Raw genomic sequence first — 70,562 nt, 5'->3', positions numbered from 1 at the left:
ATGAATTTTATGGAATTCATGGGATTTCTATTATTATGTATGAAATTTCTAGGCTTGGAATGAAGATTAAATATCATGAATTTCATCTTCCAAGTCTAGGGACGAATTGAAATTAATTAAAAAGTATAGGTGCAAAATGATAATTTTTCCTAGGATGTAAATTGAATTGAATATGAAATGTATTAAATTGATGTTAAATTTACTCATATAGATCCGGATAGACTTAGTACGGAATTCAATCAAGGAAAACAAAAAGTATCGAATAAGTAGATTTTCGTACACGAGCAAGTGTCGAGGTAAGTTTGTATAGCTAGATTTTGTATATTACATAATTGAATTAAATGTTGTATTTATGAATACTGAATTGTGAAATTGGTATGTCTATAAAATTAATCATAGAATTTGATAATGCCCTGTAAATATTAAATCTCATTTGAATACATGAAAATCGATTGGTTATAGGGCTGGGCTCCCGTATTGGTTGTGGTCTTGCATATGTTGCAGACACACCATAGCTCAAAAGAGCATCCCGTTACTAGCTCTCATGAGCTTCCTGTTAAATGGTTTTTGCGAGCTTCCTGTTGTAGCTCTTCGGAGCATCTCGATAGGTTGTGATCCTACATTGGGCACACCTTAGCTCTTTTGAGCTTCCTGATAATTGCTCTTTGTGAGCTTTCTGATTAATAGCTCTCCGAAGCTTCCCGATATGGCTCGCTTGAACTTCTCGATATATGGCTATCCGAAGCTCCCCAATTAATGGCTCTTCAAGACTACCCGTTATAGGCTCGTACGAGCTTCCCGAATACAGCTCTTATGAGCTTCCTGCTTAGCTCGGATAAGCTTCCCGTTTATGTGCTTTTATAAGCACTCCTGGATATGAGTCGACGGATTTACCATATTATATACTTCGTGTGTACTGCCCATATATCCATCGATATTTTAAAATGATTTAACAGGTAAAGTTCCAGTATGAGATGATATGAATTTAAGATGAGTGACTGTACAGCCCAATTTTCCCGAGGCCCATTATAAAAAAACCCATCTAAAACCTACCCAATAACCAACTACCCAAACCCAATAGGCCCAATCTACCTAACCCTAGCCCATTTTCAGAAAAAGAAAAAAGAAAAAATCAGCAGCCAGCTAACCCTAGGTGCGCCGCACCTAGGGTCATCCACTTGCACTGTCACCGTCGTAGCCACCAACTCCTCTGCCACTGGCCAACCACTCCCTGCAAGGAAGAACAAGCACGCAAGAGAAACATTAGAAAATAGATAAAAAGTGTTGTAAGGGGATATAAAAAGCCACAACCGATTTGTAATGGGGGTTCTCCTCCTTTTTCAGAAATTTGGAGAAATAAAAAACAAAAAAAAAAGATTCACAACATACAAGCAAAAAAAAAGAAGAAAAAAGAGAAATCAAATCGGAGGCCTAAAGGTGGCTCTATTTTATTTTTATTTTCCTTTTGCAAATTTTTTTTCTCTTTTATACGAATACATATATAATATATATAAAAAAAGAAAGGGGGCTCACCGGTTTTTCGATTGCCAAAAAAGAGAGAAATTTTCACTCATGGCCGGCGATCCGACCGGCGAACACGGTGGCCCTCGGTCGATTTGGAGAGGGAAGGAGGTTTGAGAGAAAAAGGGGAAGGGTTTTGAGTTTTTTTTTAGAAAAGTGGCAGAAATGAATTTTTTTAAAATATTTTGGGCTTAAATAGGCCCCCAAAACGAAGTCGTTTTGGGCAGACCTCTCAGGCACTAAAACGACGTCATTTTGACTTGACCCGACTCGTTCCGCCAAAGATCCGCGTGTTTTTGCGGAAGGGTCTATTTGCGCTTTCAGCCCTTCCGCTTTTTAATTATTTTGCAATTAAGTTTCTTTTAGTTTTTAATTTGGCCCTGGAATTTCTTTCATATTTCAATCTGATCCACCTTAAAGCTGTGCGTTTTGGAGGGATGGGATTATTTTCCATTTGGTCCCTCCTTGTTATTCGCGCATTCAATGGGGTCCTTCTTCTTTAATTTATTTGCAATTTATCCCCAAATTTTATTTTTTATTCAATTTAACCCTCTGTTTACATTTTGGTTATTTTATTATTAAAAGTAATAAATTATTATATCATTATTATTATTATTATTATTGCTATGTATCCATGGGCATCTTTTGATTCCAAGTTTTGTTATATATATACATTTTATAATATATATATATACGTGCATATTTTTATATGTTATAAATATATATATTTTTATGATTCATATTTTCTACATACATATATATACGTGTATATATATATCTACATATTTTAATTCATATACATATATATGTACATATACATACTTACATATATTTTTGTTTCATAATTTTAAAATATGCATACCTACATACATCCTTTATTTTTTATGTATATACACACATACATATATATCATTGTACATTTTATAATTTTATAATTTTATAATTTTATTTATTTATTTATTTATTTACATTTTCATTATTATTTTGAAAGAATGTTTTAAATTTATTTGCTTATATACTTGTTATTTTATACGATATTGATTCGTCCTTTTTATTTATTTTATTTTCGTTGTTATTGTTTGTATTTCTATTACACCATCGTATCCAATATTGTTTTGTACGCATATTAACATCGGTTTCATTTCTACCATTTCAAGTTAGATTAATTCGACGAATCATGATTTTTGAATAAGCAAAACCTCGTGTTTAGATTCGAGAAAGTCGTACCCTAACTTACTAGGTTTCAATTTTCGCAATAAATATAAATACACAAAAATTTTTTAAACTCAAAGTTTTTAAACAATCTCGGGAATTAAGAAAAGATCGTGTCCTAACTTACTGGGCATGACCCCTTTTTTTTAACCCGAGATGGCTAAATATCTTTTGAATAAGTAAATTTTCGGCATTTATTCTCGTATCGGGAATTCGATACGTTGTGTCCTAACGCATTGGATATGACACGTCATTTTCTGAGATGAGGATTTCTAAAAAATAATAAAGGCAATATTTTGCATTTGTGGATTCGAGAAAGCGTGCCTTAATGTGTTGGGTTTCGATTTTTTTTCGTTCGACAAAATAGCCAAATATCCTCTTAAAAGTTTCAAAATAAGGCAATGTTTTGCATTTGGAAATTCGAGAAAACGTGCCTTAATGTGCTGGGCTTCGATTTCTCGTTGGACCAAATAGCCAAATATCCTCTTATATCTTAATCCATGTCATTCGAGTTTTTTAAGGATCGTACTTTAAATCTCTTTAAAGCGTTCAATTTTCTACATTAAGACATTAACTAATCAACTAGGTACCAATTTTTGGGCGTTACGAGGGTGCTAATCCTTCCTCATACGTAACCGACTCCCGAACCCAATAGGCCCAATAACCAACTACCCAAACCCAATAGGCACAATCTACCTAACCCTAGCCCATTTTCAGAAAAGGAAAAAAGAAAAAATCAGCAGCCAGCTAACCCTAGGTGCGCCGCACCTAGGGTCATCCACTTGCACTGTCACCGCCATAGCCACCAACTCCTCTGCCACCGGCCAACCACTCCCTGTAAGGAAGAACAAGCACGCAAGAGAAACATTAGAAAATAGATAAAAAGTGTTGTAAGGGGATATAAAAAGCCACAACCGATTTGTAATGGGGGTTCTCCTCCGTTTTCAGAAATTTGGAGAAATAAAAAAAAAAAAAAAGATTCACAACATACAAGCAAAAAAAAAGAAGAAAAAAGAGAAATCAAATCGGAGGCCTAAAGGTGGCTCTATTTTATTTTTATTTTCCTTTTGCAAATTTTTTTTCTCTTTTATACGAATACATATATAATATATAAAAAAAAGAAAGGGGGCTCACCGGTTTTTCGATTGCCAAAAAAGAGAGAAATTTTCACTCGCCCGCCCGGCGATCCGACGGCAGGCACGGTGGCCCTCGGTCAGATTTCTGGAGAGGGGGAAGGAGGTTTGAGAGAAAAAGGGGAAGGGTTTTGAGTTTTTTTTTAGAAAAGTGGCAGAAATGAATTTTTTTTAAAAATTTTGGGCTTAAATAGGCCCCCAAAACGACTTCGTTTTGGGCAGACCTCTCAGGCACTAAAACGACGTCGTTTTGACTTGACCCGACTCGTTCCGCCAAGGATCCGCGTGTTTTTGCGGAAGGGTCTATTTGCGCTTTCAGCCCTTCCGCTTTTTAATTATTTTGCAATTAAGTTTCTTTTAGTTTTTAATTTGGCCCTAGAATTTCTTTCATATTTCAATCTGATCCACCTTAAAGCTGTGCATTTTGGAGGGATGGGATTATTTTCCATTTGGTCCCTCCTTGTTATTCGCGCATTCAATGGGGTCCTTCTTCTTTAATTTATTTGCAATTTATCCCTAAATTTTATTTTTTATTCAATTTAACCCTCTGTTTACATTTTGGTTATTTTATTATTAAAAGTAATAAATTATTATATCATTATTATTATTATTATTATTGCTATGTATCCATGGGCATCTTTTGATTCCAAGTTTTGTTATATATATACATTTTATAATATATATATATATATATATACGTGCATATTTTTATATGTTATAAATATATATATATATATATATATATATATATTATGATTCATATTTTCTACATACATATATATACGTGTATATATATATCTACATATTTTAATTCATATACATATATATGTACATATACATACTTACATATATTTTGTTTCATAATTTTAAAATATGCATACCTACATACATCCTTCATTTTTTATGTATATACACACATACATATATATCATTGTACATTTTATAATTTTATAATTTTATAATTTTATAATTTTATTTATTTATTTATTTACATTTTCATTATTATTTTGAAAGAATGTTTTAATTTTATCTGCTTATATACTTGTTATTTTGTACGATATCGATTCGTCCTTTTTATTTATTTTATTTTCGTTGTTATTGTTTGTATTTCTATTACACCATCGTATCCAATATTGTTTTGTACGCACATTAACATCGGTTTCATTTCTACCATTTCAAGTTAGATTAATTCGACGAATCATGATTTTTGAATAAGAAAAACCTCGTGTTTAGATTCGAGAAAGTCGTACCCTAACTTACTAGGTTTCAATTTTCGCAATAAATCTAAATACACAAAAAAATTTTAAACTCAAAGTTTTTAAACAATCTCGGGAATTAAGAAAAGATCGTGTCCTAACTTACTGGGCATGACCCTTTTTTTTAACCCGAGATGGCTAAATATCTTTTGAATAAGTAAATTTTCGGCATTTATTCTCGTATCGGGAATTCGATACGTTGTGTCCTAACGCATTGGATATGACACGTCGTTTTCTAGAGATGAGGATTTCTAAAAAATAATAAAGGCAATATTTTGCATTTGTGAATTCGAGAAAGCATGCCCTAATGTGTTGGGTTTCGATTTTTTTTCGTTCGACTAAATAGCCAAAATATCCTCTTAAAAGTTTCAAAATAAGGCAATGTTTTACGTTTGGAAATTCGAGAAAACGTGCCCTAATGTGCTAGGCTTCGATTTCTCGTTAGACCAAATAGCCAAATATCCTCTTATATCTTAATCATTGTCATTCGAGTTTTTTAAGGATCGTACTTTAAATCTCTTTAAAGCGTTCAATTTTCGACATTAAGACATTAACTAATCAACTAGGTACCAATTTTTGGGCGTTACGAGGGTGCTAATCCTTCCTCGTACGTAACCGACTCCCAAACCCGTCTTCCTGAATTTCGTGGACCAGAATCGTTGTTTTAATAAAATTAAATCGTTTATTAAAAACAATCGCTTTTCAAGGTGATCCGATCACACCTCATCAAAAAATATTGGCGGCAACTCCCACATTCGATTTCATTTTTCAAAACCCAAGTCGACCCCGTTTTATGAAAAAAATGGTGTCAACAGCTTGGCGACTCCACTGGGGATCAAAATAAGAGAGTCAAGCCACGTGTTGATGACTTTTTGTCTTTTTGTCTTTTTGTCGAAAATTGAATACTTGATTTAAATGTACGATCATTTCATTGTATTTCATTGGTCTTTATTACAATTTTCAGAATTGTGGTTTATAATTGCTCTGTTTGTTAAATTTTGGTATCTTTCTGCACATTGCATTGCATGACCGTTGCTCACACCCTTTTAAGTGGGAGTGAGAAGCTAGTCCTTCGTGAGGTTTTCACCTCCGTATAGGATAGTGGATCGCTTTCGGTATACATCTGTACCTATGTCTTCGTGAGATTTTCATCTCCGTGCAGCCATAGGGAAATGTATTCCCCTGAACCGAACTCGGTCCGCATGAGCCTATAATGGGTGAGGATCGAGGAATCTGCTGGTTCGGGTACATTTGCTTTAGAGACGAACCGCATGTAGTGAACCTAAGAGCCTACCCTAGGTAGAACCATTTCAAACCCCTAGTGGTCACCCGAATAGGTGTTCTAGTTATTCTTGCATGCTTTTGCTTTGTACTAACCTGTTTTCTTTTGTTTTGGTTATGATTGAATTGCATTTTCATTATAAAAAAGAGGTGTTGATTCACGTTCAGTTGCTAACTAGAAAGCTTGTCATAAGCAAATGAGTTTCTTGATAAAGTGGATGACAATACAGTTGTCTGAATATGGTCCAAGAAAACGTGATAAGAGAAGGATGATAGTTTAATGGAGGACTACACGACCATTGCTCCGTTGCCCGAGGATTCAAGATGACAAAGATTATTCGAGAGCCGCTGAACTTTCTTAAAGAGAAGCCAATGAGCGTCACGAGGATGAGTGATTAACGAGTCGCGCCCGGATCAAGCAAAAGGGAGATAGAAGAGACGTCCTTTTGAAGAGTTCGTGAGATTTATCTTAATGCGCGAATGAAGAAAAGGATCATTGTCTTGGAAGATAAGGGCAAAGCCGTATATATATATCAACTTTATGTACAAAGATTTGTTTTCTAGTAAAGTTTTTCTAATAGAATTGAACCAAAAATCAATGTCTCTTTTTTGCATTCATTTCACGCATTTGCATTACATGACATCGTATGCATTAACGACTATTAAAAGACCCTAATTGAGTATAATTATTTTAGCAAATCTGGAAAACCAACATTCTTGCGGTACCCGAACAAAAACTAAAGGAATGGACCAGAGGTTGGAGAGATTAGAGCAGATGTAAATACAGATGCTAGAGCAATTGGCCAAATTTCAACAAGATATAAAGGATCAGATGCTAGAAGTCCAAAGAAATCTGATGAGCCAGTTAACCCAATTATTGGATATGAGGTTAGAAAAAGGAAAATACCCAGTGGTCCACTTTGGGAATGATAATGAAGGCCCTGCATATCTTCTAGGCTTTACCCCAACAAACATCCAAGCACAACCAAACACATATCCACAAAGGGCAACTGTTAACATCCGACCACAATACCAGACCAATACCTCGACACCGGTAAATTTTGCGACAGGCTCAGGTTCCAATCTTAGGGGCAATCTAACTAATCCTGTTGTCCTTGATGGTTTAGCGGAAACAAAACAGGCGAGAGTAGAGTTCTCAAAACAATTTGAAGATCGTTACAAACGGAAAGGGCAATAGTGGAACTCCCAAAACAATACTTCAAAGGTCCCGATGAAAAAGAAAAATGAGGTGAATAAAGCGGGTAGGTATAACGAGGGTTATTCAAAGCTGATTACCGTAAATCAGCAAAGGACGGTTGCTACTGGCCAGCAGATACCCCCAAGACAATAATTTGGCACAAAGCAAAACATTAAGAAGTCTCAATTTGCACCAATCCAAATGTCGTACCAAGAGTTGAATCAGAGTTTATTTGACGCACATGTTGTCTCCCCTTTCTACTTGAAGCCTTTACAACCTCCGTACCCCAAATGGTACGGCACAAATGCACAATGTGACTATCATGCGGGAATTACGGGGAATTCTATAGAAAATTGCATTGCCTTTAAAAAGCTGGTCGAAAGGTTTATCAATATAGGGTATTGTCAAATTTGAAGATTCACTCAGTACAGAAAACCCGCTACTCAATCATATGGATAATGGGGGAATGCGATGAATGAAGAAATGTTGGGAAATGGTCACATCAGTGCCGTATATGAAGAAACAACTGAAGAAGAGATCTTATTAGATGTTCGCCCTTAGTGTTCTAAATAATGGGATAGTAGAAGACACCTTGTAGTATTTAGAGCCTACTTAGAGTAATATTCAGAACACACTTGTTGCTTTCAGCCTAGAGGCAATAAGAACTCTTTTGTGAAATAGGCTCATGTCTAAACGTCGTTATTTTAATAGAGTGCATCTTTGCGATCATTTTTGAGCCAATATTCTTTCATTTCTTATGAATAATTATTTTTATTCTTTTATTCTTTCTTCCAAATCATTGTTGCATTCATTCATAACCATATTGTATATAATTTCATATATTCTTTGTATATTCTTTTGTACCTACAATAGGTCCCTGAATATCAACGACATGAGTGACGCTGTTACAGACTCAGAATCTCATTTTGAGCGAGACATGTGTTTAGAGGGATCTCACGACTTTGAAGATGACATAGATTGTAGCTTATCTCCGGACTTATTGAGGATGGTAGAACAAGATGGAAAACAGATCTTACTTTACAAAGAATCAATGGAATCTGTGATTTCTCCCTGTGTGGGGCATGAGGGTTATTTGGTTGATCTCGCCAAAAGAGTCTAGCAGTCATCGATTTATCTTCGTGGGTAGAAGCCGCTTCATGTGCCAATGTCACAAAGTCGACAGTCAACAAGTTCATGAAAAATTCATACGTCAGTATAGAATGCCAAAAAGGGATCATATCTGGCAATGCACTAAATTTGAGCAATAGACAGGTTATTCGAAATTAACACTATGTCGCTCCAAAGTGAGTAGAGCATTGGAGGCAAAAAAAAACAAAACAAAAAAAACAAACCTCTGCAGGGGCAATGCCTTCTTTTTTGGGCCTATCGCGGTTTTGCCTATTAAAGATAAGATTCTTTCTCTCTGAGTTTTTGGATCCAATCCCAATCGAAGAGGAATGTTCAAAGTTATCCATCATGGTCAAATACGCTAAAAGTAAATGGTGCGAGCTCACAAAAAAAAGTTTGCCCTAGAGAATTCCATGAGAGGGACCTGGTATTGAAGAAGATCCTTCCCATACAAAAAGAACTTCATGCTAAGCTGGGAAGAACCTTATGTGAAAGGCCTTATCTGGAAAAGTGTCAATCTTGATCGGAAGGGATAACAAGGACATGTCTAATCCTATGAGTTCAGATTAAAAAAAAAAGGAGAGGCTAAGGTGAAAACCCGTAAATGGCGCCTTGAGACTAAAAGGTATTTGGGTTGAAAACCCGAAAATGGCAGCTCAAATTTTGATCAGAATGGGACATAAAGTGATCAGAGCAGCTCAAATTTTGATCAGATTGGGGTATGTGGTGATCTTGCTATACCTGAATCAATAGGAAAGGGTAGGCGACATCTTGGGGCATCGACAAAGTACTGTAGATCTCCTAAACACATGTCAAACTCAGAAAAGTCTTCAGAAAATTTGTATAGAGAAGTTCAAGCTATGATATCTGAAGCACCTAACCTTCATACTATTTATATATTGAATTTGTTGTTCTTGGAATACTTCTTTCTCTTTCAAGATATGTGTTCCAATCAATTCTTCTCATTCTTTCTATCATTGATAATTTATTTCTAGCTATGCTCCCAAATAAATTCTATTTTATCCATCGTTATGATCTTTTTCAAGCATGTTGCATTGGAATAATGATTAATAGACTAATAATACTTTCACAATGAAAGTTTTGCATATTACTCTAAAAGTTCTAAATAATATAGGAACCTGAAACAGGACTATTGTTTTGAACACACCAAGTTTAAAGGATGAAATGTCTAAGAGGGGAAAGTCTAAATTTAGACTATCCTGTCGAATTTTGTTGTCCAGACATTGATTGACCAAAATGACAAGATGACGTGTTGGTGACAAAGCTTCAGTGAACAAACAAGCGATGTTCACCAAGCAATAATAAGAGGTCTTCTGGGAGAAGAAAATTCTTCATTGATGCATAGGCATTTGGTATGACACCTTAGGAATGATGTAAGAGACTAAGGAGATTCAGATCCTGTACCCCTGAATTGCAGTGGGAAAGGATTAGGAAAGAGCCAAATTTTATATTCAATGGGAGGAAGATGGTTCGAATTTTATGTCCCAAAATTACAGTGGACTTAACCTTGAAGGTTACAGCGGATTGAACTTTGAAGATTTCAGTGGGGGCAATCCAGTTAAGTAAGAGATGAGTGTTACCAACACGTGTTGGCAATAAAGCCTTATTGAACGATAAGCAATAACAACTCGAACATCGAGGGATCATTCCTTATGACATTTCTGAATTCATTCAAATGTCATTCATATACGTCTAGGTAGGAGCATTTGATTCATTCTGATCATGCCATCCTAATCACTAGGCACAGTTAGGTTCATAAAATAGAATATACAGGTCATGTTCCCCAGAGAACAGATCAGTAAAGATAGCAGATCTTGCCTGCCTGTACTGACAGCGAAGCAGATCGAAACCACCAGTCCTATCTCCCTAAACAGTAGTGGAGTAGGTTGAAAATTACAGATTCTGTCTCCCTAAGCAGTAGTGGAGCAGATCAAAGATGGTGAATCTTATCTTCCCAAGATAGCAGAGAAGCAGATTTAAGCCATTAGTTTTATCTCCCTAAGCAGTAGTGGAGTAGGTTGAAGCTTGTAGATTCTATCACACTAAGCAGTAGTGGAACAGATCGAATATGGTGAATCTTATCTTCCCAAGATAGCGGAGAAGTAGATTTAAGCCATTAGTCCTATCTCCCTAAGCAGTAGTCGAATAGGTTGAAGATTGCAAATTCTATCACCCTAAGTAGTAGTGGAGCAGATCGAAGATGGTGAATCTTATCTTCCCAAGATAGCGGAGAAGCGAATTTAAGCCATTAGTCCTATCTCCCTAAGCAGTAGTGGAGTAGGTTGAAGATTGCAAATTCTATCACCCTAAGCAGTACTGGAGCAGATCGAAGATGGTGAATCTTATCTTCTCAAGATAGCGGAGAAGCATATTTAAGCCATTAGTCTTATCTCCCTAAGTAGTAGTGGAGTAGGTTGAAGATTGCAGATTCTGTCACCCTAAGCAGTAGTGGAGCAGATCGAAGATGGTGAATCTTATCTTCTCAAGATAGTGAAGAAGCAAATTTAAGCCATTAGTCCTATCTCCCTAAGCAGTAGTGAAGTAGGTTGAAAATTGCAGATTCTGTCACCCTAAGTAGTAGTGGAGTAGATCGAAGATGGTGAATCTTATCTTCTCAAGATAGTGGAGAAGTAGATTTAAGCCATTAGTCCTATCTCCCTAAGCAGTAGTGGAGTAGGTTGAAAATTGCAGATTCTGTCACCCTAAGCAGTAGTGGAGCAGATTGAAGATGGTGAATCTTATCTTCTCAAGATAGTGGAGAAGCAGATTTAATCCATTAGTCCTATCTCTCTAAGCAGTAGTGGAGTAGGTTGAAGATTGCAGATTCTGTCACCCTAAGCAGTAGTGGAGCAGATCGAAGATGGTGAATCTTATCTTCTCAAGATAGTGAGGAAGCAGATTTAAGCCATTAGTCCAATCTCCCCAAGCAGTAGTCGAGTAGGTTGAAGACTGCAGATTCTGTCTCCTTAAGCAGTAGTGGAGCAGATCAAAGATGGTGAATCTTATATTCCCAAGGTAATAGGGAAGTAAATTTAAACCACAAATCTCATCCCTAAAGTTGCTGCGAAGAAGATTGAAGCTACAAGTCAGATATCTTTGAAGTGCAGTGGAGTGGATCAAAGCAACAAGATATAGTGGACTGGAATAAAGCTACTTGAAAAGAGAAGCGTTAGAAGAAGTCGAGACTCAGCGAGACCGGGCAAAATTGGTCTTTCTTAGTCTTTGCTTTGTTATCATTACACGACAACGAGCAAAGAGGGGCAGCTATACAGCCCAATTTGCCCGAGGCCCATTATAAATAAAACCCATTTAAAACCTACCCAATAACCAACTACCCAAACCCAATAGGCCCAATTTACCTAACCCTAGCCATTTTCAGAAAAAGAAAAAAGAAAAAATCAGCAGCCACCTAACCCTAGGTGCGCCGCACCTAGGGTCATCCACTTGCACTGTCACCGTCGTAGCCACCAACTCCCCTGCCACCGACCAACCACTCCTTGCAAGGAAGAACAAGCATGCAAGAGAAACATTAGAAAATAGATAAAAAAGTGTTGTAAGGGGCTATAAAAAGCCACAACCGATTTGTAATGGGGGTTCTCCTCCTTTTTCAGAAATTTGGAGAAATAAAAAAAAAGATTCACAACATACAAGCAAAAAAAAGAAGAAAAAAGAGAAATCAAATCGGAGGCCTAAAGGTGGCTCTATTTTATTTTTATTTTCCTTTTGCGAATTTTTTTTCTCTTTTATACGAATACATATATAATATATAAAAAAAAGAAAGGGGGCTCACCGGTTTTTCGATCGCCAAAAAAGAGAGAAATTTTCACTCGTCGGCCCGGAGATCCGACGGAAGGCGCGGTGGCCCTCGGCCGAATTTGTGGAGAAGGGGAAGGAGGTTTGAGAGAAAAAAGGGAAGGGTTTTGAGTTTTTTTAGAAAAGTGGCAGAAATGATTTTTTTAAAAAAATTTGGGCTTAAATAGGCCCCCAAAACGACGCCGTTTTAGGCAGACCTTTCAGGCACCAAAACTATGTCGTTTTGGCTTGACCCAATTCGACTCGACCCGCTTCGCCAAGGATCCGCGTGTTTTTGCGAAAGGGTCTATTTGCGCTTTCAGCCCTTCCGCTTTTTAATTATTTTGCAATTAAGTTTCTTTTAGTTTTTAATTTGGCCCTGGAATTTCTTTCATATTTCAATCTGATCCACCTTGAAGCTATGCGTTTTTGAGGGACGAGATTATTTCCCATTTGGTCCCTCCTTGTTATTCGCGCATTCAATGGGGTCCGTCTCCTTTAATTTATTTGCGATTTATCCCCAAATTTTATTTTTTATTCAATTTAGCCCTCTGTTTACATTTTGGTTATATTATTATTAAAAGTAATAAATTATATTATTATTATTATTATTATTATTATTGCTATGTATCCATGGGCATCTTTTGATTCCAAGTTTTGTTATATATATATATATATATATATATATATATATACTTTTTATAATATATATATACGTGCATATTTTTATATGTTATAAATATATATTTTTATGATTCATATTTTCTACATACATATATATACGTATATATATATATATCTACATATTTTAATTCATATACATATATATGTACATATACATACTTACATATATTTTTGTTTCATAATTTTAAAATATGCATACCTACATACATCCTTCATATTTTATGTATATACACACATACATATATATCATTGTACATTTTATAATTTTATAATTTTATAATTTTATTTATTTTATTTATTTACATTTTCATTATTATTTTGAAAGAATGTTTTAATTTTATTTGCTTATATACTTGTTATTTTGTACGATATCGATTCGTCCTTTTTATTTATTTTATTTTCGTTGTTATTGTTTGTATTTCTATTACACCATCGTATCCAATATTGTTTTGTACGCATATTAACATCGGTTTCATTTCTACCATTTCGAGTTAGATTAATTCGACGAATCATGATTTTTGAATAAGCAAAACCTCGTGTTTAGATTCGAGAAAGTCGTACCCTAACTTACTAGGTTTCAATTTTCGCAATAAATCTAAATACACGAAATTTTTTTAAACTCAAAGTTTTTAAACAATCTCGGGAATTAAGAAAAGATCGTGTCCTAACTTACTGGGCATGACCCCTTTTTTAACCCGAGATGGCTAAATATCTTTTGAATAAGTAAATTTTCGGCATTTATTCTCGTATCGGGAATTCGATACGTTGTGTCCTAACGCATTGGATATGACACGTCGTTTTCTCGAGATGAGGATTTCTAAAAAATAATAAAGGCAATATTTTGCATTTGTGGATTCGAGAAAGCGTGCCTTAATGTGTTGGGTTTCGATTTTTTTTCGTTCGACAAAATAGCCAAATATCCTCTTAAAAGTTTCAAAATAAGGCAATGTTTTGCATTTGGAAATTCGAGAAAACGTGCCTTAATGTGCTGGGCTTCGATTTCTCGTTGGACCAAATAGCCAAATATCCTCTTATATCTTAATCCATGTCATTCGAGTTTTTTAAGGATCGTACTTTAAATCTCTTTAAAGCGTTCAATTTTCGACATTAAGACATTAACTAATCAACTAGATACCAATTTTTGGGCGTTACAAGGGTGCTAATCCTTCCTCGTACGTAACCGACTCCTGAACCCGTCTTCCTGAATTTCGTGGACCAAAATCGTTGTTTTAATAAAATTAAATCGTTTATTAAAAACAACCGCTTTTCAAGGTGATCCGATCACACCTCATCAAAAAAGATTGGTGGCGACTCCCACATTCGATTTCATTTTTCAAAACCCAAGTCGACCCCGTTTTATCAAAAAAATGGTGTCAACAGTGACTATGAGAAATACTTGATATAAAAAAATGTGATATGTACATGTTCATTGGAAACTAGAAGTTATAAATGTATCTATATGGAAATGGAATATTGATGAGCTCATCTATATTTCTTGGTATCTATATAAATTACAATACTAACATGTTTGATAAAGATGTATATGTGTGTTATGTATGCTTTTTTTTTAAATGAACATGATTGGTAAGTTAAATTCTTGTTAGACGAACTTACTAAGCATTAAATGCTTACTCAGTTTTCTTTTCTCTATTTTATAGTACTTGGAAGCTTGTAAAGGTTGGACGTTGTTAGAGCAACATCACACTATCCTTCAGCTCGTTTTGGTATAAATAGCAAACTTATTTTGGTATAATGGCATGTATAGATTAAGTTGGCCAATGATGGCATATATATATAGTTGGTTGTAACTAGCCATTGGAATGGCTAGTGATGGTATGTTTGATATAGGAGGTTATATCATGTTTAATAAATATGTGCTTGGTATGATAGATTGAATTTTGGTAAACTTATATGATTATACAAATAGGTAAGTTTGAATACTTAAAATACATGTGATGATATATCATGCATAAGAATGGTTTTTGGCTTAGTTCTAATGTCTTGAATTGGTTGGTGAAGAATGTATTCAAGTGTTGTTGTAGGTTGAAGGAAAATTTAGGTGAGAAAAGTGGCCTTGAAAATGACCTATTTTCGTCCACACGGGTAGACACACGGGCGTGTGTCTCAATCGTGTGTGACACACGGTCATGTGCACGGGCGTGTGGTTTGGCCGTGTGTCCCCATGCATCTTTGAAATTGAGAAACAGAATGCCCAGGTATTTTCACACTGGCAGAGACATGAACGTGTGCCATAACCGTATGTGACACACGGCCTAGCACACGGGCGCATGACTTGTCCGTGTGACCCCTGCACCTAATTTTCAAAAATTAAATTGTCCACACGGCCTAGCACACGATCGTGTGGATGATCGTGTGACCCAAGTTAGAGAGTTGTACGGGTATGGACACGAACTGGGACACGACCGTGTGCCTTACATCGAATGCCCACACGATTTGGGACATGGGTGTGTCACTTGGCCGTGTGAGCCACACGGCCTAGCCATACGGGCGTGTGTCCCCTGCACCTAAGAAAAATTTTGAAATTTTGCGAAATATTCTCTGAGTTTTTGGTTTAGTCCCTATTTGATCTAAATGCATATTTTGGGCCTCGAGGGCCTATTAAAGGTACAATATGAATGATTTCAGATATGAATAGTAAATGATATAAATTTTTCTGTAATTGATTTGTAAACTCCGGTAATACTCCGTGACCCTGTTCCGACGATGGATAGGGATTAGGAGTGTTATAGTAATTATACATTGGTTGAGCATTTGTAGCCAACCATTGGGTTTATACGTTATACTAGAGTTATGTTGCCTTTAGGCCTTATATTCTTAGTTTATTGGTGTGTATGGAATCCCATAGTGTTTAAGTCCTATTTTACCGAAATTACAGTGAGCATAATTTCAATACTTGTTGATAAGAAAAAAAATGAAATTTAACTAATTTGTGAATGATTTAATAGTGGCAATAATATATATCATTTGCTTCAAATTATTAGTTAATCTAATGTTACTTATCTTGTTATGTTCTATGTATGAATTAGTTATATGTTTGTTGAGCATTTAGTTGGTAAGGCCTTTGTGAGGCAAGGTAAGTAAAGTATTTTTCTTTTGAGCTTACTAAGCATATGTATATATATATGTTTATGCGTTGTTGTTTTTGCACGAAGATTGCACTTTCAGACCATTGAAGTCATCTCTCTCTTTAAGAAGCATCACACTACCGTCAAGACTACAAGAGTATGAAATTTATGTATTTATGTATTGTGGCATGTACTTAGGGCATCAATGTATATAATGCTTGTTTCATATGTCAAATAGAACTTCAAATTGGGTTATGATGTAGAGGTTGAAGGCTTTAGAAAGTAGTTAAAATTTATGAATGTGTAAAATTGTGAATAGTTATAGTATCGCCTAAGTGGCAGCTTATGCCGCCTAGGTGGATCGAAAAAACACTTTTAGTTACTATTGCCTAGGTGGTGGGTTATGCCACCTAGGCGACTCATTAGTGAAAAAACCCTATTAACTTTAGCATCACTTTGGCAAGAGCTTTGATCGCTTGAGCGATAACTTGACGATGATATTATTTAATTTCTTAAAAATCCCTTAAGGATTTGAGTAACATTTAATAAATTAAGTAATATTCTCATATTTTGCAAATTACTTAATTTTTTCCTTTCAAATGCGCTTTATAAGATTTTTGAACTTTGTTTTGAAGAGTATAGAACTAATTTTGGATATAATTTAAATATTTTCTAAAATTTTACAAAAATATTTTTAAGTTTAAAATTTCTTGAATAAATCAAAGGTATTTGCCATGTTAGCGCTCCGATAACACCTTTCATTCATACAGTATGTCGAGACACAGTGGCGGAGCCAAGGGGGGCTAGCTGGGGCCCTGGCCCCCCCTAAAATGGAAAATTTTTTATTTAGGCTCTTTATAATTTATAAAATTTTAAATTAGTAATGGTAAAATTGTACTTTGGTCCCTCCCCAAAAATAATAAAAATTTGATTTAATCCTTTAAAAATTATAAAGATATAGACTATTAAAATAGTAAAATTGTATTTTTTCTATCTTAAAAATATACAATTTAATTTCACCCCCTGCCAAAAAAATTTTCTAGCTTCGCCACTGTTAGGACAGGTAAGGGGGTGTTACAAAGAGACTCTCTAATGTTTCTCTCTATGTTGCTTACCATTCAAGCAATTGCTGTAGATTTTAGGGACATCACCATTCAATTTAGGAATACCGTTGACAGCCTCGAACTTGATCAATCTTTGAAGTCCTTTGTAATGCACATGGCCAATTTTCTCATGCCACAATTCCAACTCAAAGACACTTGCCTTATTAAATTAAAAATAAGTGAAAATAAATATAAAAGTTAAAAATGTTATAAAAATTAAAAAGTATTTAAATTTCAAATCATTGCAAAAAAAAATTTGAAATCTAAATACCTTTTAGAAATTTATAATTTTATAAAAATATTTTTAACATTTTTACATTTTATTGTAATAATATTATTAATTTCAACTAAAATCTTTTTAATTTTTAATAAAATTTTATATTATATATATTTAGATTTTATGAATATTTTGAATATTTTATATATTTATTTCCATTTTATATTTTTAATGTGTATATACATTTAATAAAGTATTTTTTTACATAAAGATACCATATGACACTTTGTGATTGGTTATAATTTTTTAAGATCTGACAAAAAATAAATTAAAAATATAACATAGGCTTATTTTAAGTACCAAATTGAAAAGTAAAAAAAAAAAAAAGTTGGAAATATTAAGTGAGAAAACAGGTATGGTGAAATCGTGAATCAAACCTTTAAAAGAAAAACTAATTATAACCCTAAACCTCCTTCAGCCACAGATGTTGAATTGGTGAGTGTAACTATATGGGTAATCAAAGATGAAGAGATTGTAAGTCGACTTTGGTGCTTGTGATTTTCAATCCCCTTTGTAAAATTGCATGATGATTGTTAATTACAACAAAATAGCTCTTTTTAATCTCTTTCGATATTGTTGTTGGTTGATCTTCGACAATTCGAAATTATAAAAAATTTTCGATAAAATTATGTTGATGTAGTTGATTTCTGCTACTTCCTTTTTTACCAAAAAAATAAATTGATTAGATCCAATTTAAATTCTCGTAATTTTATTTGATTGTGAGACTTAGAAAAATAATTAATGTAAACCCGTTGCTTATTCATCATCTTAATCCTATATTACAATAAACCATTGTTTGTTTTTTTTTTTAAAAAAAAGAGCTTCATTGAAATCAATGTTGCATGGTGGACACATACTGCCCCCATGCACCCTTGGATCACTTAAGGAAGAAATTATCCCAATTTTCACTTTGTATTCACATTTTAAAATTTAGGGTTCAAGCTTTGCTGAGATCAACATCGGTTTTGATTAGAGGTGAAAAAAATGGAGTTTTGATCCATTCGGGACTTATCAAGTTTTTGAAAAATAGGGTTTTAGGTGAGATGAGTTTTTCTTCTTCTTCTTCTTTTTTATATATTCAATCGCAAAATATTTATTAAATGCACCTATTTTAACTTTATAGTTATTTTTAGATTTTAAATTTTATAAAAAATTATAATCTAGTACTTGATTAAGAACTCCTACAAAAATTTAAAATAAAATAATTTAAGTTAATTCATTCGAGGATAAAAAAACCCAAAATATTTTTCCAATAATTTAAATGAAAAATTTTAAATATTTAAGTGATTTTGTAACTTTTTTGAAGTTAAGTTTAGACCTATTCATGGATCGGGCTACTCATCCAGGTCAAATGATTGGTTTGGGTAAACAAATTAGGATTTTGAGAAAAAAAATTAAACCCATTTAAAATATGGGTCACACTCGAGCTCGAACATTCAAGGCCCGATCTCGACCTGACCCGTCTAGTTTTTAAGTTTATGATACTTTATATTATGTTATCTTTATAAATTATGTAATTTATAACGCATTAAAAAAATAAATCTATACTAAATATATAATATTACTTTAATGTAATTGTAAACATTAAAATAATATTAAGATGACTATATAAAAATTTTAATAAAAAATAAAATTATTAAATATTAAAATAATATAATATAAATATTTTTAAAAAAATTTAAAATAATATGAGAAAAGCTAAAATGAGTTTGAGTTAGTTTTTTCAAATATGGGTTGGTTTGGACAAAATTTTAGACACATTTCATGTTAGGTCGAGCTTAGACAAACATAAAATATATAAATATTATACTTAGAACCGAAACGAAGCTAACCCAACTTGGCCCATGAGCACCTAAGTAAGCAAAGTGTAAATTTATTAATAGTTAAATGATGTAAGTGTATTTTACGCAAATTAATATAATATAATACATTGTATAAAATTTCCGGAGAAATTATATAATACATTTTTAGATTTCGCAAACAGTAGTGTGCATGGGTATAATAAAATATTAAGATTATTACTGCACATGATTCACCTCCACCAAGAATCTACCGTTAGCAGGCTTTTCTTTAACCTCGTCATCTGCGAGCTGAGGCCCCACAAAGAAGCAGTCCAAAACCTAATCCAACGGCGGAGATTTCCTCCTCCTCCTATGATCCATCTTAGGGTTTATTTTAGAGAAAAATAAAGAAAACTTCCAACTTATATTATAACCCTTTGTTTCAGTTGTGTATTGTGGTAGCTGCTACTTCTCCTTCTCCTTCAAAAATCTATCCTTTTTTATTTATCTCAGGCGCCGCCGTATTCTCTAAGCCGGCGGTAAATACCCATTTCTTCCTCCACCCTTCCCTCTCCTCCATTAAAAAAAAAAGCCAAAAAAAAAGAGAGAAATATTCACAAAAGACAAGAAAGTTTGCTACTTTAGTAAGGTTTATCGAACGCACTTGGGATTTTAGTTTGTTTCATTTATTATCTTCTCTAGGTTTTATTGATTAATAACAAGAGGAGAGGGAAGAAAAAGAAAACCCAAAAAAAAAAAACAGAGAAAAAAAAAGAAATCTGTAAAAAAAAGGTTTTTTTTTGTGGGTTTTAGCTGTTCTGTTTAGAGAGATGGCGCAGATTCAAGTCCAGGGGCAAAATGGGAGTGTTAACAATGGAGCTGGAGGAGGGAATAACCAGTTTGTACCGACGTCGCTTTATGTTGGGGATCTGGATTCAAGTGTGACGGAAGCTCAGCTTTATGATTACTTTGCCCACGTGGGTCCAGTGCTTACGGTTCGGGTTTGCAAGGACTTGTCAACCCGGAGGTCTCTTGGTTATGGTTATGTCAATTATGGAAATCCACAAGATGGTAACATTTCAGATTTCTCAGTTTTAGTTTTTTTTTTCTTTTTCTTGTTTCTGTTGCTAATGGTTTATTTGCATTTTTTAAATAATGGATTCTTGCTTTGATTAGCATTTGAATGGTGATGTAAATATAAGATTCTTCTAAAAAGATGATTACAGATTAAAGTTTTAGCCTGGCTATTTCATTTACTTAGTAACAAATGTATGATGTTGGTACAGACAGTAGAATAGTTATGGTGTTAAGGTGCCCTGCATATTAAGGATTTTGTATAGATTTTTATACTTAATTTGCCTTTTGCTGTATTATGATATCTATCTTACAGTAAACTGTTTCTAGTGCTACATCTGTATTATCAAGTTGATTTTGGCAGGAAATGAAGATGTAGGTTTTGAGTGTGTTCTCTAAAGGTTGTTCTTCACATGCATTTTGATTGATGATCTTCTTCTTAATATGATAACTCTCGATTTTGTTAAAAAGAATATAGCAAACGCATTTGGTCTGACCTTGTCTTGAATTCCCATGTATCAAGCAGCCAGGAAATTTGTGTGATGTAGCCTTGTTTTATACCAAGTGAGCCTTATTCATCAGCCATCTGAACTATAGTCCGTTGAGGGTATAATACATATTTGGGTTTTATCATTCCTGAATGCAGATTATGTGCCTGTTAATGTTAATCTTCCTTGTTAAGATATGGTGCCCTTTTGTGTTATGGAGATTACAACTTATTTGCTTGTTTATGACTTTGTTCCATGCTAGGATATGAAGCCTATTTTGAGGTTGTAATCGATAAGGAAGTATTTCTGCCTCTTTATTTATTAATATTAACTTATTTTCTAGCCAAAAAGAACCCTAACGTCATGCAGTAATACATATCAAGCCTTTTTGGGTACCCTGAAGTGGGTGGAGAGAATGATAAGAAAGTAAGAAATGTAATGTTAAAAGTATTTGTGATATTGAGAGAAAAGGAGAAAGTTTATGAAGATAAAACAGCAGAATCCAGGATACTAGCCTAATGGAAAAAGAGCAATACATAATATATCCTTGCTTAGAAATGCTTATACATTATCTTCTCAGGCTTCCGTGTAAATTGTCAATCTAGTTGGTCTCTATCAGCAAGGTAGAGACCAACTCAAGTTGCAATTTTGCATATTAATACACATTATTTGAAAAGAACATTATTAATATTTTGACTGCGTTGATCCCTAGATAGGAAAAAAATGTTTGCACTTCATTCTGAATGTCATCTTCTGCTGTTTACGCACAGCTGCAAGGGCATTGGACCTTCTGAACTTCACTCTTCTGAATGGAAAGCCTATCAGGATTATGTATTCTAATCGAGACCCTAGTCTTCGTAAAAGTGGTGCTGGGAATATTTTTATCAAGGTAATGAAAATTTGACAATCATGCGGTTATATATGCAGATTTGTTTTATAAGTCTGTGCTTCAGAAATCTTATATGGTTTATTTTATGTTTGTTTGCCATGCTTGTTGGATCTGGCAGAATTTAGACAAGGGAATTGACCACAAAGCCTTGCATGATACGTTTTCTGCATTTGGGAACATTCTCTCTTGCAAGGTAGCCACAGACTCCTCTGGCCAGTCAAAAGGTTATGGCTTTGTTCAATTTGACAATGAGGAATCTGCCCAAAAAGCGATAGAGCAGCTGAATGGCATGCTAATGAATGATAAGCAAGTCTATGTGGGCCCCTTTGTTCGCAAGCAGGAAAGAGACAGTGCTATCAGCAACGTTAAATTTAACAATGTCTATGTAAAGAATCTCTCAGAATCCACAAGTGATGACGATTTGAAAACCATTTTTGGCGAATTTGGTCTGATTACTAGTGCTGTGGTGATGAGAGAACCGGATGGGAAATCCAAGGGCTTTGGGTTTGTAAACTTTGAGAACACAGATGATGCTGCTAGGGCTGTGGAGTCTCTGAATGGAAAGAAATTTGATGATAAGGAGTGGTATGTTGGGAAAGCGCAAAAGAAATCTGAAAGGGAGCTGGATCTGAAACTTCAATTTGAGCAGTCAATGAAAGAGGCAGCAGATAAGTTTCAAGGAGCAAACTTGTATGTTAAGAATTTGGATGACAGCATAAGTGATGAAAAACTTAAAGAGCTATTCTCTCAATATGGTACCATAACGTCATACAAGGTTTGTTAGCATGTTCTATGGACTAGTAATGTTAGATAGATTCTGTTAATTAGTTGGCTGAACCCTATTATTCTAATGTAACAGGTTATGCGAGATCCAAGTGGGATAAGTAAAGGATCAGGGTTTGTTGCATTTTCAACTCCAGAAGAAGCATCAAGAGCTGTAAGTTGATAATGCTGCCCCTACTTGTGATCTTATTATCAGCTAATAAGTTTTTCTTTGTTCTTTTTGACAGCTTGCAGAGATGAATGGCAAAATGGTTGTCAGCAAACCTCTCTATGTTGCACCAGCTCAAAGGAAGGAAGATAGGAGAGCCAGGTTGCAGGTATGTGTTGATATTTGCTTTGAGCCTTGACCAAACTGTAATTGAGCAAAAGAACGGTTTTAAATTTCTTTGTCATGCTAAAACATGCGCTGCGTCTTTTACAGGCTCAATTTTCTCAAATGCGACCAGTTACAATGTCACCTTCAGTCGCTCCTCGTATGCCAATGTACCCACCTGGTGGTCCAGGTCTTGGGCAGCAAATATTTTATGGTCAAGCACCTCCGGCAATGTTTCCGCAGGTAGTTATTTGTTTTGAATTTTATTGCTTGGAGCTGTTAGTCATAGGATGTATATTTTAACCTACTGGATTAATCAATGAAATAATATTTGTAAAAATCTTCTTTAGAAATTTCTGGTTTTGTTTATGATTTTTTCTTTTGTCAGCCTGGATTTGGGTATCAACAGCAGCTCGTCCCTGGTATGAGGCCTGGTGGAGCTCCCATGCCAAATTTCTTTGTACCAATGGTTCAACAAGGCCAACAGGGTCAGCGTCCCGGTGGCAGAAGGGCTGGGGCTGGTCAGCAAAGTCAGCAACCAGTTCCATTAATGCAGCAGCAGGTTGTTTCATCAGTTCTTCCATTTTGTAGTATCTTCAATATATTTGTTCATATCTTGTAAGTTGTTCATCTGATGGTTCATTTAAATGTCAGATGCTACCGCGAGGGCGGGTCTATCGCTATCCACCAGGGCGTGGTCTACCTGATGTTTCAATGCCTAACATTGCTGGAGGCATGCTTTCTGTTCCATATGATATGGGTGGCATGCCAATGCGTGATGCGTCAATTTCTCAGCCAATTCCGATAGGAGCCTTGGCCTCAGCCCTAGCAAATGCTACACCAGATCAGCAGAGAACGGTATGCACCGCTTTGCTTTATTTATTTTGTCTACTCTTTTCTGTGCATACTTGTGCTGTCCCAATTTTAGATTATACTTGTCGCACATACAATGCCTTCTAGTCAATTTTTAGGCGTTAATTACAAAAATTTTGTTGAAGAGTATACCCTAATAAGGTACCCCATAATTAGAAAAGATAGAGTTCCGTATTGAGATGTGAACTTCTATGTAATTTCCTTCCTATATGCATTGATGATACATAAGAAAATATTGCTATGATGTCCTTGTAATGAGTCCTTTCCTAAAAAGATTCACTACAAGTTTCTGAAAATGCTTGAACTATTTTGGTTAACTGAAATTTTTGCTTTGGATGAATATGTGTAGATGCTGGGAGAGAATCTTTATCCCCTAGTTGAACAGCTGGAGCCTGATGCAGCAGCTAAAGTTACAGGGATGCTTCTGGAGATGGATCAGACCGAGGTTTTGCATTTGCTCGAGTCACCAGAAGCTCTAAAAGCGAAGGTTGCTGAAGCAATGGAGGTTCTTAGAACTGTGGCTCAGCAGCAGCAAACTGGTGGTGCTGCCGCTGATCAACTGGCTTCATTGTCATTAAGTGACAACCTTGTCTCCTGAGTTTTAACTGCCTGCTAGAGTTTTCTCCTTGAACACCATCGTAGCATGGCGTTTGTTTAGATTGAATCAGTTGCTTCGTTTGAAGCTGGTTATGACTCTATACTTCTACAGAGTGTTTTGGAACTTCAATACCGTCTGACACAAGACTTTCATGCTTTATAATTAATTGCTATGTGATTGAGTTATGCATTTCATGCATCACACGATATCTTTGGGATTGAATTGATTGTTTCTCTTTTGAGTGAATAATCTTGCAGATGCATTTAGCTTACGGAGATTTACTATGTTTTTCATTGCTTTAGGAAGCAGATTCTATCCCCTAGAGCTGTATTTTGTTTTGGTTTTTGTTTTTTTTTTAATGGAAAGGAGCTGTGATTTGAAAGGTTGTATTGCATTTTTGCTGGAGATTGCATGCATTCTCTAAACGAATGAAACCTATTGGGCATTAGAGCAGACAAAATCATGGCCATTTTATATGTAAAATAAAATAGTGATTCATTATTTATCTAACTTGCTGAAATTTTAAGACAAACCCTAATTGCAAAGTTAACGTGTATTCTGTGCACAAAAAGTAAGCGTAAGCCAAATATTGTATTGGCCAATTTCAAACACTACCTAACAAGTATACCAGCTTGTCATAAATGGAACGTAGATTCATACAAGCTTTTCGAGCATCAGCATCGTTTTTAATTAGCAGCGCGCCTTAGTCTCAGCCCCACATCAACCTCTCGGTCATGCTGGATTATTCCAGTGTCCCGCAGATCAGAAATTTGTGTTTCTGAGTAAGACCCTGCCTCATTTTGCTTCTCTTCTGAGTTTTCCCCAAAGTTATGAAGTCGACGACCTATAAGATACCGATCATCTCTTATAGAATTGTGGAGGTTGGTGAACCAGACATGGAATCTCTTTGCACAAAAGCACAAGCAGCTGAAGCAAAGGCAGCCTAGCCATGCGAAGCGGTAGACAGCCGAATTGACCACTAATGGGTAGCCAAGCACCGGAAACACCCCTCGGGCTAATACGTAAGGTACACACAGGGCTGTCAGCAGCTTCATTATGATGGGAAATACAATCTCCCGCAACACCCAAAGGCCCTGCAATCTAGAAAATCCATCTTCTCTTACCCTTTCAAATTTTACTCGCCAGCTTTCATCTACCAATGGCATCATATGATCCAGCATAACCTGTGCATATAAGAAAAACCGATTTCAGACCTTGAGAGAATAATCTAATAACTACAAAAAAATGAAGAAAATAAGAGTCTATTGCAAAAACCAAAGACAATTGCATTATAACAATTTTTCCAGCTGCACATGAAATGGTGGTCTTACCAGTCTAGTCCAGATCTTAAGGAAAATGAGACCCAATGCCCAATCCTGATAGAGTAGGAAAACTGGGCTCTCATCTACAGGCACCCGCATTGGCACAATCACCAAAAGCTCAAAAAGCAGACCAATAAGAACAGGAATGACAAAAATCTGGACATCACAGCACCAATAAAGATCTACGAGTTAGATATCTGAGCTGTGAAACAAGTAGAAAACCAGATAACACCAGATGACATACCCATATTGATAACAGCATGGAACTCTTAACAACAATGGCACTCCACTTGGAAATTTGGCCAAATAGAACTGCCGCCCTCTTTGTTTTAATGTGCTCAATGGAGTATCTAGCCCCGGCAATAGCTGTCCAAATGACATAGCTTCCAATGACGAAAGCATAGAGGTCTATGATTCAGGTGGGGGAAATAATTAGCACTGGAATAAAAAAGAGGTATATAACAAGGGGGAAAAAGTCAAACCACATTACCGTTGCACTTAATGCCATGAGTTATTGGGAGAAGAGGAATGGCATTGAAAAGAGCACGCCCAAGTGATATCGGAACTATTATTAGGGCAGAGTTAAATATAAGCAAAGTCATCCAGGCGACCACCAGCAAGAGAACAATGCGAAGAACAAAGCCGTACCTGCTAAAGCATGCATCAATATTATTAGACACTATAAAATGGAGCCAGGTACAAACAAAGCATTGACTAAATGTAGTAAAAGAAGATGAAAAAGAACAAAACAGAAATTATGTTTGAGTCTATAATAGTTAACAGACATAAATGCTAAACATCAAAATAAACGCTGTTAACCGAAAACATCAAAAACTTCTATGACAACTCTCCATTCAGTATAAGAAAACAACTGAGTTTATGGCAATGCTAATCTTTGCACATTAACAGGCACAGGACACAGTCATTATTCTGCAATTAAATAAAGCAGAATTCATTTGGATGAATCAGATATAAAGAATAATTTGAATACTCATCCCAATATATGATCAAAGTTCAGGAAATAGTGTTTGAGAAATACATATCATTCCAATGTGCCTAAACAAAATAAATAGTTAAAATCTCTTGCACCTAACCTATACAAAATCTAACATCAATAATAACTCGTAAGTGCAAATTCAATGACCAAATAATCTTCATATGTCAATTACTTGTCATGAATTTAGAACATCAAGTAAAGCTGCATGCAAAAATATCCTAAGCAAAGTTAAATTACTTCCAGACCATACTGTAAATCAGAACCATTTTGCAGACTATTCAAAAGCACCATATTACTTACTCTGAATCAGCTCGTTCATCCCCATCAAACTCCTCCAAGACATTAGAATTCCCTGATGCAAGGAGCCCTCTATTTGGATCATCATCAGCAGCAAATGCAACCATGGCCTGTTCCTGTCCACCTAGTTGCACAATTTGTGGTCTATCTAGCTGACCTGGTTCTACATTAGCATTTTCCTGGCCACCATTCTCATCAGGTCTGGGAAGTAAAAACTCTGTTAAGCCTAATGCCCAGCCAACTGCAGTAAACCAGTAGCGGAGAAGAGACTTGATTGTTGTCCGCAATTTAAAATGCTCAATGGCAAATGGAATGCATATTTGAAAGAGAAGCATGTCAGCTGGGATCTCAGTAAATGGATCAGATACCCTGCAACAAACAAATCATTTAGTCAGCTAAAAATAAGTATACAAAAGTGAATGAATTAAAAAAAGGATGTGCAGCTCTTACGATATATCAAGTGGGAAGATAGATGGTGCCATCTTCATAGCAAACTTGACTGGCAAAAATACCAGCATCACAATCAAACTTCCATAAACTGCAACTGATAACAAGACCCTCCGAGCATGCTTGTTTACAGGATCATCAATTAAATCACGGAAGGGATTGTAGTTCGGATCAGCTGGGTCTCGAAGGAAGTACAGAACACCATTGCGTAAAACCTGTTTATAACAAAAATAATATTATCAGACTCATGCTACAATATAACAGCTTATGATAATAATTGCTATTATGGGATGGAGAAGAGGATTACCCCTCGAAGAAGGCTGACAAAGATGCTTATTTGTAGCATATATACAATTCCTACAACCCAATGAATCAATGAGCTAGCTAAAGGTGAGACTGAGAAGAATTGAACTCTTTGAGACATTGATTTCCCAAACATCCTTATGGTGCATATATCTAGCCACCATCCACACATCAAAGGAAACACCCCAAGCTCAATTACAAGAAGGAAGGCAACTTTAATCATTGTCATCAAATGCCTCATTGCAGCCAAGAACTGCCTGAAGAGGGATGGAATTGTCTCGACAATCGAAGCAATTCCATAGAACCTCCCCATTGTCAAAGGCTCACCCCTAGTGTACCTAATCAAAGTGACAATGCCCAGGTAGAAGAAGACTAAAGAGAATATAAATGTATATCCAATAGCAAGAGTTGTAACATCAGACAGCCTTGATGCTCCAATAGTTGCTCCTTTCAAGAGATCTGCTGAAAATGGCGCACTTTTGTTGCTTGAAACTTCACCTACTGCACTAGAGTTCGCTTTTAAGATTTCTGCAACCTGACCAAGCATGCTATTGTCTTGGCCTTCAGATGTCAAATTCGTAACTGCAGTTAATGCATTCTTCAATGTGATATTTGCTAAGGAAAGGGTAGTGTCTGTCATTGGCATGACTGCTGACAGAACAGGACCACTTGCAGAAGAGAAAAGCCAAGATACATAATGGAGAATAATGCGGCCAAGAGAAAAGGGCACAAAAATTACAACACCAAGGAATATCATATTGCTGGCTAGAACCTGCAGGAAAATCATCAAGTGATGAAATCATGCTAATCAGAGGAAAAAGGCTAAAATATTGCAGTTGGTTTATTTTCTGAGTATCTACTTATCGCAGATAGTCACAATTTAAAGCTCTAAAACAAGTGAAGGTTTAAAGAAAAAAAATGCATTGGCATGTCTCTTACAATGGAGCTAATTCTACGCAATCGAGATCCCGAAGTAGTAACATATAAACAAAAAAATGAAGTTATAAGATTATAATTGGATCCAGAGTCATGCATAGAATGATAAAACCACACACTGCAATCTAATGTCTATATTTTGGAAGTGGAAATATTTGAAGAAGTGATAAGAAAGTCGAGAATCACACTCTGTAACAAGGAAAATGATTCATGAAGAATTTCCTCCATTAAAAGTATATCAAGTTTGTTATGCAACAAAATGCTTAACTTTGATTTTTTATTTATTTATCAGATTCCAAATTAGCATCATTAGCCTATGCCGCTAAACACACAAATGCAAGCACACAAATCACCCTTTGTTTTTGAGGCTGATATATCCGTAAGCTAGTCTCGGCACCTAAAGGTTCCCAAGAATATTCGCGACAAAAAGGCAAAGCAAGCACTTAAATAACATTAGTGAAAGAACACAGATTAGAAGCTAAGCATGGATAGTAAAATTGATACAACCAAAGAAACTTACAGTGAAAGCATTCTCAACCAAATGAAAAACAGGACCCTGCATACCAACAAGCTCATCAAAAGGTACATCCTCCGCACCGTCAGCATCATCCAGGCCATCAAACATCTGTTCCACATGAGCTTCAAGACGAGCTGCCTGCATTTCCCAACGAGCAGCTACATTTTCAGCATTCCTTCTGATCATTTGACCAGCTCCACCAACACCTTGTGCTCCACCAGCATCTTCACCATTAGCATCACCAGCAAAATTCCTATTAGCTTGTCCAGCAGGTCGCCTAGCAGCACGAGCACCATTCCTATCCGCTTCATCTTCTCTATCAGCATCTTGTCCTCCAAGCTCTCGTAAATGCCGGAAGTAATCCCTTAAAGAAGTTGCTCCAAGAAAAATAAACACAATGCTAGCAGATAGTAGGAATCCATGCAAACAATCAGTAAGAATGATTGTGGTTGAAATATGGCTTAAGAATAATCTCTGAGCTTCACCAAAACTCCTGACGAATGCCAACCGCCATATCCAAAAGGTAATGAAAGGTATAATTAGGAGCCAAACTGAAAGCACAAAACTAAGACGCAAGAAGAACTGCAGAATGTGACAAGCTTTCATCACCATCCCAACAACAAACTCCTGAAAAGGAAGCCTTGCTGGAGCATTCTCCGCATACACAGGGGAGAAAGAAAAAGCATGCTTGCATACCTGCAAGAATGTCAACTAAGTTAAAGCACTAAAATGCACAGCAAATCTACCACCCAAAGCACATATATTTAAGAAAATCAATTAACGAGAAGGGAGGGGGGGAGATGCATGGAAAATAAGATCTTTTAGCATAAGTCTATTTCAAAGAAAAAAAGAGGGAGAGGAGGCTGAAACATAAACAGAGAAAGAGGGAGAGGCAATAGAGATCTAGCTCAGACATGCCAGTTCATAAATTTGCATACTAAAATAAGAATTGAAGAGAACCATGCCCACAACATTGAAACATAAAATACTTTAGACTGCTAACTGCCCCAAAAGCTATAAACTCCATTCACATGGCTTTGCAAAATATGGTACAACATAGAAACACTTGTACCTTATGCACAACATTTTAGCATGAAGAACCTAAAGTCTAAGACTACCTCTGACAGCACTAAGTTTGCATCTTCAATCATGCATTAGCAACATTAAAAAGAAACCTGAAGCTTGATTGCTCCACAAGAATTACTATTGCCGCCTGTATTTATTCAATTATAACTTAAAGAAGTTAGTTGCAGCTAATGACCTCTCCGATCATTCAAAACCCATGAAAATCTTCAGAAAACCATGTTTTCTTCTCAAACCCCACACAACTTCAAATACCACCGAGTTGGAGAACCATAGCACATACAAAACACACAAAAATAAAAGTTGTTTCTTTTCAAATGTTCAAGACTCCAACAATGGAGAGCTCTCAAAATTTGCAACTAGAATGGAAGTCTTTATTACAAAAATAATCAGAAAAAAAGACTTCAAAGAAAAGACCAAAATCGTCTTCATTTATTAATCATCTCTGTTGCTCATTCAATAATCAAAGCTAAATCAGACACCAAATAATGAAATTTAATTTTTTTAAAGAACTAAACCTTAACTGAAACTAACCTATTTTTTTAAAAAAAGATACCTATCATTTTATAGCATAATTACAAATAAATAAACACTAACCTCGCATTGGCGAGCATTGCTGTGATTAAGCCACTGAAGAAGGCAATCTTGGTGGACAAATTTGATGCTGCCGCTACATGCACAGGGGTACCTAAGCGGATTGTCAGCATCTCCAGGGTTCCGGCAGATCCTGCAAACATCTTCCTCTTCTTCCTCCATATCCGGATCATATCTCGAAGCCACCGCCCCCAACGACACCGTTGACGCCGTAGATGACGTCGCTTTTTCGTCCTTCTCTGACGACGATGACGATGTTGATGTTGATGGCGAAGGCTTTCCGCTGTCTGCTAAAACGTCGTCTGAAGAAGAAACGGGGTTTTCACCGTCCAAGGGATGAGATGGCGGAACCGCGGGGGCGATCTCCATCGTGTTGAGTTGGTTCAGTGAGTTTGCCGGAGAGGAACCGAGTCAAGATGGTATTTTATATTTAATTATCCTTTTTTTCCTCTTTTTGGTTGAGACGAGTTTGGTTTGAAAAAAAAAAACTCGTTCTGATGACGAGTTTGCCCCTCACGCTTTAATGTTCCTTTTTATATTTTCCGGAATGTCGGCTAGTCGGAGGAATTCTGTATACGCGGAAGATTCTCATTGGCTTCTCTTTCGTTTCTACATTAGATTTTTGTGTTGTTTCATATCAAGTCATTCAATATGCTTTGATTTGAATATAAATTCAATTTTATGTTACATAATCCTTCAATTATGTTTGGTATTTTGAATTTAAATTTTAAAATATTTTAGTTGAAATCTCAAAATATTTAATTAGATTTTTCCATCAACAAAGTCATTAGTTTGAGCATTAGTAAAAGTATTATGAAAAATTTTGTACTAATAGTTGGATTATATTTTGCTTCAATTACTAAAAGCAGGTAAATTAGTCATTGTACATTAGATTAAAAATTAGACGAAATAACCTTACATTGACATGTGGCGTGTCACATGTACCTAATGGTGACGTTAACACTAAAAATTTTAAAATATTTTATTTTATTATTTTAAACAATTTTATTTAATTTTGGAATTGGAAATGGAAATGGAAGCCAACATGGATAGTTTCTTTTCTTTTCTTTAGTTAAGATTCTTAATATTAAAAATTCATATTTAATTTCAATTACTCGAAAATCAAACTCTAAATAAAAGAAAATTTCTCTCAACCTCCAAATAATCAACCATGGATAGGCTTATCCGAGGGAGAGGTATCATTTACTAATGCAAGAATTATTTTTGATCTTGGAAGAACTAGTCCAGCTGCGGAACAACTTGAAAATAGTCGTATGGGCACGTTAAGGGGAGGGCATGTTGTTCTTATGGATGAGACCAACACAAGAACTGTTAATAATGAACAACCTGCTATGAATTAAGGGATGATTCTATCAATTGGAGCTGAAGACCAGACTAACTAAGATTCCACTTCTAACTCCAAACATAAGCGACAAACTTAGATGAACCAAACATAGGATCCGGAGCTATACACTCTAGGCAAACGTACTTAGTTGATTGCCATCATGATCCTTCTTTACAACAGATAATGTTAAATGCACTTGAGGAAGGATCCTCAATTGGTGACTCGATTCTCATTTGAAGAAATATAGGTAAACTTGAAAACCTTAGAACTAAGAAAACTTAAAAATGAATTCTCTTTTTCAATCTTGAATTTAGACTGTAAAACCCGTCTAATACAAAGCCAAGTCAGTGTATATATAGTCATTGAATTAACTGCTACCTTTAACAACTAGCTGCTAACAACCTTAGCTAACACTAACTGCCTCTCTAACCAATTCATTATATCTTTAACATTCACCCATCTTCCTCACCCGAAGAAGATTCCGAAACTGAGTGAAATAAGAAACCGAGAGCAGCTTAGTTAACACATTAGCAACTTGATCAGACGCAAGAACTTCACCAACTAGTACTGAACCATCAGCAACCTTTTCACGAACAAAAAATAAACCTAATTCCACGTGTTTGAATTTGGAATGCAATACTGGATTGGCAGCAACAGCTACCGCACTGGAACTATCACACCAAATATTAGGCGTAACAACAGACTTAACATTTAATTCCTAAAGCAACGATGACAACCATATGACATCACTGGTGACAGCAGCAAGACTTCGATATTCAGCTTCAGCTGTGGATCTGGAAACCACTGGTTGTTTCTTAGACGATGACGACATGAGATTTGAAACAAAAAATACACAATATCCTGATATGGACCGTCAATCATCAAAGTCTAACCCCCAGTTAGCATTGGCATACCCAACCAGAGACAGTTCGTCAGATGGACGAAAAACCACCCCAAAATCAATAGTACCAGATAGATATCATAAGATCCTCTTAAAAGTAACCAAATGAACCGTGGTGGGACTATGCATGAACTGACAGATCATGTTTACCGCATATGCAATATCAGGCCTAGTAAGAACAACATACTGTAATGTGCCAGCAAGACTCCTATACTCGTTTAGATCCGATAGAAAATCACCGTCATTTTTAGAAAGACTCGACGAACTATTCATTGGCGTATGAACACTTTTAGCAGAAGACATACCACTCCGCTTAAGAATATTACGAATGTACTTCTTTTGACAAAGATGAAGACATCCAGAGGAGGATCGAGTAGCCTCAATCCCAAGAAAGTAATGAAGAGCACCCATATCTTTTAATGAGAACTCATCATTTAACATTTCACAAACTAGTCAATATAATAAGGCAAATCACCAGTTACGATAATGTCATCTACATACACAAGAACGTAAAGTGTGGAGTCAGGTCAGACACGAACAAACAACGAAGCATCCGATTTGACCCAACAAAGCCAACTGTCACAGGAAATGCCTTGACTTTACAAATCACGCCTGAGGAGCCTGACGAAGACCATACAAAGCCATTTTTAAATGACACATAAGAGGTTTCCCATCAGAACTTAATTGCACATACCCCGGAGGTTGTTGCATGAACACTTCACTATCAATATCGCCGTTTAGAAACGCATTGTTCACATCAACCTGACAAAGTGACTAACCTTTAGAGACAACAATAGACAAAATGACCCTGACAGTGGCAGTTTCACCACTGGACTAAACGTTTCCCGGAAATCACAACCTGGAACTTAGGAACAGCCTTTTGCAACTAAGCGTGCTTTATGATGACCAACCGTACCATCTAAATTTCTCTTAACCTTGAATAACCACTTACAACCGATAACCTTACGGTTTAGTGGTAGAGGAACAAGGTCCCAAGTAGCATTGTGAATCAACGCATCATACTCAGCCTGAGCTGCAGCTTGCCACTCTAAGCTAGCAAATGCCTTCTCAATGTAGACGGTTCCACAACTTCAACAGCCATAACTTTTGGTTTAAAAATAACAGCCTTCGATCGAGTTGTCATTGGATGAACATTTGTATCAGGCACAGAAACCTCTGGTCCTGTAGGAGCAGACGAAACCTCAACAACGGGCGTAGGAGACTGAACAACCGGAGAACCATTATTTGATGAGTTAAAACTTACATACGCTGGATCAACCGCAACTCTATTTCAAGGAACCAGAGACCTATTCGAGGAATTTGAACACACAAGAACAGACAACACATCCTCAGAACAAGAAGGAACAGTCTTAATTAACGGAATACATGTGGGTACAGTGACCACCTCATGACTAGAACCCGGCATGGATGTCGGAGACAAAAAATGTAATTCATCAAATTCCACATGACGAGAAACTATAATCTTACCATCAGGCAAAAGATACTGATATCCATTGTGACGAGAACTATACCCTAGGAAAGTGCAAGATTGTGACTAAAAATCTAACTTGTGACGCTGAAACGGTCGTAAATACGAATAACAGCAACACCCAAATACACGCAAATGATCATAACTAGGATCATGCCCGTAAAAAGCTTTATACGGGGTTTGGCCATCCAGCATTGGTGTGGGAAGACGAGATCAAATGGGCTGCACAAGTAAACGCAAAGGCCCAGAACTACATAGAAGACCCGCTTGAGCCAGAAGAGTAATCCTCATATCCACAATGTGTCGATGTTTACGTTCAGCGACTCTATTTTGTTCAGAAGTATACAGACATGTTTGGCGATGAATGATACCTTGAGAAGCCAGAACCGAAGCAAACGCTCGATATTTACCACCCTAGTCACTCTGAAATTATTTTATAGACTTACCAAACTGGGTCTGAACTAATTTCTGAAATTGACCAAAACAATCCACAGCCTAAGATTTTTGGCGAATCAAATATACTCAAGTAAACCGAGTACACATATCGATAAACGACACATAATACCAGTTGTTATAGGAAGCAATAGGTGTAGGTCCCCAGAGATCAGAAACAACCAAAGAAAATGGATTAGCATACTCAGTAGACGAAACAAGAAATAGCAACTTATGAAACTGTCATTTTTTACAAGCAGTACAAACACTATCAATAGAAACTTTATTCAAATTGATATGGCATTTATTAAGAACAGTCTTGACAACAGAAGAAGATGGATGTCCAATACGTTTATGCCACAACAAAAAAATCTCACTACTTTCAATCCGAGTCCGAAGCCTCACTTGAGCTGTAGACAGATGGAAAGTAGAAGGACCAGATACGTTTGACAGGGAGAAATAATACAGCCTATTACAAATATGCCCCGTCAGCAAGATCTCATGTGTTACGCTGTCCTTAATAACACAATAAGTGGGGTAAAATTCAAAAAATACACCATTATCAGTTGCAAATTGAGATACCAGTAGTAAATTTTTCCATGGCCGAGACACACAAAACATCATATAATCGAATTAATCTAGAACGTGTAGACAAAACACCCTGACCAATTGACGAAATCATAGCAGGCGTACCATCACCCATTAAAAGAAAGGACTTACCTGAATATGGAACCGCATTATGCAGTGCTGAAGAATCCCGACAAACATGATTACTAGCACCAGAATTAGGGTACCAAGATGTTGTGCCAACTGGCCCAGGAACCGGTGAGTCAGTGTCATCACCACTAATCCCACGTTGCATGGAGTTTATATGTGAGCTGGAAACAGAAGGATCAGAATAATCAAAGGCACGGATATCACCCAATCGAGGAAGCCTAACACACAGATTCGTCCCCAAAAATACACGAGCTCACTGTTTATTATGCCATGGAGCTGCTACACCACCTGACTGTGGACCATGTGGCCTGAAAGTAGTAGTGGGATCAACCTGCACATTATTAGAAATAGGCTCACGGGCCATTGGAGGGGCGGACAGCTCATTACCATGTGGTGGCCCAAAACCATTATTTGACCAATTATTATTCCCAAACACATGCGACCCATAATTGGGACCAAAAGAATATGGCCAATAAGCTTGCGGCGTAGGAATGAAATTTGGACCAGACGAAATATGCGGCCCATACCCCCACTGTTGACCATAAAACAAATTTGGATCAACACACCAATTTTGACCAGCCCCATACGAAGTCTGACCATGGGTGGAAATCTTAGGCCACGTATTTTGCTGTGAAGACCAACCACGAGCAACTTCATCCGGATTTGACATCGGAACCCTAGACGGAGAAAATTCATCGTGATGGTACCGATAGAAGCAGCGTTGGGTGACGTGACCGAACTGAGAGCAGATCTGGCACTGGAAACGAGGCCGAAAGCTCTTGCCGCGACCAAGCGAGATCGACCAACCATCACGCGTAGAACTATCCACGACCGACGGTGAAGAATCTTCCACTAGATTCGCTACGTACACAACCTCCTGAACTGTCTGAACTTGTCGATTCTCGTACTCGATTAGAGCGTCCACCAGACGCTGAAACGACAGAGGAGTCGAAGATAACGAAGTAGAGGATACCACTCCTTCAAACTCAGACGGAAGACCCATAAGCAGCACCACCGTTCGCTCCGCCGTTGAGATGGAAGATCCAAACGCTTCCAATAGAGCACAAAGGCCTTTTAACTTTGTAACATAATCTCGGATCGTCAGACTCCCTTTCTTGAGAGAGTGAAGTTCATGAGGAAATTATGACTGTTTCAGATCCGTATCGGCCGTGAACATTTCCAACACGGTAGTCCATACATCAGAGGTCGATTGGACATCCATAAAGGAAGATAAAATCGTCGATCTTATGGTAGAGAGAAGCACGAATAAGGAGATTATCCTATTGTTAAAACGTTGATGTCGCCAGATTAAGCACAAGAGCACCATCATGTACTTGCACAAACCTCGACGGCGCAGAGACAGAACCATCAAGAAAACCAAATAAATCATAACCATTGACAATAAATCGAACCTGTTGCTTCCATTGAAGAAAAGTTCCTTCATCGAGCTTTACAACCTCATGCTGAGGAAAGGAATTAACAACATGATCAGCAGCAAAAACAGAGCCATGCGGTTCAACAGAGTCTAAGGCAGCAGAATTTGTAGTTGCCATGATCAAGGATCACCTAGCGACTGATACCATGAAGAAATATAGGTAAACTTGAAAACCTTAGAACTAAGAAAACTTAAAAATGAATTCTCTTTTTCAATCTTAAATTTAGACTGTAAAACATGTCTAATACAAAGCCAAGCCAGTGTATATATAGTCATTGAATTAACTGCTACCTTTAACAACTGGCTGCTAACAACCTTAGCTAACACTAACTGCCTCTTTAACCAATTCATTATATCTTTAACATCATTAATACAGAATCAGTGATGAACCAACAACGTATTGTCGATTTAGCTAAAGTTGCAACAAATCAATTGAATTTACATGATGCTGACTTGGTAGGGTTCAAGTAGGCTGCCCCAACTCAGCCTTTCATGGAGCCATGATCGGATTAGCATCGAATGCAAGAGCCTCTTACATTCCAACACTGCTGCAAACTGGTCCACAACTACAAAGTGAATCTGTGCTTCTTGATGGAAACCCATGCTACTCCTAAAAAATACATGCCTCTCACTAATAGATTAGGCTTCCATAACTGAGTTTGTTCCTTGTAACGGGAAGGGAGGAGGCTTAGTAGTAATGTGGAAAGCTCGTGTGTGAGAGTTTTTCTTTAGCCACTAAGTGATTTCTTATCAATTTTCCTACTTTTTCTTTCTTAAAATTTGTCACCCGTATTTTTAGAGTTTTTATTGTGTCGCTCCACCGGACATAGGATTTGTGATGGAGTAGACTGTTTGCTGCCAAAATTTCTGAATTGAAGAATCTACTCTACCGTGCTAAATTAATTTCAATGGAGTGGAAGACTTCTCTTCACCACTTTTTGCTCTATACTCCAAGTCTTTAATTTTTTACATGATACCTACAATAAAGAAAGAGAAATAACAAGTAAACTCAAACTAATTCTAGAAATAATAAAAATTGAACAAAATTCAAATAAAAATATAATTAATCTGAAAGACTATAAAATATAATAAAAACTTAAATGCTAAAATTACCTCCTAAATACTATGAAAACTATACTAAAATAACACAAAATATGAGAGTTATAAGTGTGGATCCCATACTAAGCAGAAGAGATTGCAACCATATTTTGTCGAAAGTACGTGTGTTCAATCACATTTTTTAATGTGTGCAAGTCGCTTATATTCTTTCCTGTATCGAGTGGCATCATTTTGACTGGGTATTACAATAATTTGGGAGTCGACAACCAAGAGAGTCCATTTCCAATAATTGAATAGGTTGGTTAGAACGACAACAAGTAAATTTCCTAATCAATGTTCAAAACTTTGAACTCGATACCAATGGGTATCCAGGTACTATCAACTGCACTTCCCTCTTAACATGCATGGTGTAGACTCTTAGGTGAATTGATAAAACCTTGAGCTCAACATCCAAGAATGTCAAAATGTTTCTTTTAAATGTATTTTGATAAATAATTTTTGTGGATACTAACTTAACAAATAATATTAAAAAAAACGTAATATCTCAATAAAAGAAACCAACATATCAGAATTGGATCGGATCGACTGATTGAACTAAGAAGTCGAGAGCTTGATCAATTCAACTAATGAAAATAAAAAATTGAGACAAAAAACGAGTGATTGAATTGGTTTATGTTTTTTTTTAATTAATTATTATTGAATCGATGATCAAATAAGTGGATATGATTGAACTAAAAATGTAATGACCCGATTTTTGTCAATATTGAAAAATTCGATTTTGAGATCAAATTTATTTAACCCGAGCTACCTGAAAATTGTTAATGGAGTAATTTAGAGTCAAATATGAAATTTAGAAATAAAATTAATTCGTAATGAATTAAATAGAATATTAAAAAATACTATAGGGACTAAGTTGAAAATGATTCAGACTAGTAAGATTGAATTGGGATTTCAATAAAGTCCTTGAAGTGCAATTATGCCAAGGAGCTAAAAGCAATTAAACCATGGGCCGATTCATGTTAGTGGCACTGCCTAAATCTAGGCATTAAAAGCCATTAACATTATTATCCTTTAATCATGACATTAGCTTGATATAAATACTCTAATTGTTAGATTTTCTTTAATTATTAATATTAGTAAGAGTTGTCATTAAACAATATAACAATAATTGAACATGAACCTATGAAGTACTTGAGAATGCAAGCTTGATTATATTATATACATTTTAAAATATTGTTAAATTAAGTTTAAAGTTTAGTGGTTATGTTTAAATTATTAAGGACCTATATGTAAGAGGATAAAAAATTTGAAAATTGATAGTGATTAATGATAGGATGAGGTTTCTGAAGTATATTTATGAAGCTGGATTTAATTGAAAAATATGTAAAATGAGTTTTGAAAATGATGCTGGAATGTCATGTGACAACATAAAAGATGAAAAACGAACAACGGTCCATTTGTGCTCTCTCGTAATTGTTCTCAATCTAGTCCTCAAATAAGTAGTTAATTATAATTGGATGATATTGGTGATGAACATAATCGAGATAAATATACATTTGACTACTTAATTCGATTGAGCTCTATGTCGAATTATATAATACGTATAATTACGATTGTGAATTATGCTAGATAATGCAACACTATATATGGTACAATGAGTTTTAGTAATAAACAATAAAGAATAATGCCCTAAGAACAATATACGAGGATATTTCAGTTTATACCGATGAGCACTGGGTGCATTTTTATATTGGTGTGATAGTGGATTGATCCGCGTATCCGATATTAAATCTGTGTCCGGTTAATAGGGACGACATCTCGAGTATACCATGTTGCATTATATGGACAAAGATATGTGATGTAATCATGAAAATGGAAAATAGTTCACTTGATAATTATTGATTTTGGGATTTGATTATCATATGAAAAACCATGCAAGTTTATGAGACGAATGCTTTGAGGGCATATCAATATGTATTACATGAGTCATAAGTCGCATTACGATGATTCTGAGAAATAGTATTAACTAAACTGTAAAAATAGTAATTTACATTATAATTTTAATTGTAATTGAACTAATAGTACAATAATTGATTAATATATACATTTTAGTTCTCAACGTACGAATTTGTTGTTTTTATGCGCACGCGACGATTAAGTTTTGGATCAATCAAGGAGAGCCAACATCATCCAAATCTCACAACTTAGCTCAACTAAGCTTTTGTAATGTTTAATTATATTTATAAGTTGTAACGACATGTACCTAAGTAATTATTGGTCCTATAAAATCTTTCGATTTGATTAATACGAATTGTTGATTAGGGCATATCACTTGGTAATCTTTGATGATGGCATTTAGTCAAATGAGTCTTAATGCTGTTAGATAATGAAATATGTATACCAATGAGTGATGCATTAGTCGAGATTTATTAGATGAGATTGTTGGATATTTGTAATATATGTTTATACTTGAAATTTGGAAATGGTTGGTTCGACAACGTAATATGACATTACATGTTTGAATTCAATAATCAAATCAGATATAATTTGTTACAAAAAAAAAACCCGCAATCAAAACAATTCAACTACTAATTCAATTTCAGAAAAAGTAAAAAAAAAAAAAAAAAACACTCAAAGCTTTATTATTTATTTTAGTTAATAAAAGATCTTACACAAAACATAATCATTATTTTGGCAAATCCCCATGCTTACCAACATTCCTTTAACGGCTAGCGCGTGTCCTCCGAAACCCCTCCTACCTCTTCACACTAACTACTCCTTTTTAAGTATGTTATTTGAAGTGGACTGAAGTTAGAGATTTTAAAGGTTTTTGCTTTGAATATTGAAGATGAAGAAAAAATATTAAAAGAATTTGTCTTTCATTTGGAGGTGGATTTAATCGAAATTAATTCTGATTATTTTTTTTCATTAATTTAATATTGATTATAATTATAGAAATATCTTGCATGTGTATATATATAAACTATATTTTCAGGACAAACTTTCTACTTTAGCTGGACTTTTTCCACTGATTTAATCATGCAAAAAACCCTTTTTTCCCCTTTAATTTTCTCCCGTTATCATCACTCATCTCTTTATCACTCTCTTTCACCATTTTTCATTGTTTCTTTTCCTTTTTCTTTTTTTTTCCTCCATTACTTTTGCTGTTAACATTGACTATATAAGTAGCTTTGATGGGTTGTCGGTTGATACAGTAGCATCCTATGTCAGAAAAAAAAAAAAAAAGAACCCAACACAAAACTTTTATTGCTCTTCTGGGTTTAATGTGGTTTGTAATTTAAGCTACAATCATTGCTCTTTCACTTCAATGTCAGTTTCTTTACTTTCTTAATTCTCATTCAATCATGTTCATGCAGTAAATGGTGGTCTGAGACTTTTGAGTATCAATCTATAGCTGTTGTTGTTCAACACTTGATATATTCTCTGCATAGCCATAGGTGAGTGAGAGCTACTAAACTTTTCAACTCCTCTTTCTTCTTCATAGATATATAGTTTTTTTTCCCTTTTATGGAAGCTTGGGTTTTTGCTTCAAGTAAGATTTGTTCATGATTTTAGGTTGATCTGTTAAAGATTGTAAATATTGCTGCATTAAGTACATTATCATTATAACTCTGTTTTCTTCTTTGGTTGTGAAATAGAAATCAAAGTCATGGATCAGAAAACATGGCTTTGGAGGAAAAAATCTTCTTTGAAGCGAATTGATGAAGAGGTAACCAAAAAACATCGCACACCTCTTTCTTTGTCCATGTTTATGGTATCTTAAACCTTTGTATATTATATACGACAAATCGACAATGAACCAAGGATCAATGTTTTTTTGTACATTATAGGTACAAATGCCTGATAGTGGACGAGATAGAATTGTGAAAAATCTAAATGAAAAGCTTGCTTCAGTTCTCCTTGACTGTCATGCTAAGGAGGATGTGGTGACAGAAAATGTGCAAATGATACAAGAATCCAATGCAGGTGATTTACCTAGTAACCCTTTGTGTTAATTTCACGCGTCATAATCATGATATTTATATGAATTTTGACATCTTAATAACTTTGTTCTGTTTATATAGATTTTGATATGTTTGTGTTGATGTTTTCTTGTAGGTAGGGAGAAGGCAGAAGAAGCTGATGTAACCCTTTTAAAGGAAGGGATTGATGAAGCTTTGAGGCAGGGAAAAATGGCAGATGAAAAGTTAGCTCACTCAGATGCTGCCATGAAGGCATCGAGTGAGTTCGAGAGAGCAACAAATGAATTACAAGACAAGCTGACAGAGACAAACAGGAGGGTCGAAGAGTTGATCATTGAGAACTCTCGTCTGAGTAGGGCCCTAGTGGTGAAAGAAAAATTAATTGAAGATCAGCGGAAGCACAAGTCTCGGGCGGATGCGGAATTCACTGCACTAATGGCTAGATTAGATGTCATTGAAAAGGAGAACGCGTTTCTGAAATATGAGTTTCATGTTGTCAAGAAGGAGCTTGAGATCAGAAACGAAGAGATGGAATACAATCGTAGATTAGCTGATTTAGCTCATAAGCAACATTTGGACAGTGTAAAGAGGATAACCAAGTTGGAAGCTGAATGCCAGAAATTACTTATTGTGGAAGAAGAGAACATGGTTCTTAAGGCAATAATGATCCATTCATCGAACTTAGCACGTTCTCAAACATCATCCAGGCCGACTGAGGTTGAGATCCCGTCCATGGAGCTGGTAAGGAGTAGTCAAATATCAAGTGAACTATCTGTAACATCAGGTTTTGATATTGGAAGTATTGATGGAAACAGCTCTTATTGTTCATGGACTAATGGTTTGGTTTCGGAATCTGAAGTGACTGTACAGAGGAGAGTTAAGAATCAGATGCAGCATAACGTCATTACGGTTCCAGAAATGAGATTAATGGATGATTTTGAAGAGATGGAAAAATTAGCCTTAGTTTCTGGAGATGGATATAATCAAGTGTCTGATCACTGTGGCTTCAGCAACACAAAAGGGATGAACTCAAGAGATATGGTAGCTGAAGGATCCTCTGATTGGCTTCAGGTTGTTTTGCATGCCATCTTCGAGCACAAACGTGTTTCAGACCGAAGTTTAGATGAAATTCTCGAGGACATTGAAATCACTTTGTCTACTTTTAATAAACCAGCATGTTCAATGCATACCATAGAATCTGATACTCTTGATGTCAATCGCTACATTGCCTGGAAATCTCTGAACACATCTCCGACTGCAGGTGCGGTATGCGGTGCCTCTAGTGTTGAGACCTTGACCGGAACAACAAAGAAGCAACACTGTCATTCTAATCTGAGAAAGTCAATCTGTAAAATCATTGAGTTGATTGAAGGAACTGCTCTAACATCTTACAATACCTCAAGTAGTTCCAGAAATCAAACTCCCAAACAATTAGCAGGTCATGAAGAGTACTTTGTCCGCGTTTTTCAATGCCAAAGTTCTGAATTAGAAACTGTTTTAGAACAGTTTCTTTGTACATGTGATGATCTGTTGAATCAAAGGGCTGATCTTGAAAATTTTGCTGAAGAACTCTCATTTGCTTTAGACTGGATTGTGAACAATTGTGTTACTCCTAAGGAAGCTTCAAGTGCAGGGAATGAGATCAAAAGGCATTTTGGTTGCAATATTTGGTGTAGCCTGGAAGAAGAAAACAAGAGATTAAAATCTGATTTGAAGAATATGGAAGCCAGGCTCGAGTCAGAAACTCGCAAGAGTGAGGCCTTGACGTTACAACTTCGTGAATCAGACGAAAGCATTGGAAGCTTACAAGCAGAACTTAAGAAGCTAAAAGAATCAAACGATATGATGGAGGATCAGGTTGAAAATCAGAAATCAATAAATGAAGATCTCGAAACCCAAATCACAGTTTCCAAAGCTAAACTGAACGAAACCTTCCAGAAATGTTCTTCTTTGGAAGTCGAGTTGGAGTACAAAAATAACTGTTGTGAGGAGCTAGAAGAGGCATGTTTTGAGCTTCAACTCCAGTTAGAGAGGTAAGGTTTTTGTACCTTAGTTTTAATTCCTGTCATGTGATAACTAAAGGAACTTATTCATATAGTTCTGATTTCTGAAACATGAAACACACAGTGTGGCAAAGAAAGAAACACCGAAATATGTCACGCATCAAGAGGGCAAGCAATCTCAAAATGTAAGTCATTCACAGTGTCTCCTATTTTCAATTTACATGCATAAATTTACTACGTTACCACATGAGAGAAGAAATGCAAATGAAGATGGAAACATATATCAAATACTGATGTTATGGTCTGGTTTTCCAACATACAGGGTTGGGAAATTACTGCAGCTTCAGTCAAGTTAGCAGAGTGCCAAGAAACAATTATGAACATAGGTAAGCAACTAAAGGTGTTGGCCTCACCGCATGATGCAGCTCTCCTTCACAGGGTTTTCTCCAACAAGGGTGGGGGTGCTGCTGCCACCACTGTAATAAACAATAGAAGGGTGAACAAACGCTTCTCCTTGCGCGATCAAATGCTGGCTGATGGTGGTGCTAAAGAAGAAGGGCTCCAGTCTCCCAATATCCAAGGAACTTTATACATCCATGAAGTAGGGAATTCCTCCTTTCCACAACCCAATAACTGCAACAACATGCAAGCTTCAGGTTTGCTGTTAAAGGCATCAGAAGCATATCTTGGTTCCAAGAATGAAAGTGGAAATGCTGGAATTATGGCTTTGGCAATAGTGCCAAGCAAGAAGCAAGGATTTGGTTTCCTAAGGAGGCTGCTTTTTGGAAAGAAGAAAGGTCACAATAAGAAATCTTGTCACCAAGAGACTGAGCAGTGACCGAGAAACCGCGAAGAAGGCTGGGACCAAATTCCCTGGTAATAAGGAGTGGAGACACGGTTTTTTGTAGTTTTCGGCTTTTGTAGTGTGGCGAGTGGTTTCTTGTTTGATTTTTTCCACCTAAATTACCGAGTGTGGCGAGATATAAATATATAGCATCCAAGAGTGGCATATGTATATTTCTCTGGTCCGCTTCATAATCTCCAAAAAAAAAAAAATCTCCAAAAAATCTGAAACAAATCAAAGATATGATTATACCTAAAATTAGCTAGATTATAATAACTGAAGCAAATCTTCAACACTCCTCCTTGCTTCAGTTGCTGCAAACACCAAGTGTTGTTCTCAAAACTTCAAATTTGCTTACTGGGAGCAGCTTGGTGAAGATATCTGCAATCTGCTCCTCTGTTTTGCAATGAACCAGTATAACGGTACCTTCTTTTTGCACTTCCGTAAAAAAGAAAAGCTTAATGTTGAAATGCTTAGTCTTCCCATGAAATATTGGATTATGAGAAATTGCAATGGCTGCTTGATTATCAACAAAAATCTTTGTGCTTTCATTATGTTCAAGGTTAAGATCACTTAATAATTTTCTCAACCACAAAGCTTGATTAACAACGATTGCTGCAGCAACAAATTCTGCTTCAGTAGTGGATTGAGTCATAGTTTCTTACTTCTTCGAGCTCCATGAGAAGACACCAGATCCAAAAGCAAAACAATAGCCTGATGTACTCCTCATGTCATCAATGGAACCTTCCCAATCACTATCAGAGAAGCCAACAAGCTTGAACTCCTTGCTTCTTGTGAATTTAACACCAAAATTACTCGTGCCTTTGATATAACGAACTACTCTCTTGACAGCCCTGAGATGCAATTCACTAGCAAAATGCATAAATCATGACAAAATACTTATAGCATTTAAAATATCAGGACGTGTTGTTATAAGATACATTAAGCAACCGGTCAAACTTCTAAAATATCCCTCATAACTTTATCAGCTCCATTTTCTTTACACAGCTTCTCATTTTGATTCATAGGAGTGCTTACTTCCTTGCACTCTTCAAGTTTGAATTTCTTCAAGATTTCCTTGGCATACTTTTTCTGGTAGATGAATACTTCATGCTCAACCTGTTTAATTTCCATTCCAAGAAAAAAAGACATCAATCTGAGATCTGTCATCTCAAAAACCTTCACCATCTCCCGCTTGAATTGCTCAAGCAACCATGCATCATAAATAGCCTTCTTAAGAAGAAACACCTTGTCTTCCTCTCCTTTCTTCACAAAACCTTCAGGCTGCTCAACTTAAATTTCTTCCTGCAAAATGCCATTTAAAAAAGCTGATTTTACATCAAGCTGATACACTTTCCAATTCATTTAAGCAGCTATAGCAAGTAAAAGTCTTATGGTGTCCAAACGAGCAACTAGTGTGAAAGTGTCTGAATAGTCCATGCCAAAAACTTGTTCATAGCCTTTAACCACAAGTCTTGGTTTGTGCTTGTTGATTGAGCCATCAACATTAAGTTTGGTTTTGTACACCCACTTGACTCCAATCACCTGCCTATCATCGGGTCGATCAACTAACTCCCATGTTTTGTTTTTCTCAATCATGGACAACTCCTCCTTCATTGCAACCACCCATTTTATGTCTTTCATTGTCGTGGAAAAATCTGCAAGTTCACAAACAACTATATTACATCTTGCATAAATGTCAATGAGCAATCTAGTACCCTTTGTTGGAGCATCATCCACCAACTCATTTAGCCAATTTTCATCTTTACCTGTGGTTGAAATAGAAAATTCAAGCTTCAGATCTGCTGTGCTTTGGCCATTTTTCTCATCCCAGTTCCACTCTTCATTTTTCACGAAATGAACATCTCTGCTTCTAATAATTTTCTCAGATTGCGGTTGGAAAATTTTATAAGCTTTTGCAACAGTGCTATAGCCGATAAAAACTCCTAGAAGTGCCTTTTTGTCTAACTTGTCTCTCTTGATCTGTGGAACATAAGTGAATCACAAAAAACCAAATATTTTGAGAAAACTTAAAGATGGTTTATGACCATACCAAGCCTCATAGGGTGTTTGATCCTTAACTGCTTTTGTGGGCAATTTATTCTGTAGGAAAATCGCAGTATGAGTTGCTTCTGCCTAGAACTTTTTGGGTAAATTCTTCTCATGCAACATACATTGGCCATGTCTAAGATATATTTGTTTCGCCTTTCACTAGCTCCATTTTGTTGCGGAGTATAAGGAGCTATTAACTAATGCTCAATGCCAGCTTCTTCACAAAATGCATTGAAATTTTTTGATGTATACTTCTTGCAATTATCGGACCTCAATATTTGAATTTGGTTGCCACTTTGATTTTCCATAGTCTTCTTGAATTTCCAGAATGCTCCAGCCACTTCTGACTTGAATTTTAAGAAGAAAATCCAACACATTCTTGTAAAATCATCAATAAAAGCAGCATAATATCGACTACCTGCTAATGAAAGGGTTCTTTGAAGTCCAGAAATGTCTGTGTAATCAACTGCAACTTACAAGTGGCTCTCCATGTTGTCTTGGGAAATGGCTTTCTATTTTGCTTTCCAAATTGACAAGTCTTACATATTGGTATTTGATCATCAAGTTCTAGAAGATCAATTGTCATTTTTTGGACTTCATCTGCAGTATCCCTTGATGGTGATAGTGTCCGAGCCTTTTATGCCACAGCATTGTGAGGCTTTCTTTGATTAGAAAAGTTGATTGTTCCTCCTGCATTGGATTGAAGGAAAAACTCCTTTCTACCATCTTAATTTCGAACATCTTCTGTCCTATAGCATCCTCTATCACACATGTATTTTCCATGAACTTCACTTTGAAGCCCTTCTCTATTAATTGACCAACACTAAGCAAATTTTGATCAATATCATGTACATATAAAACATCAGTAATGAACTTGGTACCTGAACAACTTGTAATGGTTATAGTGCCCTTTCCTTTGACTACAATGTAGTCACCGTTCCCAATTCTGACCTTTTTGGACTCGACAATCTTCAATTCTTTGAACAACTCTTTGTCATGTGTCATATGATTAGTGCAACCACTGTCAATGGGCCAGCTTTCACTTGCTTCGTGACTAGTGAAACAAGTTGCAACAAAAAGTTGATCTTCTTCTTGATTTGCCACTTGCGTTTCATCTCCTTGTTGCTAATTTTTGTACTTACAAATAACAGCTTCATGTCCCATTTGATTACAATTACTGCACTTTGCATCTGGTCCTCTCCAGCACTTAGGGTGACTTTTCTTGCCGCAATGTTGACATGGAGGATAATCCTTTTTTACTCCTGATCTTCTATTTTCAGTTTTACTTTTTTTTTCTCAAATGTAGAGCTTTCTCCACTCGCAGTGTGAAACTTTTTGTTCTTTGACCTCCTATTGTTTCCATCATCTTGATGCTTAACTGGTAGAGCATTTTCGACAGCCCTTTCTTGCCTTATTACACGCCTTTGCTCTTGTACTTGTAAAGCACTTAAGAGTTCCGCCAAAGTAATCTTTGACATATCCTTCGTGTTCTCTAAGGTGGTGATGGTAACCTCAAACCTTTCAGGTACTGGTACAAGAATTTCCTCCACAATCCTTAAATCTGCTAGAGATGAACCTAGCAAATTGACCTTATTGGCTATGTTAAGGAGCCTTTCAGAATACTCCTTGAATGTCTCAGTCTCCTTCATTTTCTGCAGCTCGAAATCACGTACAAGATCCGACACTTGCATCCCGCGAATTCTCTCATCTCTCTCGTACTTAGTCTTGAGATAATCTCATATCTCCTTTGCTGACTTTAGAGACATAATTCGTGTGAAAATAGTTGGTGAAATTGCAGCAAATAAACAGACTTTTGCCTTTGATTTCCTTGTTTCTTTTCTTTTTGTGTTTTGATCTGATTACCAATTGTTGGTATTTTATCAGAAAAGAAAACTGAACTGAGAAGTCAAGTAATTGAAATGGAAAATGTACTTTTTATTAAACTGAAACTAGTGTTTATATAGTAAATAAGTTAACAGCTACTAACTAAAAATAGGCTACTATAATCACTAAAATTATCTAAATTATAATAACTGAAGCAAATCTTCAACAAAATTATCCTGTTCATCTGTTTTTACAAAGGAAGCTGCAGTTTGGGAATAGGAAAAGGGCTTGCAGATACAGAGTTAGGTAAAAGGTGATTGCATAAACCAGCTAGGCTAAGCTCGGATTTATTCCCTGCACCAGTTGGGCAAAGCTTAAAAACATTCTCCAACCTTCACCAAGCAGAAAGAAGACGAAAATATATAGAAGAAGCATCCCAACTGAACAAATCATAAGTAAGAAAGCAATAACATTCTCCAAGTGAACCTATCAGAGTCTGCATCGATGATTTTTCAACCTCACTCTATACAACAATAGTTTCTCGAAAATAAATAAATAAATAAAATTATTCCTCTCTATATGAATAAAGTCATTCAAAAATTGGCAACTTCTCAACTATTGGTTTCTTTTTACTCATGCTCAAATCTTAATCTCTATACAAAATAAAATTTGCAATTTCACCGAGACCAGCCTCTTTGTAACATTCTGCGATGCGGTCCAGATAGTCCCCCCAAGTTCCATCAATGGAAGCTAAATCCAGCAGAAAAGCAGCCTCATCTAATGCTACCTGTAGAGGAGTTTCAGCATTGACTAAGTTAACAATCAACGAAAGAATTTGGCCCATTTTTTTAAAAATACCATAGAAGTGTTTTTTCCTTGTATCAATGGCTAAATTTTTGCATGACATTATTGTTTCCATGATGTTACCTGAGCCAAAGCCTTCCCTTTCTTCAAGTCTTCTTGTCTACCTTCTTCCGACACCTTCTCTTTGATGTACTCGATTTGCTCATCCTCCCACTGTGCAATACTGGCAACATCCTGAATCATAGTACATCCATGGAAGAGAATGTCAAAAGAAGGGAGACAGTTTAAATCTTAAAGGAATATGTCAATGATAAAACAAAGTTCCTTGCCTGATATGTGCAGCCTAAAGTCCACCATGGTGATTTCAAAGCCACCCTTGCAGAATCTTTTGCCTCTGATGCGCGCCCTACTCTACATAAAAGGATTTACAAAACCCTCTTTAGAATTAGAACCAGTGAAGCACGGTGAATTGATATTAAGCATGGAATTATAAAATCTTTATACTAACTTAAGCAAAATCTCTGCATTAAATACAAAAGGCCTTCCAAATCCAGGAAAGAGATCCTTCTTTGTATAGAATTCCCCTGTCACCAAAGCAGAAACCTTCCAACCCCATAGTTGTCAAAAAGAGAATAAAATGTTTAAGACAACCACAAAAAATAATATATGAAATATTAGCGACTCAAACCAGACAAATACTTACTTGATCCCCTTCCTCAAAATGTCGCATAACTTTTCGCTCCAACAAATCTGGAAACAGTCCAACCTGATGGCAGAATAATGATTTGCCACCATCAACAATCTTACTTTGAACACTGAACTTAATAACTGAGTTGTTTTCACTTTCAACTATTTCATAAACATTCTCATGTACCTTTTTCAAGAGATAACCATCAAGATTGGAGATTTTTGATTCAGCAAAATCACCCCTAGTATAGAGTTTCTTGCCAGCCTCAGATGAAGCATGAAATAATTCACCATTACTTCCATGTGATTCATCAGCATCTTCTTCAACTAGGATTCTATGGATATATTGATCTACCTGGGTCGCAAAAGCTGGAAATAGTGAGTTACTTTTTCCACAAATAAGTTCTGACAAATAAACTGCTTCAAGCTATGCGCTACTTGTTCAATTCCAAGACGCTGGGTCATTCAGCATCATTTATAATACCCTATATGATTTTGATGCTTGGTTTCAGCTTAATGTATTACATTGTTGGCTAGAAGCCACACCCCATGCTTGCGAACTTCCACAACTGGCATCTCCATTCTGTGTGAATAGCAACAGTTGCATGAAGATAAATGAAGGCAATCAAAGCTTAGCCAATATAAACAAATATATTTAAGATAAAAGTTGAAATAAAAAATCATGAAGATTCGAGTCTCTTACCCAGGTGGAGCAGTTGGCCACCGCAGCAAAGCAGTCATAGAACCTATTCTCAAGGAATAGCAGTTATATATATACCTCAATCCATTTCCACAATAAAACTACTGAGAGAATTGACAAGTATTTCACATAAAGTGAGCAAAACCTTATCTAACCTGACATATTTTCTGAAAGAGGAATGGCAAGGGGGATTAACCCGTGCCTTGATCCTGGAGAAACTATGGTTTCACCTGTTTATGAAGTAAATGAAAGATAAGGGTTCAAGTGGCATACATGTGGAAGTAAAAAGAAGCTTTCTATTTTCAGGAAATGTATGTTCCTGACTCAAACATCAGTTCTTATCCATCTCCTTGTAAGTGAATTTGGAGATGCAATGATAAGCAAAAACAAGATCAAGCTCATTAAGAAATCTTTTGAAAGAAGAAACCAAAGACATAAAAACCAAGCATTTCTTTAAAGGTTACTATGAAATAAATATTTTCCAGAAATGTGAGAGTTCTAATACCCCCCAAGTAATGAGGATCAAAATGGAAAAGAATGCAATAAGCAATCAGTTCATTAGGATGAACATAATCAGATGACCAATCTGCAGAAAATGCATATCTTCAATAGAGTCTGCCTATCTTAATACAGGAAGCATTAGTCAAGATATAATTATAACGCTACCCATTGCCTTCAGATGTATCAATGAAAATTTATCAGCCAAGAAAAGATGTCAAGATTAATTACAGATTCATGAATTCAATCAGTATGAGTTAATGTTCCCAGTGATAATGACAAAAAGAAAAAAAAAGGGTCAAAGAGCCATAAACTTTTACTCCTAGTCAATCATTATGATCAACACCACTATTATCCTAAAATATACCATGTAATCAATAAACTAATGGTCTAAACTTTAGCAAGAACATGGAATTGCGTGAATCATGTAAATTCTTGAATCATTTTAGCTGCTACACACCTCTAGTTTGAAGCATTTTAAGCAAGTGCTGAAGATTCTCAGGTGGTTGAGTAGCAGCTACATCTTTAATGAATGATACATGGCCTGCATTTGGTGAACTAAACCCTTTTAAGTTGTCAAGTTCAACATGACCAAGAACATTTTGAAAGCAAAACAAAACAGAATCATATGCTCAATCTATATTCACAACTGACTGGCATTTAGTTTAACCGACTAGCTAGCCAACTACAAATTGGGTTCTGACCCTTTGCCACCATTTGACATCCATTTGACCCCAAGCCCCAATTTCATTTTAAAATTAGAACAGCAATCCAAATACCCAAGAATCAACTGATTGTGATTGGCTGTGGTACATAAACATTCAACACTTGCTTCACATAAAAAGGCAAGCTTAAACTAAACTCAAACAAAGAGGTACTAAAAATAAACAGCTACTCCTAATCAATTTGCATAAATAAGCCCAGAAGTTAGTTAAAGAAATAAAGTAAAATGAACCCATTTTCTAAAAAAGTAGCTGACATAACAACATCAAATAGCTTTAGCATTATCATATTAGAGTGGCGAAACTCAAAGTTGAAATGGAATGCAACTACGAAAGAAAAGCTGAGAAACAATGGTGGAAGCTATGATTTTACCAGAGGAAGAAGAACAAGTAACCCTGGCTCTAACATGACGGAGAGGAACTGAGGTAGCACAAGGAGGTGAGTGCAGCATTCCCAGCAGCCCAGCCTTCATGTTGCTGCTGTATTTGTGGACTGTGAGAGTGTAGACACCAATTACAGGGCTTATTGTTGTTTGTAGAGAGAATAAGATAAGACGCCCAACCAAACCAAATCAAACGTGACATAACCACGACCATACATACACAAATAGGTCAGTTTCATCTATTAACTCCCCTTACTTTTCCAAAAATTATTACCAGTCCTAAATCGATAATATTATTAATTGCCATAATTTTACTAATTATATAATTTTTTTAGTTATCATTGGATCACACAATTAGGATGACTAGAAAGTTTAATTAATCATATTCAACTAATAATAAACTTTCATGTAAATCAAATGTTTGAAATTATTTTAAAAGAAAATTAATGTAACGGCTTTATTAGTTTGAATTTAATAATATTATTATAAAAATCAAATTAATCAAATCAAAATTAAGGGATTAATATAAATTTTAGCATAATAGAGAGATTATTATCATAATTACACACAACAATATTACAACTGTTATTCTCGGATTTAACTCTCTTCCATTACTTTTTTGTGCATTATTACATATTTATGAGTAGTTAATAAGTATAGCACTTCGTATTCAGTATATGGTTCTATCCAATTATTTTATGCAATTCAAATTAAAGGGATTAAAACAATTTCCACGCTAAATTTAATTTTATTCAATTTCTTCTTTTTTGATGTGATTTTTTCCTTCCTCTCACCTTCTTTCACTGTTAGAAGAAAAAGATCTAGGGTTTTGATAATTTTTTTGATTTTTTCCCTCTTTTTTTTCATCGTCCCTTTGCTATTAGAAAAAAAATTAGGGTTTTGGACAATTCAAAATCAACAATGGAAGGTTCACAAGCTGAGCAAAAAAATAGAGGGATTACAGAATCAAGTTCGTTCTTATTCTTAGTGATTAAAATCAATGGTTTTTAATCTTTTCATTCAACTATGAAATAATTATTAAATTTAGTTCATAACAATTTTTTTATTTTTTTATTTATTAGAAACAAGAAAAAAAAACAAAATTGAAGTAAAAATGTGAGGAGTAACCCTTTTCAAATTTCCGTCACTATATATACAATGGGGAGTGACTAGCTTCTTGTTTGTTTTGTTTTTTTAAGTTTTGGCTTATACCCAGATCGCAAAGATGTTGCAAATTGCACCTTTATTGTGTCTTAAGTGCATAATGAAATTCTTGTTGAAGCCTTTGTATGAATTCAATTTGTAGCGTAAGGTTAGTTACTTTGGATTATTGGCCATTTCCGGTCATGTTATTGATGTAATTTATGTTTATGTAGATCTCTGGTGTTGCACTTTTTTTCTTTGATGTCTTTCAATCAATTTGGGTCTTCTTTTCATAACGCTATTATTGTTTTTCTCACTTTTACATTTTAACACTTGAAAGTAGAGAAGTAAATATCAAAATCCTTTACACTTTAATTGTTTAAATGTGAAAGTGTAAACAAAGGTTTTTAAAACAAAGGGTTTTGATATTTAAATGTCACAATGTAAACCTTTACACTTGAAAGTAGAGAAGTAAAATTAAATTTATTTACTTAAAAACATATTTTCATCCCAGCAACTGAACATTTAAGTTGGCATTTAAAATCTATTTGGGCTGTCATGTAGGACTGCCTTTAGGGGTAACGGAGTTTAATGGTAGAGTGACCACTTCGTAACAAAACGATAATGTAAATTATTAAAACGTAACATTTCAAATAAAAGTGAATAAAATGTAATATGAGGCAAAAGTGACTATTTTTGTAGTTTACCTTTTAAAATTCTGATTTTTAGTGATGTTGTGACCAAGTTTAAAGAACACAATGAAAATACTTATACTATTACAAATTCCTATTTGAGCTTTTCTTTTATCAATTTGATTTTTTAATATATTACTTGTTACTATTTTGTTTTAATTTCTCATCATATAAATTTTACACTTTTTAAAATATCTTGTTATTGTATTATTAATTAAAACTCTAAATAGATAAAATCATTGAACATTTTAACATGAAAATATAATTCGATAAATTTAGGGTAATAAAAATCTAATTTCTATTTTTATTTTGGTGAACTATAATTGTAATGACCCAAAATTCACGGGCATCGGAAAAGTATATTATCGAGCCTCCGTCTTAGTAAATTGAGTTCGAAAATAATTATTAGAAATATTTACTAGACTAGTTGTGTGTTTAATTAGGTTTTAGATAGATGAATTTAGCTTAATTAAGAGTAATTAGTAAAAGGATTAAATTACAATAGAAGTGAAAGTTTAATTATAGATTAAAATAAAATAAGAGGGACTAAATAGGTAAATAAGCCAATGGCTTAAGTTTAGGCGGCAATAGATGGAAAAATCTTAGATTTTTCTTGATTTATATTATAAAATTATTATTAAATTAAAATATTATAAATTATATTAATTAAAATTAAGATAATATATTATAGGAAACAAATAAGATAAAGATAATTGTGTGGTGATAAAATAATACACGTGTAAAATATATAAAATACACTTGTAATAAAATAAAATATTTTCTTATAATTTAAGTAAAAGATATTTGTGAATAAAATATTATTATATGATTATTATAATATATTATTATTATTAAAATAAAGTAAGTAAGTAAAACAAAAAGAAAAAGAAACAAAAGAAGAACAGAAAAGAAACGGAGAAAGAGACGAAAACAGGGGAAGAAAAAGGGAAAGAAAAGAAAGAGGGAAAATTAAGATTTTGAAGCTTGAAGTTTAATAGGTAAGCTAAATCAAGTCCTTTTCTCATAAATTTGATGTTTTTTGGAACCCTAGAGTGAAATACTCTTGGATTTAAGTTGAAAATTTGAAAGTTAATAGATTTTTTAGTAGGGTTTATGTTGAATAAATGATGGAATTGAGGTTTTATTTGATAGAATTTCTAGTTAGAGTTGATAAAAGGATTAAATTGTGAAGTAAGCTATAAGTTTTATGTTTGTAGGGATTAAATTGAGGAAAATTCGAAATTAATGAAATATGCTGAAAATTTGGTAGTTAAATTTGAGTTTAGAAGAAATTTGAATAGAAATAGAGTGTGAATTAAATTAGAAAAGTAAATAAATTTAGTTAGGATTAAATTGGAATTAAAGTATAAATTAGATAGAAATTTTATTATTGTTATAAATTAATGTTGTAATTGATGGTGTAAATTATTATTATTTTCGTAGCTAACAAGGAACTCGAGGTATCGGCACACAAAGGAAAGGAGAAGGTTATTGAGGAATAATCGAGCAAAATTCGGGTTTGTATTACTATAATTCAAATTATTTATTATTTGATGTTAAATTTAAATTATGTGTATGGTAAGGTAAGTGACTTTATTGAATTGAATTTGGAAAAAAATTTAAATTTAATGAGAAAAGTATGTGTTGGTATTGAACTGTGTTTAATTAGTGAATGGAAAAAGTATAATTGATATTGAAAATGAATTTTTGAAATAAAAGTGAAAATTAGATTGAGAAATTTATATACCCTATTAACTAGTCGGGCTGAGTCGGATATAATTGGCATGCCATAGGATTTAGAAGAGTACGGGATTTATCGGCTTTGCCGATCAGGCACTTTATGTGTCGTATCTCAGGCACTTTATGTGTCGTATCAGGCACCTCGTGTGTCGTTTCAGGCACTTATGTGTCGTATATTGATCAGGTATTATATACCGTTTTAGGCACAATGTGCCGTATTGGTGTGTTTGGGTTGGAATCCGTGTATCCGTCAAAATCCAGATTGTTAATAGGGTGAATAATTGAAATAAGAAAAGTTAAAATTGTGGATTGAAATTTGAGATTGAAAATGAAAGGCATGAATTTAATGTTTATGTAGTGATTGAAATTATTACATGTGATATATGATTGAAATTGAAGAATAGCTAAAAATTGTATTGTTATTGTTAGTTAATGAAAGTTTATAAATTAATTGATATTTAAGAAATCGGATAGTTACATACTTGGTAATTATAATTCTTTGTTGTTATTATAATTTGAATTATGGCAATACCACTGAGTATACAATACTCAGCGTACGATTGTTTCCGTGCGCAAGTTGAAAAGGGATCAGAGTCTCGGTTCAGCATTCAGGACAATCCCGACTCCGACATAAAGATTTTGGTGATGTTTTCTTCCTTTAAGAGAGAGTGGCATGTACATAAGAATTATAATAGTTATTTTGGTATGTTATATAGTTTTGTTGTAAAGTAAGATATTATGTATTTTGATGATTATATTAGCAAATTGGTAGAAGTCCTTTATGGCATTGGTATTGAATTGAAATGACTTGATTAGTTTTTATGTGTTAATTAGAAATGATAATAGGATTTTTATTAAATAAGTTGTTATGTCAATATGTCAAGTAAGATTTAAGTATATAAATGCCTTGGTTGAAATACTGGAATTAGGTTGGTTATGTTTGAAATTTTGCAGGGGGTTGTATGTAAAAATAAGTAGAAATGCTACCGAAATTTTTATAAAAAAAATGAATGAAGTCAATTAGTAAAATTTATATGAATTATTTGTAAATTGTTTGATATGTCATGTAATATCTCGTAACCTGTTCCGGCGACGGTTTGGGGTTAAGGGGTGTTACAATAATAACAGGGCAAAACTCGAATAACAAATATGACTAGCGCAACTCAAACCCAGACCACAACTGGGGCAGTGAACGCCCTTGGCCATCATGCCCTCATATGGGGTTCAAAATTTGATAAATATTGAATAACATTTTATAGCTATCATGAATTACACTTTCATTATAATTTTAAACTATTCAAGTATATAAATAAACAATATCATATTATTTTAAATTATTTATTGATGTGGTATATAAGAAAAATAGTACTATATTGAGTATACGTGAACTGTCGTGCAGGTTGCCACGATTATTAAAAAGAATTAATGTTTTAATCAATATTTCCATTAAAAAAAGTGCTCTCTTTTTAAAAGAAATAAAAGTCGAATTAACAAAAATAATATCAATATTAAGAGCTAAATTTGACATTTTACCTAATTTATATCATAGTACATGTATATTGTCTTCTAATATCAGCTAAAACTAAATCACACCTAATTTAAAAGTGTTTTCTGGAAAAAAGTACTTCGGGGGAGAACTAAAATTTTCGGCTTCTAAAAAAAGTGTTTTTAGACTAATGTTTGGCTTGAGAAAAACACTTTTTCTCTCAAAAAGCAACTTTTTTAAGAATGCTTTTGTTCAAAAAGTGCTTTTTGTCAAACATTTTTTAGAAGCAATGCTAAATACACTCTGAGCGTAATTATATATAGAAAATTCATAATGAATTTCTCTTCTACACTTACCATTTAAAGTTAAAAAAAAAAATTATTGTTTTGCCTATGCTTTATTGGTCCTTAATACAGCCTCCTTCATTTCAAGTAACGCATATTCAAAGCATTTAGCAAGAAACTCTGGATCAGGGATGATATCTTTAGCTACTAGAATTTGCATTTCAGCCTTACCAGCATAGCTCAACATGTGCATTGTTAATGCCTGTATTCAGAAACAAAAAACATCACTGAAGAAATCCATATATATCATCTTTGAATTTTTATTGAGTGCCATATTCATACAATTACGTGTGCATGGGTTATGAATTTTAAAATTTTAAGTAATTTCAGTTTGGATAAAAATTGGGTTTAGGAAAATTTTTAGTTTTTTGATTCAAGTTTGTCATTCAAAATATTCGAATTGAATTATTTTGAATTCTGATAATTTATTTAGGTTGTTTACTTTTTATAATAAAATGGTTAAGATAGGTTTGGGTTCTGAGTTGATTACTTGTGTAAACAAAGGTGCAAGTAAGGGACTTGACACCCCAAAAAAGCCAGTAAATCTCTTATGTAGTCCTTCAGATGTGAAACTATAAATTAATATAATGATAAAATTTAACTTTGGTCCCTAAAATTTATAATTCTTTGTTGGAGAGAAACTTTTAGGCTTCACCCAAGGGTTAATAGGGTTGATAGGTTTATATGAGTATGTTTATGTTGATTTCTTTGGAGGATTGTAAGAAGACCATATCCCAATAACCATATTCTAATATTAGCTGAAAATGAATATGTCAAGAAAAATAAAAAAATTGCAATAACATAATATATAGTTATATAACAAATAAACATCGTCTCCGTTAACAGCCTTTCGCAACAGCAGCTTTAAGAGTGAAATATCTCCCTAAAGAAGAGGTTGGATGGCGTTCAAGAAGGTGGAGACTATTTCTGTCCAAAATATTCCAATGTCGATTGAAAAGAGATGGTAGTGGAAAGTCTTTCATTATTATGGTAGAGTGTGTGACATTTTTATCCTTCAAAAGGATAGTAGAAGGCAACGTTTTGGCTTCGTTCGTTTTAGTAGAGCTGGAGAAGCTAGAAAGGCAATTCAACGACTTGACGGAAGGTGTATTCGAAACTATCGTATTCATGTGAATATGGCGAAATATAGAGGAAGGTCAGCTTATTGGAGGAAAGTGACGTCGAATTATGACAAGTATAGCTGCGAAATCGATGGTAGTCTAAAAACAGTAAGGAGAGGCCGGTGCAGGAGAATGAGAATCGTATTCAGGATAATTTTGTGATGGTGAGAGATTATGGTAATTTTTCATCTTTGGGTTTTGAGTCTGAGGAACTAGATGATGAAGTTGGAGTTCCGTCGTCGGAAAAGGATTTGTTAGAGCTTGTTGTCTCCATTGATGATCGGGAGCAGTCAAAGGGAAAGGATGTTGCCAATGCCGTTACATGCAATTATTACAACTTGGGGAAGGGTAATCACATGCAAATTGGGGACTGTGTTGTTGGTGGCGAGAATGTGGAGTCCCAAGATAACTTTTCTATTTTGACTGCATTTAGTGATATTTCTATGAATGATGTAGATAGTCATGTTTTGAGTAGAGGTTCTTTGATAATGAATTCTAATTCTAAGCCTAGAGATCAAGAGGAGCTAGCAATTGGTGGTCAGGCCCAAGAGTTAGTGATTGAGCCTATTCAAAAAGGAGTGGGCTGTGAAGAAAATATCCAATCTTAGCAGCTCAAAACTGCTTGAAATTGATTAGTGTAGAAGCTTTTGATGATGAATTTTTTGTCTACAATTCTAAAGAGGGTGCAAGGTAAAAGGAAAAGAGGCAGGACTAAAGTTGAATAGTGTTGAATTTATAGCATGGTGGTGTGTTTTATTGTTGAGGGTCCGTCATGCGTTTATTGATGAAAGTTGCAGGTGTTTTGGATTGGTTTCTTTTGTTTGTGTTATGGTACTATATCTTGCTCTTTGGTGTGAGATATTTCCAGGGTGAGCTTTTTAAGTTTTCATGTTGCTTTTTGGTATTGGTGGGTACAAGAAATAGGTGAATCAGAGAGACCTTGGGTTTTGGTGATTTATATGAATTATGATTTTGGCTGAGCAAATTTGATAGATAAGTAGCCCTTTGTTACTTGGTGTTTGTGATGAAGTAACTCATAAGGCATGTGGGTGTGGAAGATGTGGAAGTAACTCATAAGGGATGTGGGTGTGGAAGATGTGGAAGTGCAAACCTTGATCCTTGGTTTGCTGTTGTTTCGTGTTTATTTGATAGGATTTGATTGGTGTTGTTTAGATGTTGATTATATCCAAATATATATTTATATAACAATTAAAGATAGGTTGTTGCATAGTACCTGCGGTAGGCTTGATGTATTGACCTTAATGCTAGAGAGAGGGTTGCCTGCAAGTGAAATTTCCTCTAGAGGGCCAGCTACGTTTGAGAGCGTGAAGGTAGTATTACAGAGGAGTTTGTAATTAAGCATACAAGCATACTACACACCAAAAAAAAAAAACCTTAGTTCATAAAATATACAAGTAATAAATGTACAAACAATAATATATACCTTTGGTCCTAACAATGACAATACGAGATCTCCAATTTTGTATGAGAAATAAGCCTCTAGAGAGTGTTTCTTCTTGTCAACCATGGCCTTTGCTCTCTTCAAATACTCTAAAGGATCATTGCCACCTTTGTGATAGTAAACTGGAATTAGAATTACACCAAATTTGTTGCCCCATCGTGCTTTTGTGTTGCTCTTCATTAACTTGGACAGGTCCTTGACAAAGCAAAACTTCAATAAATTTCTACGATAGGAAAGGAGCATTAGAATTTGAAACCCGAAACCTGAAACTAACCTGCAACCCTGGTTGTGGTCTTATATTAACCATGGCTACCCCTGTCATACGTAGACCCTCATGCAAAACTAACAACAAACATTAAACCCCAATCAATTTTAAATATTGGATATTTATATCCAAGTCAAAGTCTTGGATGAAAAAAACTTTTTACCATTTGGGGTTCGATGATCCAAGTACCTAGACAGCCCAGATGAGACCATTCCAAGGAGGACGTCATTAATGGTCTGCACCATATTTATAGAAGATGAGGAATTGAGTGGATTACTGAAAATTAATCAAAAACAGCCTCCACATTTGAATCTAAAACACCCTTCTTAAATGCTATTATCTCACAACATCATCCAACCCATAATATTTGTCATACAGTCTCTTGAATGGAATTTAAATTTTAGTTCATGCTTATATGTTTTTACTTTAAAAAATTTACTCCAATTATTCATATTCCATGCAATCATGCTAATTCTGCAATTTTTCCGATAAATTCTAAAAAAGAAAAAGTAAGATGATTTAATTAGAATTTGACAAAAATAAAAGTAGAAAAACCAAGTTTCAAAATTCAAAGAGTACAGGGACTAAGATCAGAATTAAACCAAGATGTTTCTCCGTTAACAACAGAGACGTTCCCAATTTTCCAGGAAGACAGAAGAGTGGGGCAAATTTCCAATTTTACTGCTAAATGTGAAGAAGATGCCAAACCATCCTAAAAATGACAATAACTAATGATGGAAGCCATTAATTTATAAATCTGCTTTTAAAACAATCCAATTCCCAGAATTTAGGTTAAATTACAGTAATGTTTCTTTTTTTGGCGTCATCATAGCAATAATTTTTTTTGTTACTTACAGTGTCGGGAACGGCCCTTTTGATCAGCTTCATGTCGTCAAGCAAAAACTTAGCAGTAGCCAATTTCCTCGGCCAGAGTTCAACCCCGTCACCGCCAGTGATCGCCGTTTTCTCGTCGGAAACTAACAAGCTCCTTAGTACAAACTCCATCGAAAAGAACAAGGTGAAAACAACCATCTTCAAGAGCCACCACAAGACACCAAACAACCAGAACCAATCCCTTCCTTTCTCGCCCTTAATTACCGTCTTCTTATCAGGAACCATCCTGGGAAGCGCCTCGGCGTCATCCGCCCTCCTGCAATTAGCCATCAACATGGACATCAAAGAGATCCCATCACCCAAAGAGTGATGGATCCTGAAAACGGCGCATTTGTGCGCCGTCAAGACGTGTAATTCCCACAACGGTTTGTCCGTACTCAAAGGACTGCTCACTGACAAATCCGCCACGTACTGATTCACTGCCGCTTCATCGTCTTCTTCGGTGGTGGTGGAACCTTGTGTTTGGTCGATGAAATTGCCCGATTTATCGAGCCGGTTGTTGACGACAATTACATGTTGGCCAATGTCTATTGGGGTTTTCCTCCAGTGCTCGAATCCGTTCTTGTCACGAACCAACAAGCTGCAAAATCTGGGGTGTTGGACCATCAACGAAGACTTAATCGCCGATTTTATAGCATCCATGTCGGCGGGGTTTTTGCCGCGGATGATACAATGGATGACGAGGTCTGTTTCCGGCTGAAGAAAAAGGCGGCCGGCGGGAGTCAGTGGTTCGTCGGAGGAAGTTTCCGGACAAACCATGACGGAGGATAAAAAGGGTAATTAGATTCTTCAAAAGAATCAACTGTTAATGGAAGACTAAGCTAAACAAAGCCGTAATTCGGTGAAGGAAAAAGCAATGAAACTGCAACAACGTCCTGTGTACTGTATATAACATATGGCTCCAGGCTCCTGTATCCTGTATCCTGTATCCTGTATCCTGTAAGGATTACTTCCACTAAAAGTCCTTTAATTAATGCCTATGTTTTAAATTAGTTCTTTCGCTTAAACTATATAATCTAAGTCCTATAATTTTATTATTAGTCCTTATATTATGCATAAATTGTGTGGTTGGTCCATGTGTTCTAATTTAGCTATTAGTGGTAGTAAACTTGAAGGATCAACATCAATTCTAATTAAGAGGATTTAACATATTCTAATTAAAGAAAAGAAGTGGTGGTTGAAATATGTTCCAAAAATGGCTAACAATATTGAGGAGAAATTAACAAAATGACTTTCTCAATGAAGTATTGCACATGTTTAATGATTCCTATAAAATTCAAGAAATTCTACAAGAAAAACACATTAAAGGCAATCTAGCTATGAATTTGTCCAAAAAGAAAAATCCTATTCACATCTAAATATAATATTATATCAACTTATTATTTTCACATGATATTTTAATTAATAAATTTAATAAAAATTATTTGAGTTGAGATGTAAATTTTAATTTTTAAAAATAATTAAATTAAAAATAAAATAAAACAACTGATAAAAAAGTCTTCTCATAGTTGACCATTTGTTTAATTTAGGAAACTGTAACCTGACTTTGAGACTTTTACCTATCTCTGGCAAAAAAAAAGAAGCTTTAGGAGTATTATCTCTTTTAGATTTTTTTTTGTTTGTTTATTTTAAAGGGTTCAATTTTAAATTTTTTTAATTCATGTAATGGCCTAATGGTTAATGGGGTTTTTTACCCAAATAGGATAGAAAAAAATACTGAAATGGGATGTCAGAAAAAAATTTTACCAAAATAGGTTACTTTTTCATTGGAACCTATTTGGTAGGCGCCAATGAATAAAATAATAATAAAAAAATTTAATAAAATATAATTTTATATTTTTTAAATATTTTTTAAAAAAAATACGGGTCAAAATACGAGTCGTGTCTGGTGGCGCCTCTCAAGTAGGCGCCAATGAAGGAGCCTGATGGAGAGGCGCCAATGGTGTGTCTGCCCCCCTGCATGCTGCTGCTGCTAGTGAATTGTCCCTTCATAACCTTTTATTTTTGCTATAAGTAATAGCAAATTGTCCCAAAATCAGTCCACACGGTAGAGAAAAAAAAAGAGAGAGAGAAAGGAGAAGAAGAAGAAGAAAGAAAAAAAAAAGGTAATGTATTTTTAAATAAATAATTTTGTTTATAATTTAAAAGGTTTATAGTTTGTGAAATTTTTAGGATATATTTTAGAAAATATTGTGAATTTTTGTTATTAATTATTAATTATAAATTATCTATATTTATGTTTATAGTTTAGATTAGAATTTTGTATGAATATTTTAAATTTTTGTATGAATATTATAATTTTTTATGAATATTGTAATGTTGTATGAATATTGTAATTATTTTATAATTAAATTTGTATTTATAGTTTTGGATTAGTAATTTTTGTATGAATATTGTAATTTTGTATGAATATTATAAATTTTTGTATGAATATTGTAATATTATAGTTTTGTATGAATATTGCATTTTTTGTATGAATATTGTAATTTTGTAATTTTGTATGAATATTATATTTTTTGTATGAATATTGTAATATTATAAATTTGTATGAATATTGCAATTTTTTGTATGAATATTGTAATATTGTAATTTTGTATGAATATTATATTTTTTATGAATATTGTAATGTTGTATGAATATTGTAATATTATAATTTTGTATGAATATTGCAATTTTTTGTATGAATATTGTAATATTGTAATTTTGTATGAATATTGTAATGTGGGGATATATTGTAATATTGTAATTTTTGTATGAATATTGTAATTATTTTATAATTAATTTGTTAGTAATTTGGGAAAAATTCACAATATTTTGTGTTTGTAATTATTTAAAATTTAATTTATTAGTAATTTAGGATTAAGCTATAAGTTGTTGTGTTTAGTTTAGTATTTGGTGAGTTTAACATATAAAGTTTATAAAAAATTAAAATCATTTCATTAAAAGTTTAATTATAAAAAATTAAAAATCATTTTATTAAAAGTTTAATTATAACTGACTTTTTTAATCATATAGTTGTTGTTAACTCATTTAATTTTTATATAATGTAACTTTTATATAATTAAATTTTATTTGATTTTGTATTTATTTAACAAGTAATTATTGATTTTTGAAGCAAATTAATCTGAATTCATTTTTTTATTGCGATTTGCGGAAATGGGTTCTCTAATTAATAATAATAATCACATATCAAGTACTATTAATGAGATGGTAATAAAATTTATTTTGATATTCATGTTATTTGTTGAATTAAATTATATTGTATTAACTATTTTGCTAATTTAATAATGTCGTGGTTAAATGCAGTGCATTGAGGGGCCGTGTTAATAGTGTAGGGTTTCACCGGATGAACGCCTAATACCATACTTAGAGTTAGCGGGTTCGGATCCGCGGCATTGATTCGGACTTTTGATCTGCGATACGACTTGATTTCCGCTTTAGTCGGCGATGGCTTAGGAGACCCACATTTCATCTGCGTGCGGAGAGTGTCTTGTCACTCTAGAGGATGTTGCAGATCTACTCGGGCTTCCATAGACGGAATACGGTCACAGGCGTAAGTTCAATCTCTAGGCCGGCTACCCTTTGCAATGAATTACTTGGACGCTCGCCAAGTCAGGGGAAATTTACCAGTTTGAGATTTTCATGGCTACATTTTTGTTTTCGTAGGTGGAGTAGTAATCCGGGTATCGAAAAGTCACAGACGGTTCCGATATATCGTCTAATGATTGAGAATCATGCTGGAGAGGGGGTGAATTTTTCGAATATAAACTTAATTTTATTATTTTATCTCACTCAACCCGCGTTAATATAACAACGTTATTAACTGTGCAGTTCATTTGGATGCCGTATTCTACTCCGGAAATTATGGCAGTTATCCCATCATCTGCCCACGTCCACTCAAACCTATGGTGCATTAGCGCACCCATTATCAATTTTAACGTAGTGGAGTGGTATCATGGCAATCGAGTACTCCGGCAGTTCGGTTGCATACAGTATATCCCGACACTGCCAGTACAATTGGAGGAGATCCATGGGATGAGCAAGAAGGGGAGGTATGGAGATAATTGGGAAGAAGTGCACGAAGAATACATTACGATATGGAACAACCGGTTCGGGAGGGTACCTCAGATGGATCGTGCTCCGGATTTGCAGCCCTCTTTAGAGTATATGCAGTGGTACTGTGAGACAGGGAAACCATTTCTGTTTGGTGGGCGGTCGATTGTAGTCCCTCCATATACGACACGAATTACGCAACCCCTTCGAGATCTGCATCATGCACCGGAGCCAGAGCCAGAGCCAGACCCAGAACTACATTCTAGGGATAGTTCTTATCATCCAGAATTAGAGGGCGATGACTATTTCGTGGCCTCGTATCCACCTCAGTACTCCGCTCCTTCCGGCCAATATCCACCGTCGTACTCCTCTCCTCCCGGATCAAGTTCATCGATGGCATTTGAGACATATGATTATTCATCTATGTTTCACACACCCCGACATACTGTCGAAGAGAATGTTGATAACCGTAATCGCCCACAACGTGAGCGTCGAGCTCCACAAAAATATACCCCTAGAACTACACCATCAAACCATCAATTTTAGGGGTTTTTGTAATAAACAACCTCATATTTATGCAATGATAGTTCTTATCTAATAATAAACAACCTCAGAAGCTAACAAAATTAATAACATGACAAAATAACTTTCAAATAATAAAATTACTAACAATACTCTACATTCTATTTAAAAAGAAAAACCAACATACCTAATTTTTTTCTTCTTTTCCTTCATTCTTTTCTTCTGCTTCCTTCCTTCTTATTTCTTTCTGGAGTAAAATTTATGTTTGTGTTGGGGGTATTTATAGGGAAAAATAACAGCATTGGCGCCTCTTAGAGAGGCACCATCATTGGCGCCTCCCAGGTAGGCACCACCATTGGCGCCTCCCAGATAGGCGCCAATACTATGTATTATACGGGTTATATACTAACCCGGAAAAGTATAAAATTATATTTTATTAAAAAAAATATTATTATTTTATTCATTGGCGCCTACCAAATAGGCTCCAATGAAAAAGTAACCTATTTTGGTAAAAAAATTTTCTGACATCCCATTTCAGTATTTTTTTTTCTATCCTATTTGGGTAAAAAACCCGATTAATGGTGTTCATCATTTCAGGTGTGGCCTGAGTTTAAGTCGTGTTTGCTGTTCGAGTTTTATTTTGTTATTGTAATTTACCAAAAATGTATATAATTTTTTTTGGTTGCAACAAATTATTAAATTATAGGAATAATTTTAAGTCAAGGTGAAATTTATTTATAGAGTTAATTGTATTACACATTTCAAAACTGTGAATATTTAAACTATGTAATCAAATTTTAATTACATTTTAACTAATAACATAAACAACTTAGATCAAAGTTATTAATACGATAGTATATAGAAATGTAGTTAATATTTAATGTTTAAGCTAATGCCTAGATCGAGAGAATAAGTAAGCATTCAATTGAAACATTTTGAAGTTTACAAATTAATTTAAAATATGAATCGTAGTTTGAGAATGTCTAGTGTAATAAACTATTATTTATATAAATGTAAAATTGAACTAACTTTTAAATTTTTATAAAATTTTGTAGATTTTTTTAAAGTTTGATTACTCAATTTATCAATATTGTTTTACATGTGATACATATAAAATTTCAAAATGTTATAATATTTTTCTAATATTGATCTAGAATATAATATTTATTCATATATATTTAATAGTTAAAAGTTTTTATATTATATAAATTATTAGAGATTTTAATTTTTTCAAATTCAACTTTTATGTTATATCGAAATAGAATATGATAGTAAGATTATTAAAATGTTAAATTGTTTAAAATGTTACGGTAGTAGAAGTGGACTTCTATCCTTTAGAATTATTACAACCGAAAAAACTTTAGCAAATTCTCTCTCTAAATTTCTTCTTAATCTTTATAAAGGCCTATTGAAGGAACTCATTATGGTTCTTAGAGAAGAGGAATTGCTCTAGACTCTGAAATCACGGGTTCATTGGATCATTGATGGAGAACGTAATATCCAGTTCTTCCATCTCTCAACGATGGTTCGTAGAAATTTTAACAGAATTGTTAGCTTGAACAATTCCTTGGGTAAATGGGTAATGGAAAGAAAGGAACTAGAATATCTTGTTCTCAACTACTTTTTCGTACTATTTACAACTTTGGAGATTGCTTCTACCTTTCACTCCACTTATTGGGATCTTAATTGGCCAAAACTCTCTGACCTTGATCTACAAAGTTTGTGTGTGGGAGTTACTTGTGTGGAGATAGCCAAAGCAGTATGGGCTTTTAAACCTACTAAAGCCCTCAAACCGAATAGGTTACACCTGTTTTTCTTTCAACGTAGTTAGCAAGAAGTGAAAACAAAGGTTGTTAATCTTGGCTTAGAGGTTTTCAACAATCTACTATTCCCGAGTCACTGAATAACACCTTTATCTCTCTTATCCCCAAGACTCGAGAAATAGTTGCTATCACTCGGTACAAACCTATCAGTCTTTGTAATACTTTGTATAAGATTATCATGAAGATTCCGGTTATAAGACTTTACCCTATTCTTAGTAAGTTAATCTCCTTGTTCCAAAGAAGCTTCCTCCCAAGGCATTAGACATTGGATAATGTTGTAATCATATAAGAAATCCTACATTCTCTTAAGCATATGCAAGGGAAGAAAGGTGAGATTATTATTAAATTAGGTATTGAAAAAACTTGACAAGCTTGAATGGAGCCTCATTCGGAAAGTCCTTTCTTTTTTCGAGTTCCCTCCTAATTGGATTAAACTGATCAAGAGTTGTATCTCGACTACCTCTACTATGGTATTTCTGAAGATCCAAATTACCTACCTTTAAACTGTCAAGAGGTATCAGGCAAGGTGACCCCCTCTCCCTTTATATTTTTATCCTTTGCATGAAATTTCTTAGATTAATGATCATGAAAAAATTTATCAATGTGAGTGCCTCCTCATCTGCGCCTTAAGGAGCGGTCTCCTCTTCTCTCATCTATTGTTTGTAGATGATGTCATTCTTTCCACCAAGATAAATGAGAAAATGGTAGTATCCATGAAATGTGTCCTACAAATATTTATGTCAGAATCAGGACAAACGATCAATTTCAACAAATCGCGTATGGTTTTCTCTCCCAAATGCCCAACTTCCACCAAGGTTGTAATTGCGAACTCTTTAGAGGTTAATGAGGTCTTTGACCTTGAAAAGTATCTTGGTTTTCCTATGCACTCAATTGAGTTTCAACTAGTGATTATGACTTTATTGTTGATACAGTGAAGCATGAGTTGAGTTCCTGGAAAGTGAATTTCCTTTCTCCCACTGGGTGACTCATTCTCATTCAGTCCACTATGGCCACCATTCCCAGTTATTATATGCAATTTTGTTTGCTCCCATCCAGTATCCACTCTCAATTGGATCACATCAACCATAATTTATTATGGGATGGCACTGAACAGTTCGATCATGGCCACCTTATTAAATGGGAAAGGGTTACCCATCCTAAAGCTATAGGTAGCTTAGGAATCCATTGTGCTAAACCTAAAAATCAAGCTCTCTTGGTTAAACTTGGTTGGCGTTTGATTTAGAAAAAGGATGCAGTTTGGGCTAAAAGCCTTACTGCAAAATATCTTTCTAACCCTAAACACTCTCATAGGCTGAAGAACATCTCTCCAATTTCATCCTCTTTTAGAAAAATCAGTCCATTGTATCATTCTACCAATGAATACATCTATGTCTCTACTCGTGGAGTCAACTGCTCCGATAGCCAAGACTAGTCATCTCCCCAATTGGAATTGTACACGCCATAATAACCCTTCTCAGTATTTGAATCAAATGTTCACTTTGATTCTTTTACGGGATTATGGACTCATTAAGATTATCTACTAAAGTAAGTTGTCTTTCTTGTAATGTAAACGTTCTTACAATGCCACTTATCTTTGGTTTGAACTTAGACTATCAATGAGCTAATATTTTTTGTCACAATTTTGTTATGCATGCTACTGGGGATCAACCTGATTAAGCAATAAATAAGTAAAAATAGCGGAAGAAATTGAGAAATTGAACACACAAATTTAACGTGGAAAAACTTTTCCAAAGAGGATAAAAAACCACAGTCTAAGATAATTTTACTATAATGACAAAAGAACAAAAAGTACAAAGATGGAGATAAAAACTAAACCTCGAAACCCCAAAAAATAAAAAACCCTTAAAACATTAATACAAAATTTTCCAAAAATGTTATGAGTTCTAATCTCTAATGGGTGTATTTTCCAAGGTTGTAAAAGAGCCTATTTATAGGATAAATTCATAGGTCAAATAATAATAAAATAATCTAAACTAATCAAAGTTTGATTGAAACAAATAAACAGAGTTTAACTGAAATATTATTTCTCAAATTTGACTAAAATAGGAGTCATACTCAACACATGCAAAATATAAAGGACAGAAATACAAAATACATAATAGTGAAATGGGAAATTAACTTTATTTATTCA

At 34.8% G+C, this 70,562-nt stretch overlaps 6 protein-coding genes and 1 long non-coding RNA gene across 14 annotated transcripts; 3 read left to right on the top strand and 4 right to left on the bottom strand.

Moving 5' to 3' along the window:
* The first annotated feature begins 19,904 nt into the window (after positions 1-19,904).
* LOC105782111 (polyadenylate-binding protein 8) lies at positions 19,905-24,740 on the top strand. The gene is made up of 9 exons (XM_012606617.2): positions 19,905-20,544; positions 21,806-21,924; positions 22,043-22,699; positions 22,784-22,861; positions 22,935-23,024; positions 23,129-23,263; positions 23,409-23,582; positions 23,675-23,878; positions 24,243-24,740. The coding sequence occupies exons 1-9, from the start codon at positions 20,304-20,306 to the stop codon at positions 24,489-24,491; spliced, it is 1,947 nt and encodes a 648-aa protein (XP_012462071.1). The 5' UTR covers positions 19,905-20,303; the 3' UTR covers positions 24,492-24,740.
* A 220-nt stretch (positions 24,741-24,960) lies between these two features.
* Positions 24,961-31,480, bottom strand: LOC105782110 (probable E3 ubiquitin ligase SUD1). Of its 2 annotated transcripts, none has more exons than XM_012606614.2 (9): positions 30,991-31,480; positions 29,314-30,006; positions 27,862-28,629; positions 27,558-27,769; positions 27,111-27,476; positions 26,304-26,464; positions 26,058-26,221; positions 25,823-25,969; positions 24,961-25,675 (listed from the first exon to the last, which is right to left on the bottom strand). In XM_012606614.2, exons 1-9 carry the CDS (start codon positions 31,354-31,356, stop codon positions 25,178-25,180), a joined length of 3,375 nt encoding a protein of 1,124 aa, XP_012462068.1. In that variant the 5' UTR covers positions 31,357-31,480; the 3' UTR covers positions 24,961-25,177. The 2 variants fall into 2 exon arrangements, with proteins under 2 accessions (XP_012462068.1, XP_012462069.1); XM_012606615.2 differs by having other exon boundaries at positions 26,304-26,461; positions 30,991-31,478.
* A 10,096-nt stretch (positions 31,481-41,576) lies between these two features.
* On the top strand, positions 41,577-45,366 carry LOC105783318 (filament-like plant protein 7). 3 transcript variants are annotated; one of them, XM_012608702.2, is made up of 7 exons: positions 41,577-41,654; positions 41,743-41,823; positions 42,025-42,095; positions 42,217-42,352; positions 42,485-44,381; positions 44,476-44,536; positions 44,674-45,366. In XM_012608702.2, exons 3-7 carry the CDS (start codon positions 42,036-42,038, stop codon positions 45,187-45,189), a joined length of 2,670 nt encoding a protein of 889 aa, XP_012464156.1. In that variant the 5' UTR covers positions 41,577-41,654; positions 41,743-41,823; positions 42,025-42,035; the 3' UTR covers positions 45,190-45,366. The 3 variants fall into 3 exon arrangements, with proteins under 3 accessions (XP_012464156.1, XP_012464154.1, XP_012464155.1); XM_012608700.2 differs by having other exon boundaries at positions 41,597-41,654; positions 41,743-41,918; XM_012608701.2 differs by lacking the exon at positions 41,577-41,654 and having other exon boundaries at positions 41,671-41,823.
* Positions 45,367-46,560: 1,194 nt separating this feature from the next.
* Positions 46,561-48,938, bottom strand: LOC128036024 (uncharacterized). Its single transcript, XM_052626530.1, has 3 exons — positions 48,534-48,938; positions 47,971-48,372; positions 46,561-47,178 (listed from the first exon to the last, which is right to left on the bottom strand). Exons 1-3 carry the CDS (start codon positions 48,936-48,938, stop codon positions 46,561-46,563), a joined length of 1,425 nt encoding a protein of 474 aa, XP_052482490.1.
* A 537-nt stretch (positions 48,939-49,475) lies between these two features.
* On the bottom strand, positions 49,476-53,059 carry LOC105784170 (protein IN CHLOROPLAST ATPASE BIOGENESIS, chloroplastic). Of its 4 annotated transcripts, none has more exons than XM_012609968.2 (11): positions 52,856-53,054; positions 52,221-52,304; positions 51,418-51,492; positions 51,266-51,308; positions 51,088-51,145; positions 50,750-50,917; positions 50,579-50,641; positions 50,384-50,478; positions 50,205-50,286; positions 49,999-50,109; positions 49,476-49,858 (listed from the first exon to the last, which is right to left on the bottom strand). In XM_012609968.2, the coding sequence occupies exons 1-11, from the start codon at positions 52,953-52,955 to the stop codon at positions 49,718-49,720; spliced, it is 1,020 nt and encodes a 339-aa protein (XP_012465422.1). In that variant the 5' UTR covers positions 52,956-53,054; the 3' UTR covers positions 49,476-49,717. The 4 variants fall into 4 exon arrangements, 3 of the variants coding, with proteins under 3 accessions (XP_012465422.1, XP_012465424.1, XP_012465423.1); XM_012609970.2 differs by having other exon boundaries at positions 52,221-52,318; positions 52,856-52,997; XR_008192432.1 differs by having other exon boundaries at positions 49,609-49,858; positions 50,205-50,281; positions 52,856-53,059.
* A 2,503-nt stretch (positions 53,060-55,562) lies between these two features.
* Positions 55,563-57,214, top strand: LOC128036079 (uncharacterized). Its single transcript, XR_008192938.1, has 2 exons — positions 55,563-55,698; positions 56,144-57,214. It is a non-coding gene; the product is annotated as an uncharacterized LOC128036079 (long non-coding RNA).
* A 713-nt stretch (positions 57,215-57,927) lies between these two features.
* On the bottom strand, positions 57,928-62,962 carry LOC105782150 (wax ester synthase/diacylglycerol acyltransferase 11). 2 transcript variants are annotated; one of them, XM_012606683.2, is made up of 6 exons: positions 61,974-62,960; positions 61,282-61,354; positions 61,128-61,195; positions 60,836-61,048; positions 60,626-60,763; positions 57,928-58,472 (listed from the first exon to the last, which is right to left on the bottom strand). In XM_012606683.2, the coding sequence occupies exons 1-6, from the start codon at positions 62,769-62,771 to the stop codon at positions 58,317-58,319; spliced, it is 1,446 nt and encodes a 481-aa protein (XP_012462137.1). In that variant the 5' UTR covers positions 62,772-62,960; the 3' UTR covers positions 57,928-58,316. The 2 variants fall into 2 exon arrangements, 1 of the variants encoding a protein (XP_012462137.1); XR_001129730.2 differs by having other exon boundaries at positions 58,330-58,472; positions 60,626-60,702; positions 61,974-62,962.
* Between the last annotated feature and the right edge of the window lie 7,600 nt (positions 62,963-70,562).

This window comes from Gossypium raimondii, chromosome 13 (assembly GCF_025698545.1).
Source record: "Gossypium raimondii isolate GPD5lz chromosome 13, ASM2569854v1, whole genome shotgun sequence".
In the NCBI taxonomy this organism is placed as follows: domain Eukaryota; kingdom Viridiplantae; phylum Streptophyta; class Magnoliopsida; order Malvales; family Malvaceae; genus Gossypium; species Gossypium raimondii.
Note: the sequence above shows the minus strand (reverse complement) of the source record. Positions and strands in the feature narration are given on the sequence as shown.

Excerpts from the sequence above, each read along its gene's own strand:
- LOC105782111 (XM_012606617.2), top strand. The coding sequence starts at position 20,304 with ATGGCGCAGATTCAAGTCCAGGGGCAAAATGGGAGTGTTAACAATGGA. Across the intron at positions 23,025-23,128 it reads ATAGGAGAGCCAGGTTGCAG|GCTCAATTTTCTCAAATGCG; the intron begins GTATGTGTTGAT and ends CGTCTTTTACAG. Across the intron at positions 23,879-24,242 it reads CACCAGATCAGCAGAGAACG|ATGCTGGGAGAGAATCTTTA; the intron begins GTATGCACCGCT and ends GAATATGTGTAG.
- LOC105782110 (XM_012606614.2), bottom strand. The coding sequence starts at position 31,356 with ATGGAGATCGCCCCCGCGGTTCCGCCATCTCATCCCTTGGACGGTGAA. Across the intron at positions 27,477-27,557 it reads ATCTTCCCACTTGATATATC|GGTATCTGATCCATTTACTG; the intron begins GTAAGAGCTGCA and ends TGTTTGTTGCAG. Across the intron at positions 26,222-26,303 it reads TCATGGCATTAAGTGCAACG|ACCTCTATGCTTTCGTCATT; the intron begins GTAATGTGGTTT and ends CCTGAATCATAG.
- LOC105783318 (XM_012608700.2), top strand. The coding sequence starts at position 41,894 with ATGGAAGCTTGGGTTTTTGCTTCAA. Across the intron at positions 42,096-42,216 it reads TGAAGCGAATTGATGAAGAG|GTACAAATGCCTGATAGTGG; the intron begins GTAACCAAAAAA and ends TGTACATTATAG. Across the intron at positions 44,537-44,673 it reads AGGGCAAGCAATCTCAAAAT|GGTTGGGAAATTACTGCAGC; the intron begins GTAAGTCATTCA and ends TCCAACATACAG.
- LOC128036024 (XM_052626530.1), bottom strand. The coding sequence starts at position 48,938 with ATGCAAGTGTCGGATCTTGTACGTGATTTCGAGCTGCAGAAAATGAAG. Across the intron at positions 48,373-48,533 it reads CTACATTTGAGAAAAAAAAA|CAACAAGGAGATGAAACGCA; the intron begins GTAAAACTGAAA and ends TACAAAAATTAG. Across the intron at positions 47,179-47,970 it reads AGATGTTCGAAATTAAGATG|ATCAAGAGAGACAAGTTAGA; the intron begins GTAGAAAGGAGT and ends TATGTTCCACAG.
- LOC105784170 (XM_012609968.2), bottom strand. The coding sequence starts at position 52,955 with ATGAAGGCTGGGCTGCTGGGAATGCTGCACTCACCTCCTTGTGCTACC. Across the intron at positions 51,309-51,417 it reads TCTTTCAGAAAATATGTCAG|GTTCTATGACTGCTTTGCTG; the intron begins GTTAGATAAGGT and ends CCTTGAGAATAG. Across the intron at positions 50,287-50,383 it reads AATGCAGAGATTTTGCTTAA|AGTAGGGCGCGCATCAGAGG; the intron begins GTTAGTATAAAG and ends CCTTTTATGTAG.
- LOC105782150 (XM_012606683.2), bottom strand. The coding sequence starts at position 62,771 with ATGGTTTGTCCGGAAACTTCCTCCGACGAACCACTGACTCCCGCCGGC. Across the intron at positions 61,355-61,973 it reads AAAGGGCCGTTCCCGACACT|ACCATTAATGACGTCCTCCT; the intron begins GTAAGTAACAAA and ends AATATGGTGCAG. Across the intron at positions 61,049-61,127 it reads GACCACAACCAGGGTTGCAG|GACCTGTCCAAGTTAATGAA; the intron begins GTTAGTTTCAGG and ends TGCTTTGTCAAG.